Source organism: Globicephala melas, chromosome 15 (genome assembly GCF_963455315.2).
Source record: "Globicephala melas chromosome 15, mGloMel1.2, whole genome shotgun sequence".
Classification (NCBI taxonomy): Eukaryota; Metazoa; Chordata; class Mammalia; order Artiodactyla; family Delphinidae; genus Globicephala; species Globicephala melas.
The window spans coordinates 63,045,630-63,110,785 of NC_083328.1; the positions used below are offsets into that span (position 1 = coordinate 63,045,630).

At 48.6% G+C, this 65,156-nt stretch overlaps 1 protein-coding gene across 13 annotated transcripts; it reads left to right on the forward strand.

Moving 5' to 3' along the window:
- Window positions 1-4,831: 4,831 nt before the first annotated feature.
- Window positions 4,832-52,626, forward strand: CEP250 (centrosomal protein 250). 13 transcript variants are annotated; one of them, XM_030830759.3, is made up of 34 exons: window positions 4,838-4,960; window positions 11,047-11,104; window positions 12,222-12,517; window positions 12,982-13,038; window positions 14,146-14,228; window positions 14,454-14,619; window positions 15,366-15,472; window positions 15,734-15,988; window positions 17,854-17,950; window positions 20,246-20,347; window positions 20,870-21,031; window positions 21,571-21,749; window positions 22,055-22,237; window positions 24,172-24,316; window positions 25,151-25,297; window positions 25,997-26,227; window positions 27,087-27,280; window positions 27,505-27,632; window positions 27,818-27,987; window positions 33,810-33,977; window positions 34,384-34,518; window positions 35,799-35,942; window positions 36,574-36,707; window positions 37,633-37,771; window positions 38,719-39,061; window positions 39,913-40,034; window positions 41,030-41,150; window positions 42,197-42,318; window positions 42,791-45,409; window positions 47,054-47,167; window positions 47,350-47,505; window positions 47,950-48,051; window positions 48,998-49,060; window positions 50,614-52,626. In XM_030830759.3, the coding sequence occupies exons 3-34, from the start codon at window positions 12,332-12,334 to the stop codon at window positions 50,875-50,877; spliced, it is 7,338 nt and encodes a 2,445-aa protein (XP_030686619.2). In that variant the 5' UTR covers window positions 4,838-4,960; window positions 11,047-11,104; window positions 12,222-12,331; the 3' UTR covers window positions 50,878-52,626. The 13 variants fall into 13 exon arrangements, with proteins under 13 accessions (XP_060140259.1, XP_030686619.2, XP_060140257.1 ...); XM_060284274.2 differs by having other exon boundaries at window positions 4,849-5,180; XM_060284277.2 differs by having other exon boundaries at window positions 4,936-4,955.
- The last annotated feature ends 12,530 nt before the right edge of the window (window positions 52,627-65,156 follow it).

Here is a 65,156-nt window from a genome sequence, read left to right on the forward strand (position 1 = left end):
TATACTGAATATATTTAAATTACAAACTTAAATAATTTTCATTGTAAAAAAAAATAGAAGTGAAACAATACCAAAGGGTGTTAAATTAAAAGAAGCCACTCCCCAATCTCTCCGCCTAGAGGTAACGACTGTTAATAGTTAGGGACCTGGAAACCTTATTGTCATTCTTGAGCTCAGAAACCTCAGATTCTTGCTGGACTCCTTCCACTCCTCCCTCCATTCATCTACTTTATCTCCCACTTTGCACGTAAAAACTCTAAGAGGTAAGTATTATTATCCCCATTTGCAGCGGAGGAATTTGAGGCTCAGAGAGGGGAGGCGAGGCGGGTTGCTCAAAACACAAGGCAGAGCCAGGAGTTCAAACTCAGGTAAGTGTGTCTGCCTCCAAGCCCGACGTTCTTCCTGCCATGTTTCTCCACCTGGTTCCTGTCCAGATTCTTAGAGTTTAGTTTCTGTGTCACCTGAGGCAGCAGATAGAGTCTCAGGTTAGAATATAATTAAGGGCTCATCTTTTTTTTTTTTTTTTTGGCCACACCTCATGGTATGCAGGATCTCAGTTCCCCCACCAGGGACCAAACCTGTGCCCCCTGTAGTGGAAGCCTGGAGTCTTAACCACTGGACCACCAGGGAAGTCTAAGGGCTCATTTTTTGAGGAAAGAGAGGACCCAGTCCTATGGGAGCTGTCCCTATACATCTTTTTACTGCCCAAGCCCTGAATGGTGGTGAGCAAATGGCACCCACTTCAAAGAAATGTCAAGCTTGGGTGAGTGGGTATTTAGAGCTTGACTTGGTCAGTGGGAAGGGGCAAGGACTGGAAAGAGACCTGCCCACTGAGACAGGGTCAGCGCCACGGGGGGGAATACCCAGCTGATGGAGGGGATTGTGTTATTATCTAATTATAAATCCAAGGAGACTCATACGATACAACCAAGTGGCAGAATCAGCCAGAGGAACGCCCAGAGGAAATCCCCGGCAATCCCCAAACATCCATGCTTTTGCACATCACTGTTCCATGAACACTGCTTGGAATGCCCTTCCTGCCTTTGTCTGCTCAGCAGATTAATCCTTCATCATTAGGTTATATTGTCACCACCTCTATGAAGCCAGCCACTCCCTCTTTACAGAATTTACCACCCTGTAAATGTGTGAAATATACATTACTCACCTGCCTCTACTTAAGTCTGTGGACTGAGGCTCTAGGCAGGGTCCATGTGTTATTGTTCTTTGGGTCTCTCCCAGTGTCTAGCACAGGATTTGACACATAGTAGGTTCTTAATCAATATTTGTTTAATGATAAATAAATGGACTCTGATGGAAAGCAGCGAGTGGTTCACAATCTATTACAAGATGCTATATTCTTTTGGTGCCTCGAGCTCTGCTTCTGGCAGTTAGCTTGCAGTGAGAAAGAGGGGAATGATTGAGGGTTATTTTTTTTTCCTCAATTTTTCCCGTCATCCTCAGCTCACCTTGGTCACTCGGAGTGCTGACATGGAGAGGAAGATGGAGAAAGGGGTGGGAAAAGTCTTCTCTGAATTCGTGTCGTAGCTGGCTTTGTGTTTTCTGGATTTGGCAGATGCTTTTAGCTGTTTCTGTCCATCAACAAAACATCATGGAGGGCTTTTATGGGCTCTTCAGGGATTCCCTGCTGGAGCCCTCTCCTGCACTCCTCTTAGCAAAGGCATCTCTATTGCCAATGGTCATTTGTCTTCTCACTTCTGGAGGCCCTTTACCCCTCTAGGAGGCCCTACCAAACAGGACACAGGATAGGCCTATGCAGCTCTCCTTCTTTTACTTAGTCCCCATCCAGCCTACAGAAAACATTCCCTGACAAATTCTGGGAGAGCAGGACAACCCCAACACAGCAGCACTCTCCTGGGTCTGCCACCAAATAAGTTAGCAGGCTTGTCTCTTGTTGATAGATTTCCTGGGCAGGAGGTAGATCCGGTCATTATGCTCCCCAACTGCAATGGGGTTGGATGTGGTACCTCCAACCCTCCTGGAACGCCCCTCTTCCGATCACTTGGCTCAAGCAGTTACATCTTCCCTGAGAAGGGTGGGGACTCACAGCCAGAAATATCTCCACACAAATTTTCTATCCTCCATTCTCTTGACACCATAAAGGATTTAAGAATGTTAAAACAGATTTTAAGCTATTAGAAAAAAATATATATAGAGAGATATATATATGGGTTTTTAGCCCATCACTTTGAAATTTCACATATGTAAGTTTAAAAAGAAAGAAAGTCAGTCAGTCCAGGCAGCCTCTTGGTATGGGGCAAGGGGAATATCCATAAATAATGAGCAAGCCTGGGGTGCGGGATCCACTTTACAGTCCTGAAAAAGGGTTGAGATAAAAAGCATGTTCCCAGAGATGGAATTTAGGGCATAAAGAAAGAGCTCCAGTTCACTTGGAGGGGACTAGGGTTGGTTTTCTTTCAACTGATTCGTTGTCTCTCCCTCCAATCCAGCCTCCTTTGAGGCCTTCTCCCCACTCTAGTTCATCAGACAGGTTTGAACATGGCCAGACTCTAACTGTGGCTGGATTAAGTCTTTCCCTACAGGGCTCTTGGGTCCCAAGCAATTCAAGTGCTGTACATGAACACCTTTTTTTTTTTTTTGTCCCAAACATTCCTGGCACTTCATAGCATGTCTGAAGGCTGATGTACTCTCAAAGCCTACAGAATCTCTAGGGGGGAATGCTACCCACTCTCACACATCAGCTAACTCCACTTTCTTCTCTGGCCCAGACAAAATACCCAGTTGTACTACTTTATTATGTTTTAATACAATTTCCAACTTGCTGTTAATACATTGTATTATTATCCAATACTAGCACATAACAAATATTCCATAAATGTTTGTTGGATGAATGAGTAAATCAATAAGGGAATGAATGAATGAATTCCCTTTTACAAAAATCAAAGATTACTGTTTGTTTTAATCCTCTTTGCTTATTCTTCATGGTCTTAAAGTGTATTATGTAGTTTGTTGATAGATTTTATGTCATTAACCTTTGTAACACTGAGGCTGGCTCCATTCATTCATTTCATGGATGCTTATTTAGCACCTACCCAGTGTCAGGCTCTGTGTTAAATGCTAAGAATAAGTCAGAGATAGCCTCCTATTCTCATGAAGCTTAAATTTTCAAGGGGGAGAAAGATAATAGGTAAACCAAAATAAGTAAAAAGTACTATGAGGGCTTCCCTGGTGGCGCAGTGGTTGAGAGTCCGCCTGCCGATGCAGGAGACACAGGTTCGTGCCCCGGTCCGGGAAGATCCCACATGCCGCGGAGCAGATGGGCCCGTGAGCCATGGCCTCTGAGCCTGCGCGTCCGGAGCCTGTGCTCTGCAACGGGAGAGGCCACAACAGTGAGAGGCCTGCGTACCGCAAAAAAAAAAAAAAAAGTACTATGAAAAGCGTACTGCAATAGAAAATGATAGGGTATTACTTTACATAACATGATCAGGGAAGACCTAGCTGAGGAAGTACCATTTAAGTTGAGACGTGAAGGAGGGGAAGTTGTCAGGTAATCCAAGAGTTTGGGGTAAACTGGTTTAGGAGATGGCAAAGTATGCCATCTCCCTGAGGTTGCAAATGCCCTGAGGTTGGTGTAACATTCCAAATACTGTAGTGAACATTCTTGCACACAACCTGTTGGGAGAATATTTCCCTGGTGTAGACTCCCACACAACTGAGTCTTTGCATCCTTTTGTCTGTCCAATGTCTGGGATGTTTCTTCTTCCCTCTCAGCATAGTTTGCCTTTAAGAATCACTGTCCTCCCCCCACCCCTCACTTACTTTCTCTTTTTCTCAGTAACTATTAAGAACTTGTTTTGTTCTTATAGGAGAAAAATACAAAGATACTCTTATCAAAGTGTTCTTTTCTCAGGTTTCCTTTGGCTGTGAATTGCCTGTTTCACTCCTGCTATCCATTCATACATCCATCTATTCACTCAGCACTTACTTAGCTCCTATTTTGTACTAAGCCTTGTGCTGGGTGCTAGAGATACACAATCTTATACAGTGTTTCTCAAAATATGTTCCCAACGCATCGGGAATCACCCAAGGTATTTGCTTGAATGCAGAGTCCCGGGCTCCACGCCAGGTTTACAGACTCTCTAGTGGGGGAATCCGAGAGTCTGCACTTTAAGAAGTTCTCCAGTTTTGCTTTTTTTAAAATCCCAACTAAAACTTTAGACCCACTGAGTGGAGAAGAGAGGCAGGTGAATGAAAGTGCATTGATAATTTATGCACAAAACGCTATGGAAAAAACGCCTCTAAAGTCCTCTAGAGAAAATCAGGTTCACGCATAAAATTGGACAAACTGCGGTTCTCCGGACGGATGCAGGACATTCAGGCAAAGAAAACACCCTGTTCAAAGCCATGTCTGTTCAAATGACACTGAATAACTATGCTGTGAGTGTTGTGTTGCCTGAAGCCGTTTGGGGCTTCGGGGGTCTGAAGATGAAGCTGTATCCCAACCAAGCGCCCTTGTTAATTGTACTCGGGTTTGTAGGTGGAACAGTGCGCAGGCGCACCTAGAACCAGGTGACCACACACATGCGCAATGTGTAATCCCGAAGCCAAAAGAGGTATGATTGAGAGCAAGTTTTTTTCTGTTACTAAAACTTCCCTTACTCGAATCCAGCAAGCCTGTCTGTCCCCATTTCTGGCGAGGGAATCTTAATATCTCTTAATATTATACCGTTTTTTCTTCTGGGCCACACTTTAAGTCGGCTGCCATTACTCAACATGGCGGAGGCCCCTAGGTGGCGCAGTCCGTCCTTAGGCGTGCTGCACGGAGGGGCGGGGGCCCTCCGAAAGGGCGGGAGTTTGAGGGGCGGGGCCTGAGCCCCAGCCCCTTGGTGGGCACCCGCCCCCGGCCGGGCCTTAGCTGCTACTTCAGGCGCTGCGGCGCTGAGGAGCACCCGAGGAATCTGCGGGAGCCGAGCGTGGTGAGGTGGGGCCTCAAGGGCAGGCGGGAGGTGCCCGGGTTAACGGTCTGAGGCCCAGAGGCTGGCCCTCTTAGAGCGCCTTAGGGAATTCCGTTCGGGCAGCGGCCGAGGCCCAGAGAGGGGCTGGGACCTGTCCTAGGCGGGTGTGTCCGCGTGCTGCTGCCGCCAACACTCTGCGCTCCAAGTCCGCGTAAAAAGGGATCTTCCCGAGCCCGGGGTTGTCCGGTAAGGCGCTGCGCTCTCCTAAGCGTCTCGCTCCTGGCTCCCAGAATTTTGCGGCTCCCTCTGCCTTTGGGGCTTTGCACATGATCTGTCCGAAAGTCCAGTCCTACTCGCCACCCTACTCTGGAACGCTCATTCTTCGGGACCCACCTTAAATAGCACTTCCTCGGAAACCTTTTCCAGCCGCTTTCTGAAGGCGCAGTTAGCTCGCTGCTGGGTTTTTGCACTCATTGCACCGAGTTACTTTTCCTGCATCTCTTTTACAGCCGTGCACTTGTTGGGGCGTTATGCCTTGCCTTTTTCATCTGTATCCCAGGGTCTAGCACGTGATGATCATAATAATAGCTAATATTTATTGAACAGCCACAAAGGTGCTACGAAATGCATTACCTGTAAAGGCCCATTTAATCCTCAGAGCGATTCCATAAGGTGGGTTCTATATCTTCACATTTTATGCGTGAAGAAGCTAAGGCACTCTTAGATCAATTTGCGTAGAGTCCCACAACTAATAAGTGAGTGGAGCCGGGATACGAATTCTAGGCTGTCCATCCCCAGAGCATGTAATAATTCCTGGATTGCCTTTGGGTTTGGTAAATGTCTGTTGAATTGGTGTTTACATTAGCTCCATGAGTTATGGAGGCCAAGATTGTGATGCACATGAGAAGGCTTAGAAAGGAGAATTGATGTTCCCAAATGTACGGAGTGAGTTCATGAGGAACTAGAACCTGGTGCTAGCCCTTGTTCCTTCAGTCACACTCTACCTTTCTTTGGTCCTTGTCCATCAGAGAGCCGAAGACTTAGACCTCATCATTTCACACCCTTTAGAAAGTGTCCCTCCCAGAGCTGTGATTTCATATTTCATGATTTAGGGGGCAGCATTTTGTAATGGAAGGGTGTAGAGTTTCGAAGCAGATTGGGGTTCAGTATTTGCTCTGCCGCTGACCAGTTATACCCCTTCCGTGTTTTGAGCCTTAGTTTTCTTGTCCATAAAATGAAGGCAATAATTTCTTCTCTAAGTTTTTTATGAAGATTGCAAATAATTGTGAGAGAGTAAAGTGCTGTACAAACTACATGATCTGTTTCTTTTGGGGTTTTCTGTTTGTTTTTACCTTTTAGAAGATTATAGAACTGTCAGCATTTTGTAAGACCTTTGATATGGATCATGTTGCCTAATGTTCTTATATCCATTCATTTAGTCAAATATCTAATGAGTACCTGCTATATACCAGGCACTGTTTTAGGAGCTGAGAATACAGCAGTCAACAAAACAATATTCTTGCACTTGGGAAATGTACATTGGGTTAGCTATAGTACACATAATACTCAGATAGGGACAGATGAAGCATGGTAAAGTAAGTAGAAAAATACCAGGGACTTCTCTGGCAGCCCTGTAGTTAAGACTCCCCGCTTCCACTGCAGGGGGCATGGGTTCAATGCCTGGTTGGGGAACTAAGAGATCCTGCGTGCCGCATGGTGCGGCCAAAAAAAAAAAGAAAGAAAGAAAAGAAAAGAAAAATACCAGTTTGTGTGGAGGGGTGGTGGTATTTTATATTGGGTGGTTAAGGAACAACTTACTGAGAAGGGGACATTTGAACAGAGAAGGTGGCAAGGGAGCCAATCATGAGGATAACTGGAAGAAGAGGCCCTGGATGAGTGTGTGGCTTGGTGTGTTCCAAGCATGTACAGCAAGGAGGGCTGTGTGGCTGGAGAGATGTGAGCAAAGGGGAGAGGAGTAAGAAATGGAATTAAAACAATTGGAGGCTGGGATCAAATAATTAGGACCAGGTAAGCCAATACAGTGATTGTGGTTTCTACTCTTGATTAGCCACTGGAGGGTTCTGAGTGACCGAATCTGTCACTGTTTTAATATTTATTTATTTATTTATTGCTTTATTTACTTATTTATGCCATACCATGTGGGATGTGGGATCTTAGTTCCCCAACCAGGGATGGAACCCATGCCCCCTACAGTGGAAGATCGGAGTCTTAACCAATGGACGACCCAGGAAGTCCCTGTCACTGTTTTAAAAGGATCACTCTGACTATTCTGCTGAGAAAAAGCAAATTTTGAAAGCAAGGGTAGAAGCATTGCTACCACCTAGGAAGCTTTTGCAGTTATCCAGGTGTATTAGTTATCTACTGCTATGCAAGAAATTACCCCAAAACTTAGCAGCTTGAAACAGCAGTCATTTATTATCTCATACAGTTGTGGGTCTGAAATCTGGGAGCAGCTCAGCTGGCTGTTTCTGGCTTAGGATCTCTCAGGAGATTGCAGTCAAACTGATGTCTGGTCTGCTCCCAAGATGTGGTTCCTTACCACTGGGCCTCTTCACAGGGCTGCCTGGGTGTCCTCAGGACACAGCCGAGAGAGTGGGGAGAGAGCAAGAGCTAGAGAGAGGGGAGGCCTTTTATGACCTTGTCTTGGAAGTCATTTCTACTTTACTCAGCTTCATTAACTTTATTCCAGATCATGCTCAAGGGGAGAGAGTTTAGGCTCCACCTCTTGAAGGGAGGAGTATCAAAGAATTTGTGGGCATACCTTAAAGCCAAGAGTGGCTTTGCTCAGGATGATGGTGGGGGTGGGTCAGAAGCGATAGGAACTGGTAGAGCCAACAGGATTTGCTGATGGATTGGTTATAGGCTGTGGGAGAATGGAGTCAGTATAACTGTAAGGCCTTTGGGCTTGAGCAACCAGAAGGATGGAATTAGCACGTACTGAAATGGGGAAGATTGGAGGAACAGGAGTTCACTTTTGGATGAGTTAACTTTGAGATGCCTGTTAGACATCTATATGGAGAAGTTAAATAAATGTTTGGATTTAGTATAGGAGTGTGATGTGCCAGATGGGCTGGAGATGTAACACTGGGAGTCACGGGTGTATAGGTACAGTTTTAAGCCATGAAACTGGATGAGATTATCTAGAAAATGAATGTAGGTGGAGAAGAGGTCTGAAGCCTGAGCCCTGGGGCCTCCAACCTTGAGATGGTGGGGAGGAGCCAGCAGAGGAGACTAAAGGGAGAGAGGCCTTAGAGGTAGGAGGAGGATGGAGAGAGAGGCCCACATATGAGATTTATATAAGGAGCTGTGTGCTAATTTCTTTTTTTCTGGAATAAGAAACAAATTGTCTCTCCAGACAAATATATATAGTTTCTTTTCTCAGGAACTAAAATGTCTGTGCCCTCACGTGTTTTTTCTTTTTTGCTTTAAGTGACAAATTCTGTTTAATAATACCAGTTCTCCTCTTAGTCCTTGCAACATTTACACCTCTACTTCAAGTTTAGGTGGTGTTGCTGCTATTTTAAATTTATTTAAATACTCCTTTTGGAAGAATTTGGATGAGATGAGACAAAATATATAATTTATGTCACTCTTGTCTCACTCTTCACCCTAGGTTCAGAGGTCACTGCCCTTCCCAGTCTGGGTCCTAGCAAAAGTAGGAAGTCAGTCTTCCTCATTTCTGTATCACTGTGGCCAGTTACCAGATGCTAAGCTGGAATTCATGAGTGTTTACAGGATAAATTAACGTATAAAAGAAGTGAATCTTTTTCCTTTTCCTGTGGTAATGATAACATCTATTCAGTGGTTTACAGTTTACAGAGCACACTGACATCCATTATTCTCATTGAATGCAATTCAGTCTGTTACCATTTGCCAGCTACTGACCTTTTCCTTTCCTGAGGGCCATTGAAACCTACCTTTCTTTTGGAGCTTTGCTAGTTTATTTATTCTCTGGCTGATCTGACAGTGTGTTAATGAAAGGTGCTGAACTGTGTCTTGAGGAAGCTCAGAACTGAATCTCAATTTCAGAAAAATTCCTGGTGTAATTTTTCTCTGTTCCCTCCATCTTTTTATTCCTGTTTGTGTTTTTTTGGCGGGGGGGGGGGTGTTAATCATAAAACAATTCAAGTCATTTTTTAAATAAACTTTATTTTTTAGAACAATTTTAGATTTACAGAACTTGCATAGTACAGCAAGCTCCTATATACACTGCACCCAGTTTCCCCTGTTAGTAACATCTTATATTAGTATGGTACATTTGCTACAATTTCGCATCATTTTTGAAGTAAATGGGGCATACCAATAAAATACGAACAAAATGAAGTTACTTCATCTCTGTAAGCCTCAGTTTCCTTATCTGTAAAATGAGAGGGTTGGACTAAATTTTTAAATAGCTCTAAAATTTTTAAATTATCTGCTAAAGTAAAATAATCATATAATTCTAATATAATTCCATTTTTTTACTGAGGTGTTACTATCATTTTCTAAAATAATGTATACACATTAACAACAGCCTTATTCTAAAAGAGGATTTAGAGAATTCCCTGCCAGTCCAGTGGTTAGGACTCTTGAGCTTCCACTGCAGGGGGCGCAGATCAAACTAAGATGTTGCAAGCCGCGAGGCGTGGCCACAAATAAATAAATAAATAAATAAAAAGAATAAAAGAGGATTTAATAGAATTCCAGGAACTATGAGAGGGCTGCTTATATATTAGGTTTGTATAATATATATAAATATATGATTATAAATATATATAATATTATTATATTAGGTTGAATTACATGAAATTATCATTTTGTTAGGTTAAAAAAAGGGCAGATATCGGCAATTTCATGGGGTTTAACCGAATGCTTTTGGGGGTAGGGATTCAAAGGAGTGTTAGGGAGCCTTTGGGGCCTCTGAGACTCTGCAAAAGCCTGGCGCATCCCTCACAGTGTTCGGGGAGAAAAGGCTCTTCAAGTCCCTTGAAGCATCTCAGAGCTACTCTTGTTGTTAGTCGTGTTGTCGGTAAGAGCTACTTCCCAGCAGGTTTGTGCCTCCATCCAGAAGAGAGAGATTGAGCCAGCATTTCACAGCTGTGGTGGAAAGGAAGGGCAGAAAGGGAGGACAATGGAAGTACTAACCCAGTTGATCAGCTAGGAAGAGGCATCCTGGAGTGTTGGTGCCACTATGCCTTTACTGGTGCCACTGTACTCTTCCTACTTATGCCCTTTCCTTACTGTCTAGTACAAGCTCAGCAAACCCGGGTATCTGCAGTTGCCCAGGAGGTGATTAGTAAGCTGAATTTTCCTCTGTAACTCTGTTATAAGAAAAACAATAGCACAAGTGCAATGACATGACAACTAAAATCTGCTCTCGGTGTGAGGGAGAGGCTAGGCGAGGGCAGGGGCCTGAGACTAAGGTGAACTGGAGAGCATATGCCTTATCTAAAGGGGGCAGACACTGTTTCACTGCAGCCTGTTGTCGCCTTGTGGGAATGTGGGTCAGGGGTCACTAGATACGCTGATTACCCAAACGAGCCAGAAATATGAATTTTTATATGTATTTTGCCAATGGTAAATGTTGGCACCTAACTTAAGTTCTTAAAAACCATCGTATAGGCCACACAATGATTGAAAAGAACCCGCAGGCTACATTTGTAACCTCTGGCCAAGGGTTTAGATCTGCCAGGAGTGAGGCCCACATGCATTTCTTCATTATGCATTGTTGACAAGCTACTAATGACCAAAATGAATTAGCTCCTGCCTTTGAGGAGCTCACAAATTAGTGGAGAAGATAGACAAATAGTAATGATAAGATGTAACATAGACATTCTCTCTATACATTAAATATAAATTTATATATATTGTATATATGGCTATAAAACTGATAAATTATTCCTGGATACATCTGGGAGGACCTGATAGGAAGTGGCATTTGAGCCAGGATGTAGAAGATCAACAGTTTGGTGCATTAAAGGGACATGGGGCCCCTGAAACTCCCACTGTATGTGCAAATGTTACATTGGCATTTGCTGTATATGCCATTTTCTTCAGATTATGAGACTGATGCTGCCAAGAAGGCAGCTCTAATAGACCATTTTCTTGATAGGTAGCTGGAAATACAGATACTCCTCAAACCTGCTGATGGGTGTCTCAGGGCTGATAAGGTGAGAGAACTCTACCCCGCTCCTCTGCCCCCAGGTTATCGTGTGTTTTAAAGGCCTAAGAAACTCAGAGGTCATGGAGCTGGGCACCCTCATTTTTGGATGAGGAGCCTGAGGAAGTGACGTGCTCAAGGTCCTAGAGCCCATTAGAGACAGAACTTGGACTAGCACCCCAAACTCTTGATCATCTTGCCTCCCCGTCTCCTGGGTGTCTCTGAAGGCACTGGTTAGGCTGGCCTCCCTCACCTGCCCCCATTGCCCTGTGCTGGCCCATCTCCTGGTGGATGAGGAGGGTTTGCCATCCTGCTGAAGCTGGCTCCTTCTTCCCTCTGTTTTCTGGTTCCCCTGCCTGAAATGCCTGTTACTCTCTGTCAGATTGCTTGTATTCAAATCCCTAGTCAACCAAATGCCAACTGTATGAACTAGGACAAATTGTTTAACCTTTCTGATTTCTCAGCTAAGGCTTAGCCTTTGTAAGCCTCAGTTTCCTCATCCATGTGTAAAGTTAAAATAGTACCAATGCTGAAGTATGATAGGAAAGCATTGGAAGGTTTCAAGATTCTTGTGATGCCAAAATGACATGGTATGTGTAAAGCACTTCAAGTGACTGACCCATAGAAACACTTAACAAGTATTAATTATGATGATGATTCACACTGTTCACAGCCCCACAGCTTGGGTTAAATGTCCTTCTTTTGTCTTCCCATACTATCCTGTGATGTCTCTGTTATTACTGCACAGACCACATTGTATTGTAATTGTGTCCATCTCCCCTGCTAGCCTAAAATCACCTTCAGTGATTCATTCAGCAGATGTTTATTAGGCACTGTGCCAGGCACTAGGGATGCAATGGTAAACTAGGAGCTCTTGGTCGAGTGCAGAGTTACGAAAGTCATGCCAGGAAACACTAGCCCTGTGAGCTTGTGTCATGGTCCAATAAATTTGGGAAATGATGCTCATCACGTCCCCCCCCTCTTTAGAGATTAGGTCCATCTTAGTATTTGAAAAGCTTTGAGGAGTACTGTACTTTGTCCAACCCAATTTTACAGAACTTAATGAGTATTTGCTGAATAAATTTGAGTCATCTAGGGAGTTCTTTCAACTCCACTGTGTGCTTTAGTCCCCAGCTCAAGAGGAGGTCCGAGGGACACAGCAATGATTAGAGAGCCTGCTGGGAGCGAACAGCCTCTGGCTGCATAGGGACCTGTGGACTTACTGTCTGGTGCCCCCATGGAGACAGGGGGCCCTGGGTTGAACAATATGAAGCCCCGGTCACTGCAGCTGGTGCTGGAGGAGCAAGTGCTGGCGCTACAGCAGCAGATGGCAGAGAACCAAGCAGCTTCCTGGCGGAAGCTGAAGAGCTCCCAGGAGGCTCAGCAAAGGCAAGCAACCCTCGTGAGGAAGCTGCAGGCCAAGGTGAGGCAGCTGCCCTTTCAGGAAGGGGAAGGAGGAGAACACTTGGGGCTGGGGACTGAAGCGGGATGAGGTTTGCAGAAGATGGAGCCACGTGGTGGGAATGTCCTAAACAGCTCTCCTTTGATGTCTACAACTTCTCCACCAGCCATCTACGATGTCCCTTTCAAAGGTGACCTTCATGAGGGGTCAGTTAGTTGTCTAGGTTTGCTTTCCTAGTCTAGAGCTAGGACCTGATCCTAGGTTTTCCGGTTCCAAAGCCCATGAACTTCCTTCTCCAATACAAGAGCTGTAGAGAACATATGATTAAATGACCAAATGGAAACTGTAAGATGTTATGGCCTCACTTCACTGTCATCACCCAGTCCCTCATTCACAGCGCATTTGCCCACGACCCTTGGGGACCTTTGCTTTGGGCTGTTGGTACCAGCCGTGCCCATTGCCGTGTCCTGCTCTGTTTGCCCCAGGTGTTGCAGTACCGGAGTTGGTGCCAAGAGCTGGAGAAGCGGCTGGAAGCCACTGGGGTGAGTAAGGCTCTTCTGTGCTCCTCCTGAGCCCTCAGGGAGTATAGTTAGGCCTCATTTGCCGACTGAGGGAGGCTGGGGTGTGATAAGGCGGTGTTTGGAAGAAGCCCCTCTTTCGTCAGCCCCTGAGAGCTTCATCAGATACCTTCACAGGACCTAGCTATTCCTGCCCCATCAGACTCCAACCCCAGGCTCTCTAAGGACAAAATGAGCTTTAGGAGACTTAATATTACCAGATTGGAAGGGGTGTGGAATCCGAGAGAAGAGATGCATTTTTCCTCCAGGAGGTGTCAGTGTTTATCTGTCTTGGAGAGATGTGTGCCTTTGCAGGCCTGAAAAAACCGTATTTGTGACAGAGCGATTTCTTTGTGCTGTGGGCTGGGTAGAACTGGCTTTCAAAAACCTATCTGCCTTTCTTCCAGCTCCCTCTCAGCATCTTCTCACATTACCCTCGGAAGAGTTCTCTCAGAGGAAGGAAAGGACGAGACTTAACTATGTACCGTTCTATGTAGGCCAGGCACCCTTAGGCATTGTCATAGAATTACGTCACTTAACCTGCAAAGCAACTTTTCAGGGGAATGATATCACCTTCATTTTGGAGCTGAAGACTTTGTGGCTTAGAGAAGTTATAACTTCCCAAGGTCCAAAAATTAGTGTAGTAGAAGCCAAGACCATTAGTGAAAGCTGTATTTTATGCTTCTTAGGTCAAAAGTTCTTTTCACTACCAAATGCCATCTTTCACGAGAAGTCACTGGTTTACGTTTGGAGAGAGGGATGCAGTGGGTTTACTTGAGGAATGCAGTGATTGAGAAAAGAGACATATTGCTAACAAAGGGGAGAAAGAATAAAAAAAAAAAGCTGGGGAATTCCCTGGCAGTCCAGTGGTTAGGACTCTGTGCTTTCACTGCTTGGGGGTGGTGGTGGGGATATCCCTGGTTGGGGGCGCTAAGATCCCACAAGCTGCTCGGTGTGGCCAAAAATAAAAATAAAATAAACGGATGAACTTTAAAAACAATAAGCAGGCTGCAGTAGAAGGGGGCATCAGGGAATTGGTCTGCGGGATGTTCTTGTTGGAGGTAAATGAAAGCTTGCTTTTGTCTGGCTAAGGGACCGGTCCCTCAGAGGTGGGAAAGTGTGGAGGAGCCAAACCTGGAACAGCTGCTAACCCGATTGGAGGAGGAGCAACAGAGGTGATGGGCCCCAACTTTCTGGCCTGGGTGGTTGGCAGGCGGGTAGAGAAGGTTGATGGAAAACCTCTGTCTCGAGGGCTAACATGGATTAGAATCAAGGACTTCAGCCTTAGCCCTCCAGTTCCTGGCAGTGGAAAGTTCCAGTGGTTGTCATCTTACTCCAAGAGGTCCAAGGGTTGGCTCAGACCTTTGTTTAGTACTTGCTCCTACCCCTCCCCAGTGCAGGTGTGAGAGTCTAGCGGAGGTGAACACCCAGCTTCGGCTGCACATGGAAAAAGCTGACGTGGTGAATAAAGCGCTTCGGGAAGATGTGGAAAAATTGACAGTAGACTGGAGCCGGGCCCGGGATGAGCTAATGAGGAAGGAGAGCCAGTGGCAGATGGAGCAGGAGGTAAGAGAAACAGTGGGCGGGAATGGTGAGAGGAGGACTTGCAGTCTGGGCGCTGCCTGGTCAGTGCTGGAAGGGGTTAACTTCAGGGCCTGGATGGAAACTGAGCTGTTTGTTAAAGTCTCTGGCCGTCCTTACTGCTCATGCTGGCAGCTCTGCCCTGCTTGGGCTGTCACCTTAGTTCTGTTCTTACCTGCCCAGTCGAGGTTTTGCTGGCAGGTAGCATGACACTCAAAGCAACTCTGTTCCTGCATAGGTTTTAGATGGATCTTAAAGTTTACTGACCCCCCTCATCTGGAAGTCTGCAATCTAGATGCTAAGGAGGTAGCTGTTGAAATTGAATGGGGAAGAAATTTTCAGATCCCAGTTAAAGGAAACTAATGTTTCCTGGGCCGTTGCTCTGTGTTAGGCATTATGTTAGATGATTTACATATGTTATATCATTTAATCATCATTATAAGTCTGTGGTGATGATGGTAATAGCTCCCATTTGTTGAGCAGCTACTGTTTATCCTTTTCTAATCTAGCTCAAAGAAGGCCATATACCATCCTAGCCCCTTTGACCTCTTGAATCCCACTGCTAACTTTATTAAACACTTCAGCATCGCCTGAACATAGACACCCATTCATAAGCTATCTCCTTTAAGGCCCTCCACTTCCCCCCCAATAGTCAGGAGGAATCCAAGACTCCTGTGTTGGCAAAAGATGTCCTCTGCCCTTTGGTATGACATGGGTTTCTGAACACACAGTTCTTCAAGGGCTACCTGAAAGGGGAGCATGGTCGCCTTCTCGGTCTGTGGCGGGAGGTGGTGACCTTCCGTCGCCACTTCCTGGAAATGAAGTCAGCCACTGACAGGTCAGTGTGGAGGTATGACGGGAGGAGGTTTGCCCCTACCAACTCTATTCGCATGACAGTGGGCTGCTATAGAAGGGAATCAGGTTGTGGGGGAAAGGCAGAGGTGGAAGAGTTGGTGGGGAGGGATGGAATTGTTGGATTGTTGGATTGAGATGACTTTTCCCAGACCTGCTCCTCAGGCTTCCCTGGGCGTGACCTCCATGCTCCCTTTCCTGTTCCTGGTCCCTGTTGGAGTCTGCTCTTTTCTTTGCTTGTACTCAGAGACCTGACGGAGCTCAAGGCTGAGCATGTGAGGCTTTCAGGTTCCCTGTTGACCTGTTGTCTGCGCCTGACTGTGGGAGTACCACAGTCCCGGGAATCTGATGGATCTGGGAGACTGAATGGGAGTGAGCCATCCCAGTTGATGCTGCTACTAGCCAGGACCCAGGAGCTGGAGAAGGAAGCCCATGAAAGGAGTCAGGAGTTAACACAGCTGAAGAGTCAAGGGCATCTGGAGAAGGCTGAGCTTCAGGATCGGTGAGATGGCCTGGGTCCTAGGAGGGGTTCGCTAAGAGAAACTTGACTCCTTTAGGGAGTCAAGATAGGTGGGGGAGATGTGAAGAGCATTCCTCCCACAAGAGGGGAAGGAGATGTGCCAGAGGGAGTCTAGTTTGAAACCCAGTTGGGGCTGTCTCACTGCCCTCTGCCCTCAGACTGTCTTGCAGCTCAGTTTCTGTCCTTTTGACTTACAGAGCTGGCTGTGACTCTCCTCTATCAACACCAAACTATTTGCCATTCCCAGAACAGCCAAGTTCTTCCATGTTCCCTGCCTTTGTAGATGCTGGCCTTAGCCTGGAATGCCTCTCTCCCTTCTCTCTCTGCCTTATCCTTTAAGGCATAGTTAAATGTCACCTCTTCTATGACCTTGATAGCCTGTTACATTACTGTGCCCCCATATGGTCTTTTTTTTGTTGTTATATACATTTTTTAAAAAAATAAATTTATTTATTTATTTTTGGCTGCATTGGGTCTTCATTGCTGCACGCGGGCTTTCTCTAGTTGCGGCGAGCAGGGGCTACTCTTTGTTGCGGTGCACGGGCTTCTCATTGCGGTGGCTTCTCTTGCTGAAGAGCATGGGCTCTAGGCGTGCGGGCTTCAGTAGTTGTGGCATGTGGGCTCAGTTGTTGTGGCTCGTGGGCTCAGTAGCTGTGGCTCGCGGGTTCAGTGGTTGTGGCTCACGGGCTCCAGAATGCAGGCTCAGTAGTTGCACACAGGCTTAGTTGCTCCGCGGCATGTGTGATCTTCCTGGACCTGGGCTCGAACCTGTGTCCCCTGCATTGGCAGGCAGATTCTTAACCACTGCGCCACCAGGGAAGTCCCCCCTATGGTCTTTTGACGTGCTTGTTACATTGATCTCGTTGATTATTTAGTTTTGTTTTGGGTTTTTTTGGTTAGGCTCTTTTATTTTTTGGATTATAATAAAATAGATTTTTAAAAAATGATAAGAAGGGCAGGGACGTAAACAAAGAGCTCCGTTTGAATCTTGGGGCAAAGTTCAGTTTATACCCCATGGCTAGGGTTGTGTCACCACCTATTGGTGGTGTGTGTAAATTGCAGTTTGTTTTGTTTGGGTTGTGAAGGCACTGGGAAGCACAAGGACAGAGACCATGTCTTAGTAAGTTTTGTGTTCTAGTGCTTTGCACTTCACCTGCGATAATAGTAGACACTTAGTAAATGTTTGTTGAATCATACAATAACTAAATGAATGACCATACAGTGAGTTAAAGCTCTTAAAGATGATACAGAATAAAATTATGAAGACTTTGAAATAAAAAATTAAGCTCCTTGATAACTTCATTCAAGAAATATTTATTTAGCTACTTATATAACACCAGGTACTGAGCTCCAGGATATGGTGTTAGGTGATAAAGATGCCTGGTGATTTCCCTGAACTTTGAGGTTAGTATCAGGGAGGTTAACCATAATCTTTCCCAATTCGCCCCTCCTTTTTCTCTATCAGAGTTAGAACCTTGGGCTTGAGGGACCTTGGGACTATCCCATGTGGCAATTCTGATGTTCTTGTTGGCTTCAGGGCGCTTGACTTCAAGATCAAGCGGGGTCTGGAAGGGCCTGGTCCAGGGCTTTCCTTCAGCTCTTGGGCCCCCAAACACGTGTTCCAGTCTTGAGATGTGGTAAATCCCTGCATGCGTCTGAGTGGCTTTTGGCTCCCCCTCCCCGAGTTCAAGGCTATAGCATCATGTATTCAGGGAGTGCAGGGGCTGGGGGCACCCAAGGGACTCGGGGGGTGGCAGTGGGGGTGTCTGGCTTGGGTTAGTGTGTGCTGCATAGCTCTGTCCACATCAGTGGGTTCCCAGGTAACTGTGCTATGCTCTTCTCTTCAGGGTGACCGAGCTCTCTGCTCTACTGACGCAGTCTCAGAAGCAAAATGAAGATTATGAAAAGATGGTAAAGGCTCTGAGAGAGACGATGGAGATCCTGGTACGTGATCCTTTGTTCTGGGAGAGTTGGGAGTGGGCGTGTAGATTCCTGTCCTTTATGGACAGAGAGTGTAGGATACCAGTTAAATGTTCCTTGAGGAAGTCCCCTAAAGCTAAAAAATTAATTTTGGTTGAATCTGAAAATTATTTAACTCATCCATTTATCCATTTAATAAACATTAGCTGTCTACTGTCCCTACTATATTCCTAGGGAAACTACAGCAGTGCGTGCATGCAGTGTGTCCTCCTCCGAGAGAGTGAGACACACATGAAGAGGCACACTAGCCAAGTGGGGGGCGGTGTTTGGAGAGATTCAAAACCTAGTCATACGGGAAACACCTGAGGAGCATGAATGTGGTTAGCCTGGAGAAGGAGGGCTTGAGGAAGACATGATGGCTGCCTTCACATAACTGAAGGACTGACACCAGGGAAGAGAGTTAGCTTGTTTAGTGTTTGCCAGGGGGGCACAATCACTGCCAGTGACTGGAAGTTACAGGGTGGTAGAGCAGCTGGAGCTGCTCGGTAATTGAACAGTCTGTCTAATGAAGGAGTGAGGTTTGTGTCACTGGCTTAACATCTGCCAGGGTTGTTATCAAAGGGATTCTCTAAGGTTGGAAGTTAGAACCTCTGGCTTGATTGCACGTTTCCTTTCATCTCTGGGAATTTTCAGATCTCTGATTTTAGGCAAATCCTGCACCCCTATCCAAATACATATCCCTAGTCTTCTCATCCAAGCTAGGATCAGCTGGGAGCTAGACATGCTTATGCCTTTTTGGTTTCTTTTTTTTTTTGTGGTACGCGGGCCTCTCACTGTTGTGGCCTCTCCTGTTGTGGAGCACAGGCTCTGGACGCGCAGGCTCAGTGGCCATGGCTCGTGGGCGCAGCCGCTCCGCGGCATGTGGGATCTTCCCGGACCAGGGCAGGAACCCGTGTCCCTTGCATCGGCAGGCGGACTCTCAACCACTGCGCCACCAGGGAAGCCCTTGGTTTCTTTTTGTTCAGGAATTTGCAAATTCAGATGTCTGCAGGGCCCAGGTAATATAAATGAATGAAGTGGGTTCAGCTATAAGAATTCTGATTTTCCAGTGCTGTCATATTTAGTTTTCAGTATAACAGGGAACACTTGATCTCAATAGTAAGGAAACAGTGAGGAGTAGTGAGGACTGCAGGACCCTGAAGAATATATGTCCCATCTGGAGGAGGCATCCTCTATTCAACTTCAGTAAATTATTGCCATGTAGGGATGGGGGCTGGTGTGGCCCATATGTTAACTTTTTGAGAGAAGCCAGAAATTCAGATTTTTATGAATTTTTATGAATTTCTCAGCTCAGAAAAATCTCTCAATTTACAAATGTTGGTTCAAATTTTATATAGGCCAAAAAAAAAAGCATAGCTGCAAATCTGCGTCTTTAAGCCTTCACTAGCACAATAAGGTAAGGAGGAGGGGACATTTTGAGAGTTCAAATTTATTGCTGACCTTGGGGCTAGAGGTTCCTCTGGCTTTTATGTCTCAAGTGCCAATTTGCTGTTCAGAGACAGCAACCATCCTTCATCCAATGATAGCTCACATTTAATGAACATTTGCTTTCTGACAGACACTGTGTCGAGTAATTTACATACAGTTTTTTCATTCAAGCCTCAAAACAAATCTATGAAGTAGTTGCTGTTAATTATTCCTATTTTATTTTATTTTTTAAGTTTTTCCATTTTTAGAAAAATTTTGGCTGCGTTGGGTCTTCGTTGCTGTGCACGGGCTTGCTCTAGTTGCAGCAAGTGGGGGCTACTCTTCATTGTGGTGCACGGGCTTCTCATTGCGGTGGCTTCTCTTGTTGCAGAGCACAGGGTCTAGGTGCGTGGGCTTCAGTAGTTGTGGCGCATGGGCTTAGTTGCTCCGCGGCATGTGGGATCTTTCCAGACCGGGGCTCAAACCCTTGTCCCCCTGCATTGGCAGGCGGATTCTTAACCACTGCACCACCGGGGAAGTCCCTTAGTCCTATTTTAAAGAGAAGGAAGCTCAAAGAAGGAGTTGCCTAAGGTTACCAAGCTAGTAAGTGATAGAGCAAGAAATCTTATCTAGGCAGTCTAATTTGGAGCTCTTAATCCCTTAATCTGAATTCTTAATCACCACATCACATTGTCTTCAGAATCCTGGGACAGTGTTAGCATTCACGTGTGGTCAGGGGAAAAGTGGGATTAACAGAATAGACAGAATGAGACTCTGGTTAATTTGGGGCCTGGAATGATAAATTCTCTTCTGAGAGTTTGGCTCATAGGCTCTATTTGGTTCCCTGTCCAGGAGGCAAATCACGCAGAATTAATGGAACACGAGGCATCTCTAAGTAGGAATGCCCAAGAGGAGAAGCTGTCTTTACAGCAAATGATCAAGGACATAACCCAGGTACTGGTAAGCCTCCGGTTCACAGTAACCGGTCCAGCCTCACCCTCCCCAGACCTCCCTGTCCTCTCAGGTGCGCCTAGAGGAGTCTGGACTTAGGGTCTTGTGGGGAGGAATTGTCTGAGTACATTTGAAGACTGGAACCCTGAGGAGTAGCTAAGCTTTCATGTGCTGGCACTGCCTGCTGAAACGCCCTCTCTCTTACTGCTAGCTGCAGTTCTCCGGCAGCGGCTGGATCCTGGCCTTTGCTACCTCAGCAACCTCTTTTTCCTTCATTTATTCCTTGGGTGTTCAAGGGGTGCTAGTCTTGTTGCTCATTCTAGGTTTGGGTGACCGAAGGGGAAGAGTTGGTTTGAGGAGTTGAAGGAACCAACCTTTTTGGCTCTTAAGATACCCTCCTCCCACCCCCCAGGGAGAGGACCTGAGAGAGAAAACATCAGGTTTGTCCAGGCTGGCATGTTAGTCCTCTACATGGATTCTAGGCCTTGGTCAGTAGGATGGTGACCCTGCTGTGTTGGATTTCAGGCCATGGTAGAAGAGGAGGACAATATGGCCCAAGCCTCTGGTCATGAGAGCTCCTTGGAGTTGGACCCTAGTGGCTTCTCCTCCCAGTTTGATTCCCAGCAGCCAGACAAGGCTCTTTCTCTGGTGCGTTCAGTGCTGACTCAGAGACGCCAGGCTGTGCAGGTGAGAACCCCAGCACTCCTCCTCAGCCACAGGGATGGGTGTCTAAACTGACTTGGGCCCCAGGTACCCTCCTAGCCCAGACTGCCCCTTTTGCTACGTTGACCAGTCACAAGGTGTTTTGTCAACACCCCGAAGTGCCCATTAGAATCTCTGTGTCTGCCCAGTTGTGCTCGTGGGGAGCAGGCACACTCTCCGTGCCACTGGCACGCTCCACTTTGATGCAGTCTTTACACAGCACTGTGCAAAGTGGAGCCCCAGGGGAGTGTGGGTAAGCGTTCCCCAATTCTAAGGGTCCCAGCCACACTTACCACCCCCACCATTTTACATTTGAAGATGATGGACTCTGACACTCTGGAAGCCACAGAACCCAGTCATCTCTGATGCTCTGTCTCCTCGATTGGTCTCATCTCTTTTCGTAGCTTCCCTTTGTTGCACCAGCCCCCAACCCCCTTGCCCAGCCCTACTTTCAGGCTTATGACATCCCTCCTCTGCCCTGCGCTCTTGTTCACCACCTCACTTCTGATGCTCTCCCTCCGCAGGACCTAAGGCAGCAGCTGTCAGGCTGCCAGGAAGCTGTGAGCTCCTTGCAGCAGCAGCATCATCAGTGGGAGGAAGAGGGTGAGGCCCTGAGACAGCGGCTGCAGCAGCTCACCGGGGAGCGGGACACCCTGGCAGGGCAGACTGTGGACCTGCAGGGGGAGGTGGACTCTCTCAGCAGGTGAGCGGGAGCTGTTCATCCCCCCCTTCCTCCCAGGCTCAGTCCCCGCCCAGCCCATGTGTTTGGTTGGCTGACCCTGTTCTTCCCTAGACCCACAGCTGCTCAGGGCCTCCTTGCTTTGTGTTCTGCTGGTTCCTGCTCACTCAGTTTTGGGTCTTTGTGATAAAAACAAACAGTTTCCTGCTCAAAAGGGAAGATGAGATATTTAAAGGAAACGTAAACCTCTCTCCTTTGACCCTGTGCTGTCTGCTTCCAGGAGGGCTTTTAGGTTCCAGGGTTTCTGTTCATGTCCGGTCTCCTTCCAGGGAGCGAGAGCTCCTGCAGAAGACCAGGGAGGAGCTGCAGCAGCAGCTGGAGGTGCTGGAGCAGGAGGCGTGGCGACTGCGGAGGACAAACATGGAGCTTCAGCTGCAGGGCGACTGTGCTCAGGGCGAGAAGGAGGAGCAGCGGGAGGAGCTGCACCTGGCCATCCGTGAACGGGAGCGCCTGTGTGTGCATGTGACAGCCCCTCCCCGCTCTTAGAAAGTGGAGTAAATTGAAGCCTGTTGTTCGGTGGGTTCAGATTAGCTTACTGCTCCGTCCTTTGCAGGAGGATGAAAACAGAAAGTTCATCCAAGCATTGCTGAACACCCAGGAGGGCCGAGGCCCCGTGGCGGGTACAGAAATAAATAAGACACAGGCTCTGATCTCAAGCAGTTTGCAGTGTAATGGGGAAGTCAGACAAGTAAACCGTGGCCAGATGAAGTATGAGCTAAAAAAGAGCTTCAAGCTAGGTCCTCTGGGAGATTAGGAGTAACAGTTAATTATTGAAAGCTTCATGGAGGAGAGGGTAGCCGCTGAGCTGGGCCTTGACATATTTTGATTGGTAGAGAGTGGGACAAGGGCTAAAGGAACAGATTAGCAAAGAAAAGGAGTCAGGAACGTTCATGGCATGTTCAGAGGAGGCCGGGCTGGCCAAACGGTAGGACTGATCCTGGGAAGTAATGGGAAATGAGCTGGTCAAGGAAGGGAATTCCAGAGTACAGGGACCCAGCTCATTTGTAAATTCCCCGATTCCATGTCATAGAAAAAGCAAGGACTTTAGAGCTGGGCAGAAGCTTGGTTTAAATTATGGCTCTGCCACTTGGACAGATTATTTGTAAAATGGGGCTGATAATGTTTCCCTTGAAGAGTCTTTGGGGAGATTAAAGCAGTGTTCTGCAAAATGCCAGCACAGAGCCTGACATATGGTAAGTCTTCAGTACCTGGTAGCAGGGGCTATATCTTTTTTTTTTTTTTTTTTTTCAATTTTGGCTGCATCATGTCTTAGTTGTGGCATGCAGGATCTTCACTGCAGCATGCAGGATCTTTTGTTGTGGCTCCCGGGCTTCTCTCTAGTTGTGGTGTGCGGGTTTTCTCCCTCCAGTTGTGGCGCACAGGCTCCAGAGCACGTGGGCTCTATAGTTTGTGGCACGTGGGCTCTCTAGTTGAGGCACGCAGGCTCAGTAGTTGTGGCGCACGGGTTTAGTTGCCCCACGGCATGTGGGATCTTAGTTCCCTGACCAGGGATCGAACCCGCGTCCCCTGCATTGGAAGGTGGATTCTTTACCACTGGACCACCAGGAAAGTCCCTGTATCTTCTTCATCTTTTTTTTTTTTTTTTTTGCGGTACGCGGGCCTGTCACTGTTGTGGCCTCTCCCGTTGCGGAGCACAGGCTCCAGATGCGCAGGCTCAGCGGCCATGGCTCATGGGCCTAGCCTTTCCGCGGCATGTGGGGTCTTCCCGGACCGGGGCACGAACCCGTGTCCCCTGCATCAGCAGGCGGACTCTCAACCACTGCGCCACCAGGGAAGCCCTCTTCTTCATCTTTGCATCCCCTCCTCACCTGTTCCCTAGCTCCTTCTGCCTAATAGCATGAATAATGGAATCTTGAATGACTGCTCTAAGGATCATGACTTGCACAAGGAGTGGTCTCCCCCCTACTAAGGAAAAGGAAAGACAATCCACAAAGATAGTTTTATGTTTTTAAATTTAATTTGTGTGACTCGATAATACACTTATTTATATGATTCAAAAGTCAAAACTATTTTAAAAGGTATGCAAATAGAAAGTACTACTTCCCTCGGCTTCATTCATCCCATATTCCTTCCTTCTGTTTGTAACCATTTAAATTAATTTCTTATTAATATGTCTAGTGCTGCTTTATGTAATATATGCATATATCCTTATTTCCCCCAATTTCTTGCATAAAAGATAGTGCACCATGTATACTGTTCTGCGCCTTGCTTTTTTCATGTTATGTGTCTTGGAGACCTCTCGTTATCAGTTTTTGGAGACCACCTTCATTCTTTTGCATCGCAAAAGCAATTACATTCCTGTTATCTTTTGGGGTGTGGCCACTCCCTGAGATTTCCTCTAGCCCCCTTCTGTTTTCCATCTTAGTCAGGAGACGCTGGCGGTCCTAGAAGCCAAACAGTCAGAGTCGCTCAGTGAAGTGATCACCCTTCGGGAAGCCCTGGAGTCCAGTCGCCTGGAAGGGGAGTTGCTGAGACAAGAGCAAACAGAAGTGACCGCCGCACTGGCCAGGGTGCGTGGTCCTCCTCTTCGCTAGCTGGGTGGGGCGGGCGGCTTGGAAAGTTGTGTCTCCAGGAAAAAGGCACGCAGCCTGCCTCATTCTTCATCCTGCAAGTCATGGCCCTTCCTGTTTCTTGCCTCAATGCCTAGTTACTGCTTTTGGGTTGTGTCCCTCCAAACAGACTCTCTGTATTGCAATTAGAATGGTTTTCTAAAGTGTCAGTCTGGTCATGTCAGTCTCTTTCCTAAAACCATTCACTGGCTTCCCAGCTCCTTGGTACCACATGCAAAGCCCTCTGCCACCTGCCCCAAACTGTTTCTAGCCTCCTCTTCACTCCAGATCGCTGTCCTAACGCCTCATATACCTTCGTTCCTGCCACATAGCATTCATTGCATTCTCAGTTTTACCCGTTCTTTCGTGATTTTAATACTTTGTATGTACCTTTCCCTTTACGTGGACTGCTTCTTTCCTCCCCTTTCAACCGCAAACTGTTCCTCATCTGTCAGTACCCAACTTAACTGTCGACTCTTCTACCAAGCATTTTGAATTAATGCTTTCTTTGAGTTCCCAGAGCACTTTGTGCTTACATTGGCTATGGTGTCATCACAGTTGTAGTTGTTTATACATCCTGATGTCTGTGCCTCTGTAATGTGAGTTCCTCTCTTACTCTTCAATGAATGAATGGGTAAGTGAATGAAGAAATGAAGGGAAAAGTTGTTCAGAATGTAAGGGAAGGAATGAAGTGTTAACTGATCTCTGTACAAGGAAAGCAGCAGATGTTGGGGATGTGAGCTGTTCACTGTTGCAGGAAAACTGGAAAATGAAACTCTAACTCTCTGCTTTTAGGCAGAACAGTCTATTGTGGAGCTGTCAAGTTCTGAGAACAGCCTGAAGGCCGAGGTAGCTGATCTTCGGGCTGCAGCTGTCAAACTCAGTGCCTTAAATGAGGCTTTGGCCTTAGATAAAGTTGGGCTGAACCAGCAGCTTCTCCAGGTGAGCAAAGATTTCTCTGATCCACAGCGTAGGGCTGGGCCCCGACCGAGGGCAAGGGAGAGACAGACAAAGCTGATGCCTGTAACAAGGAACAGTTCTTAAATGGATCAGCCCAAGACAGATCAGCTCCCAAATGTAGTCCTGGAATGAGCAAAAGGAACATTTATAGTGCAAAGGAGAGCAAAGATTACAAGGCCTGGGCTCAGCCATTAAAAATAGGCCCCTCCCACATCTGCAGCAGAACTAACTACCTTTGGGCTTTAGGGTAAAATCATCAGGGCTAGGCCCATGTCCTCTGGAAGGAAGACTGGGTTTTAATCCTGTTGTATGAGATAACAGCAATCACAGAAAAGGATCTGTTGAAGAGCCCAAGTCCCAGAATTTTCTCTAGAGGTTACAAATTTAACACATCTCTTCACTACCCCATTCCCTTGAGCCCCAGAAATGTTGTATGTTCCCTTATTCTGAATTCTTTAAGAGCAGGATTTTGCCTTTTTTCTCTCTGTCCCCAGCATCAACCCATCTAGTACCTGGAGTAAAGACCCCAGACCAAATGTGTGCATAGTCCTCCTCTCTCGTAAGCACTCCTGTGTTCATCTCTGGAGAACAGATTCATATCTCTCTTGGATTTCTGTCTCAGCACTTCATCTCTAAACCGTAACCCTTTGTCTTTGATGTCCTTCCCTTTTTGGCCAGTAGTTAGAACAGGAGAACCAGTCTGTGTGCAGGAGGATGGAAGCAGCAGAGCAGGCGAGAAACACTTTGCAGGTGGGCCTGACAGAGGCCGAGAGGAACAAGGAAGCCCTGTGGGAAAAGAACACCCACCTGGAGGCTCAGCTGCAGAAAGCGGAGGAGACCAGGGCTGAGCTGCAGGCAGATCTCAGGGGCATACAAGATGAGAAGGAAGAAATTCAAGAGAAACTAAGCGAGGTGAGAAGACAAAACTGCTACCATCCCATTAAGGATGCTCGCTGTACATGCTCGCTGTACATGCTCGTTGTACATACATGCTCACTGTAAAAAATGAAAACACTACAGAAATGATTCAGGAAGGGAAAATCTCACTTCCTAGAAATGACCAGTGTTACTAGTTTGGGGTATGTCTTCCAGTTTTTTTAAAAGAATTCCTAGAGGAATCCTTCACTGATTCTTCATTGCTTCACATCCATCAGTTTGAATTAGATGCCTCTCCTGTGTTTTCTGATAATACATTGTATTTATTCAACCACCACTCCCTTCGTACTATATTATAATTATCTGTGTTTATGTGTCTCCACCATTAGACCAAAAGCTCCTTGAAGGCAAGACTATGTCTTACTTGTTTTTATAACTCCAGCTTTTAGTCCAGTGTGTAACACATAGCAAGGGGCTCTGAGTTTTTTCTGAACCAGTGCCCCAACTCAAAGGTCATCTTTCTTCTCTACCAAGCATCTCATTGCCCTAGTAATTATACATAATCTCCCTTCTCAGAGCCTTTTTCTCAGGGCACTGATCACTTTCTTCCTGGTATTATGTGTGTGTCTTACCTCTCCTTAAGACTAAAAGCTCCTTAGAGGTAGATCTCTTGCAGCCGTAGCACAGGGTATTGCTCAAAGGAGAGCCTGTTTCCTGGGCTGGGGACTCTGTAGGTTGATCAGGGGAATAGATAAATGGTACTTGGTGTGAATGGGCAGTGCTCAAGGCTCACAGAGCTGGGTCCAGAATCTGAGGAGCCCATGGCCCTAATCTGGTGATAGCAGCCCTGGGGGGATCCTGCCTCCCTCTGTATCCCATCAGTTCTTCCTCTCAGGCACATCACCAGCAGGAGGCAGCCTTAGCTCGGGTGGAGCAGCTGCATCAGGAGGCAAAGCGACAGGAAGAGGCGCTTGCCCGGGAAGTCCAGGAGAAGGAGGCTCTAGCGCGGGAAAAGGCGGCTCTCGAGGTGCGGCTGCAGGCTGTGGAGCGGGACCAGCAGGACCTCTCTGAACAACTGCGGGGGCTCAGGTAGGGTCTGGACCTGGTTCTGCCAAGGGCAGAGAGAGCTTTACAAGGCAAGGGGGAGCCAACCTAAGTTCCTTGCCCAAAGTATATGGGGCCTAAATGAGTTATGAATTTGTAATTGCCTCCCCACCCCCAAATTCTCTCTTGGTGACCTGTAGTTAGAACCCAGTTCCTCTTAAGGAAGGGGCTTGATGGGTAAGAACTCTCCCGATTCCTGAACCTGACAGCTCAGCCAAGGAGCTACTGGAGAGCAGTCTGTTTGAGGCCCAGCAACAAAATTCTCTGATAGAGGTCACCAAGGGGCAGCTGGAGGTCCAGATTCAAACCGTCACTCAAGCCAAGGAAGTAATCCAAGGTAAGAACCCAACTTGGATGGGCGCACTTCATTCCACAGGGATGTTGAAAGCTAGGAAGACAGTGGGAAGCTATTAGAGCCAGGCCCAGGGCCTCTGAGATGGGAGTTCCTCATGAGGTCTGGGGAGAGGGGTGAAAGATGGAGGACAGAGGCTCAGAGACAAGATCCTGTCCCTGGCATCTTAGGGGAAGTGAAGTGCCTGCAGCTGGAACTGGACACTGAACGGAGCCGGGCAGAGCAGGCACGGGATGCGGCAGCCAGACAGCTGGCCCAGGCTGAGCAAGAGGAGCAGGCTGCCCTGCAGCAGCTGAAGTCAGCCCATGAGGAGGAGGTGAACCGGCTCCAGGAGAAATGGGTAGGTGGTGGTTGTGGCTAGGGGATGGGAGAGACAGACAGCAGCAGATATTCCTGCTTATAAAAGTGAAATCTGAACAGGACTAGTCTGGTTGGTCACCATGGTGCAAAATCCAGCTTCTAGCTAGTAAATGAGTTAATGTATGGAAAACACTAATAATAGTTCCTGGTATACAGTAAGCTCTATATTTGTGTTAGGTATTATTGTTGTTGTTGTTTCTGTACGTATAGAGACTTAAGAATGGATCCTGGGATTTAGGATCGATAAACTGGCCCCAGGGTGTAAAGGGAGCAGAGGAATGCCTTGGACCTATTATTGCCCAATTCAGAACTGTGTTTCTTTTGTCTTTTAATTATTTGATTTAGTCCATTTGCTTTTATTGTGATTATAGGCATATTTGGATTTATTTCCACCATCTTATGCTATTTCTCTTGACTTTTTTTTTTTTTGTGGCACGCGGGCCTCTCACTGTTGTGGCCTCTCCCGTTGCGGAGCACAGGCTCCGGACACGCAGGCTCAGCGGCCATGGCTCACAGGCCCAGCCGCTCCGCGGCATGTGGGATCTTCCCGGACCGGGGCACGAACCCGCGTCCCCTGCATCGGCAGGCGGACTCTCAACCACTGCGCCACCAGGGAAGCCCTCTCTTGCCTTTTTACACCTTTTGTGGAGGGGAATTCACCTTTCTTAACTTCTTTTAGAGGGTTATATCGGATTATTAAATTGTATTCTTTTCTCACTTCTTTTTTTCTCTCTACTGCTTTGGATGATATGTACTCTATTTTTTATTCTTTTAGTTCTTTAATATTTTAAAATACATACTTAATAAAATCTCAAGTTAATCAGTATATTTACCCTTTTCCTGAATGACACAAGGACCAGAGAACATTTTACCTGCATTCACTCCTCCCAACCTATCAACTGTATTAGTCATTGTGTTTAGTTATTACTAGTTGTTAACACCATACATTATGTGTTTTGATTATTTTATACAGTCAATAATTGTTTAGATACACTGAAAATTTTACCAGGTTTTTTTTTGCTCACCATTCCTCCTTGCGTGTCAGGCTTTCTATTTGGATTTGTTTTCCTTGAAGTAGAATTTCCTTTGGTGAGGGTATGTTGGTAGTTAATTGTCTGAAAATGTCTATTTTACTTTTATTCTTTTTTATAGATTTTTCCTTTTTTATTTTTTATTGAAGTATAGTTGATTTACAATGTTGTGTTAGTTTCAGGTGTACAGCAAAGTGATTCAGTTATATATATATATTATGTCTTTTATTTTGCAGATTCTTTTCCCTTATAGGTTATTACAAAGTATTGAGTATAGTTCCCTGTGCTATATAATAGGTCTTTGTTATCTATTTTATATATAGTAGGTATATATGTTAATCCGAAACTCCTAATTTATCCCTCCCACTTGTATTCTTGAAAGATAGTTTCACTGGGTATAAAATTCAGGTACAAATTCTAAGGTAACCGTTATTTTCTGTCAGCATACTGATTGTTCCGTTGTTGGTATTGAGAAGCCTCTAATTAGTTGTATGTTAGAACTTGGTGTAACCTTCAGGTATCTTAACTTTCTGTCTTAGATTTTTCATGTGTACTTTTTCTACACTGTATTCTGGGTGATATTTTTTCAGATCCCTCTTCTATTCACTAATTTCCCTTTTCAACTGTGTCTAATCTGCTTTATAGTCTATTCACCAAGTTTTAAATTTTATTTATTAAATATTTTATTTCTCAACATTTTGTTTGGTTATTTTTTCAGATCTTCTTGGTCATTTTTTAGTGTCTTCTCCCTAATTTATATTTGCAGTCCCCTCTTTTATTCTTTAAACACATGAAACATACTTTTATGCTGTCTAATAATTCCAGCACCTAAAATCTTTTTGAATCTCTGTTACATGTTGTTTCCCTTGGCTCTCACTGATGACCTTGGCCCCTATGTGTTTTGTGATTCCTGACTCTGAACTCATGTTCTCTGGAAATTTTTCTGTGGGAATCCTTTTAGGCCTGAGGCAAAGGAGATTTTCCTCAGAGATTTGCTTTTGCTTCTCTGAGGAAGGTGAAGGACTAGCATCCCAGGACCACCTTAAAGTACAATTTCTGTTTAAAGTTTTTGGGCCACATTCAGGCCCTGAACCCACATGAACACCAGCCTATGGTTATGAATTCTCAAGTGATATATATATATAGCCCTTTGTGAAAGTTAAGACAAATTTTCTTGCTATTCCCTTCTGTACAGTGTTTTGTTTTCTCTCTCCCCCACTTTTTCTCTCTCCCTTTTTCTTCCCCTTTTCTCCGTCTCTCAAGTTTATCCATTTACTGAGGACTGTAGCCCAGGGATGGGTGGGTGTTTTTCTGAAGAGCCACATTGGGCCTTGCAGACCATACAGTCTCTGTCACACTCACTTTTCTCTGCTGCTCTAGTGCAAAAGCAGCTGTAAACGACATGTATGTAAATGAGCATGGCTGTGTTCCAATAAAACTCTATGTATGGACATTGAAACTGAATTTCATATAATTTTCACATGTCACAAAGTCTTATTCTTCTTTTGACTTCTTATCAACCATTAAAAACATAAAAACCACTCTTAGCTCACAGGGCCAGGTTTGGCCCATATGCCATAGTTTCCTGACCCCAGATAGCCCTTTGGAGGTCCAGCCTTATGTCTCCTGTCAGGCTCCCCACCCTTTGTTTTCTGTTTTCTTTGCCCACATTGCCAGAAAATGAATTTCAAGGTTGTTAGGTAAAGTAAATACCTCCAGTGGAAAGCCTGTTCTGTGCTCATTTACCTCTTTAGATCACAAGTATTGCTTTGATTTTGGCTCCAGTGAAATTTTCATTATTTTCCTGCTGGCTCAGTGATACATTAAAATATATACTTAATAGTTAAATTGGCATTTTTTTTGTTTGTTAGTTTGTTTTGCCCTTTTACAGGTGGAGGGTTCAGAGAGCTTGTTTGTCAGATTTCTGGAAATGGAAGTTGACTTGTGCTTTGTGTGTATTTGTGATTTGATAGTTATTACAAGGCAGACTTGCTGGCAAGATGGTAGCCAGAAGTTTGCCTCTTTTTAGAATTATGTGCCTAGATTGTAGTAGGTACTTCAAAATATTTATTGAATGACCAGTGTCCAGAGGCAGTTCAGTTTCCCAGCAAGAATCAGTCATACCACCCACTGAAAACCCTACAAGTAAAAGAAGCTATAAAACTTCTGAATGATGTGTTACCGCCTGATGTAGACTTGGTATCCGTGGAAGGACTGACCATCTCATGGCCACACCTGAATCATGGGAAAGTCTCTTCCGTCTTTTCCTTTCTTCTCAGTCAGATAATCCCCCTGACTTCTGATTGTCTGACTTTATGATCTCCCTACTGATTGAAAGGGTTGAAAGCCCGCGTAACTCTCGAGAGTCTGTTAGTTTTTTGTTTTTTGGCCACGCCACACAGCATGCAGGATCCTAGTTCCCTGACCAGGGATTGAACCCAGGCCCTTGGCAGAGTCCTAACCACTGGACCGCCAGGGAATTCCCAGAGAGTCTGTTAGTTTTAACAGTGCCTGCCTTGTCCTGGAATCCTACCAATTAGAAAAACTCTTAGGGGTTATATTCTCCATTCTTCCATCTAGTGTCTGAATCCCCTTTAATAGCAGTGATAGTGGATACTTACTTACTGAGCACTTTCCCATGCCAGGTACCATGCTGAATGCTAGTCACGTTATTTCAGATAGCCTACACAACCACCTAGTGAGAAACTGAGACTTAGAGAAGTCACTCAGGGTTACCTGGCTAAGAAGTGGTAGAGCAGGGATTAACCATTTCGTAGCATTTATGCTATGTCCACTTCTACAATATCCCTTCCAAGGGTTGCTTAGCTTCTGTTGTATTCCATCCATTGGAATGCCCATTTATTTTTAGATAGATCTAGTTATTAGAAAATTGTTCCTTAAGCTGAGCCAAAATCTATTACCTGAAACAAATCAGCCTTAGATTTGCTTGGAATACCTCACCAACATGGTTGCTTTCCTCTAGACATGATACACATCACTCGTGAACCAGTGTGCAGAGTATTCTGATCCACAAACTAGGCAGCAACGCTTGACTGTTACTTCTGGACATCACAGAATTAGCCCTTCTGGTAGCCATAACACACTTCTAACTCATATTGAGCAAATAGGTCAGTTTTGTTTTGGTTTTTTTGACACGTAACTACTATTACATTCATCTTTCCCATATTCTTACAGTTGGCTTTTTGAACCAGAGTGTATGATTTGATATTCATAGCTGGTCTATTAACTGTGGTATTATAGATCACTGTTCTTAAGCATCTTAATAGGCCAGTAGCTGAAATGTGATTCATTCAAGCAATGCTGAGTTCTTACTGTCTGCCAGGCATGATGCTGAGCATTGAGGATACAGCAGAGAGCAAAGTAGACATGGTTCTCCTGATGGAGCTTCAAGTCTTGGGGGAAGATAGGTATTAAATAAATTAATACATAAATGAGTAACTGATGACGGAAGTTCTATGAAGAAAAAGAACTGGGTGATAGAAGAAGAAGAACAAAGGGGGACCGTTTTGAGCGTATGGTCTGGGAAGGCATCTATGAGGAAGTGTCATTTAAGCCATGAGTGACGGTGGGGTGGGAAGAGCAGTCCAAGTAGAAGGAAAGCATGAGTCAAGGCCTTAAGGAATGGAGGTGCGTGGTGTCCTCCAGGACCTGAAAGGAGGCCAGTGCAGCCAGAGTGTAGCAAGTGAAGGGAGAGTGCACAAGACGATGTTGGAAAGGGGTGAAACACTAGAGGCCTTCCCACTAAATGTGGATAACTACGACTTAACGAACATTTTAAAGGAAAGGTGATGAAGATGATGATAGCTATTGGCTACTGAATGCTTTCTGGGTGCTCAGCACCATTTAAAGTGCTTTACACGACTTACTTCACTCGTGAGAACAACCCTAGGAGGACCCTGTTGTTATCCTCATTTAAAAAAAATTTTTTTATTTTATTATTATTTTTTTACACAGGATTTATTTATTTATTTAGGCCATGGTGTGCAGCTTGCAGGATCTTAGTTCCCGGACCAGGGACCAAACCTGCGCCCTCAGCAGTGAAAACGCAGAGTTCTAACCACTGGACCGCCAGGGAATTTCCCTGTCCCCGTTTTTATAGATGAGGAAACTGAGGCACAGAGATGCGATAGAAATGAACTGAGGTCACACTAGTAGTACTGGGGTAAAGACTGTAACCTAGGCAGCCTGGCTCCAGTGCCCTTCACCACCATCCTGAGATCCTAATAGAGGGGCTGGATTCGTCTAGGAGATCAGGGAGGGTGTCGGTCACTGATGGACCTCTGGGAGGACCGGGATGCCCCATCCTAACGCTCTTGTATCGTATAGGAGACAGGCTCGGCCTGGCTTTTTGGGAGGCTAATCCTGTCACCCTGAGCAGGGGAGTGGGGACAGCAGAGAGCGAGTCCGCCCCCTCAGTTTGCTGTTACAACCACCAACCATGATGTGCTTGCTTTAAAATAACAGATATTTGTAGCTTATATGAGGGACAGTTGCGCTTTAGAAAACACTTTTCCATGTATTATATCATTTGATTTGTTTTTAATGAATCTCATTTGATCCTCATAAAATTTGGCGAGATGGGCAAGGCAGGGTGATTAGCCTCACCTCACAGATGAGGAAGCAGGCTTGTCACGTGAGGCGCCAAGGTCACACAGCTGGTGAGCAGTAGGCTTCTTGCCCTAACCCGGTTCTCCTTCTGCCTCCTCTCCTCACCCCCTCGGCTCTAACGGTGCTTCCTTCGTACGACCAGGAGAGAGAGCGCTCCTGCCACCAGCAGGAACTGGATAAGGCTCTGGAGAGCCTGGAGAGGGAGAAAATGGAGCTGGAAACGAGGCTGAGGGAACAGCAGGCAGAAACGGAGGCCATGCGGACACAGAGGGCAGAAGAACAGGCCGAGGCCGAGAGCGCCCTGTGCCAGGTGGGCAGCTGGGAGGACTGGGCTGCACGTCCACCCTGTGATCCCCCTACCTTGGGCCATTTCCTTTCCCACTCCCGAGGGTGGTGCTGCAGGGGCTTCCAGAAGAGAATGTAGCTTCCCACTCTGTTCCCCATGAGCAGGTGATCAGTACCGTTAGCTGCACGGCTGGCGGCATGTCCTACTTCCTGAGGGAGGGCTGTCGTTTACCACATCCTGTCAGCTTGCAAACCAGCAGCAATCTTCGTACTTCCTGGCTCTCAGTCAGTGGGTCCAGACCTTCCTTCGCCCTCAGCCCCCACCCCATTTGCTAGAAGAGCCCTAGAGCAGCTGGCGTGTGCTTGTGGCCTAGTGGGTGAGCATGGTGACCCCTAACCCAACAAGCCCTCGCCCTCCTGCCCCTCCACAGATGCAGCTTGAAACAGAGAAGGAGAGGGTGTCCCTCCTGGAGACACTGCTGCAGACCCAGAAGGAGCTGGCAGATGCCAGCCAACAACTGGAGCGGCTGAGGCAGGACATGAAGGTTCAGAAGTTAAAGGAGCAGGTAGGGAGGGTGGTTCTGAGCAAGGAAGAAGAGGCAGCGTTGATTTGTTCATTCACATTGACCTGCTCTTTGGCACTTCTTTGCACCGGGCCCTGCCTAGGTGCTGACATTTGACCAGCAGAAGGGTGTGGCACAACGGTGAATATGACAGTCATGGAGTTCTAGTGGCAGAGCAGACACAAAATAAGTGAGGTAATTACCGGTTGTGATAAGGGCTGTAAAGGAAATAAACAGGACGATGTAACTGAGAGTGATTCAAAGGAGGCCTCTTTGGACAAGGTGGTCATGGAGGGCCTCACTGAGAAAATGACATTTGAGCTGAACCATTAAGGTTGAAGAGCCAGACCCGTAGAACAATAAGGATGAACCTTGAAAGCATTATGCTAAGTGAAAGAGGCCAGTTACAAGAAGGCACACAGTGTATGATTCCACCTGTGGGAAATATCCAAAACAGGCAAATCTACACAGACAGAAAGTAGACGAGTAGTTGGCAGTGAGGATGGGGGATGGGGAGGGTACAGGATTTCTTTCTGGAGATGATGAAAATGGTAAACAAATGATCATGGTGACAGTTGCACAACCCCGTGAATATGCTAAAACCATTGAATTGTATGCTTTAAATGAGTAAATTGTAGGGTATGTGAACTGAATCTCAATAAAATCATTAAAAGGAAAAGAAAAGAAGCCAGCCATTTGAAGAACAGTTTAGGCAGAGGAAATAGCTATCATAAGGGCCTGGGACAGGCAGAAAGGGCCTGGGACAGTTCAGGACAGACAGGAGGCAGCATGATAAGCTTGGGGGCAGGAGCCCTTTGTCAGCCATGGTAGGACCTTGGACTTTGTTCTAAGGGCAGTGGGAACATGTTGGATGGTATTTAAAAAGCAGAGTGGGACATGAGTTATTACATACATATTTTAAAATACTTTAGCTGCTGAGGGGAGAATTTTGTGTGTGTTTGTGTTTGCCTGCTTGCACGTGGGCATGGTGGCATGAAGTGGAAGCAGGGACACCCGGCAGGAGGCTGCTGCAGTGGTCTGGGTGAGGGACCCTGGCCGAGAAAGCCTGGGTGAGCAGTGCACTTGGTGAGGGAGGAGAGGGAATAGGAGGTGAGGACTTGAGGTGACAGGGTATCATGGAAACAACGTGGATAGCTGGGCCCTGCCTCAGCTTTTGGCAACCCAACCAAAACACCAGTATTTATACAACACAGATTTCTGTAACATGGATTTCAAGACCAAGGAAGCTTTCTTCTGCTCCCTGCTGTCTTCTCCCTTTGCAGGAGACCACTGGGATGCTGCAGACCCAGCTCCAGGAGGCTCAGCGGGCACTGGAGCAGGCAGCCCAGCAGCACAAAGACAGCCTCGCTGCCCTCCAGGAAGAGGGCGGCACCCTGCTGCGGGATAAGATAGACCTGCAGAAGCAGGTCCCTGCTCCTCTCTCCCAGCCCAGCACCCTTCCCCAGCACAGCCAGGTTCTCCCACTCCCTCTGGCAGGACGGGGGAACCTTGGCTGCCTGAGCCTGGGAGAGGGAGGGGAAGCCCCAGTACTGAGTGGAAAAGTGAAGGGTGCTCAGAGCTGTGCATGTGCCTCCCAGATCCCTGGGGTAGTTAGTAACCTCTCTCAGTGGGGACCACAGACCTCAAAATTTCTTGGCAGCCCCATAGATCCAGCCTCCCCATAGATCCAGTATTTTTATACCAGATTGCTTTTCCTTCTCAAAATCCTATATCAGATGATGGTCGGGTTGTTTATTTTTAAAAAAATACAATCACTTGCTCATCACTTGGCCTTTGGACAGAGTTACATTCAATCAAGGTTTTTATTTGTGCCTGCCTCTATACAGCATATGTGAGGCTGGGGAGACAGGGGACTAGGCTGGATGGTACTGGCAGAGGGAGGTGGATAAGAACAGCATGTAAGGGTTGGCAGGACCTCCAGAGATTTGAAAATGGGCTGGTGACTCTGGTAAACCTTGAAGGACCCTAAAGCCCTAGGTGGGAAGCATCCTCCCACCACCCTTCCTGCCCTTGGTCCTCATGCCCTTGACTTTCCAGGTGGAGGACTTGAAGTCTCAGCTGGTTTCCAAGGAAGACTCCCAGAGGTTGGTGGACCAGGAGGTTCAGGAGAAGCTGAGAGAGGCCCAGGAGTGTTGCCGAATTCAGAAGGAGCTGGAGAGAGAGAAAGCCAGGTAGGCTAGACAGGCCATGGAGTTGGCTTTTGCCTGTCTGGGTCCAGGGGTCACTGTGAGGTTGACAGTTTGCTCAGGGCACCTAACCTCTCACGTCTCCAGCTCTGGGCTGTACAGGTAGCTGTGTGGAGAGGGCATGGTCCTTGTCTCCAAAGCTCATGCTTCATTCATTTAGCAGATATTTAGAGAACACATAGCACGCACCAGACACTATGCCAGGGGTTGGGGATATATCAAGACAATAGAGTCTCTGCCTCAGTAGAATTTATCGTTTTGTGGGGAAGACGTTAATCAAATAACCCCCAAAGGAAAGTATAGCAGGTTATGTTACCTGGAGTCTGAGGAGGGAGAAATCCTTTTGTTGATGAAACTAGAGGCAGGAAGACAAGGTAGGAGACTGGTACAATTGTCCAGATAAGAGAACCAAAGCTGAACCGAGGTAGGGTCGTAGGCAAGGGGAGGAGGGAAGGGGTTTAAGGGGTGTTAGGGGAGTTGGAATCAGTTATTTGTAGTCTTAAAGTGGACCCAGGTGGGATGAGGGGAGGATGCTGTGATGTGGTCAAGACTTCTAAGGGTGAATGGAGGTGCCATTCAGTGAGCTGGGGAACATAGTAGGGGTGACTGGTGGGAGGGGAGGTGCAGAGGGGTTGGGAAGAATTGGACATGTTGAATTTGAGGTATTGTATAGATATTTCTGGAATTTTTCTAGAGAAGAATAAACTGTGAAGTTGAAATGAAATATATGCATGAAGGACCTAGGAGCACTCAGTAGGTGCTCAGTGTATGGAGGCTTTTATTGTTATACTGGAATCATTATCATCACTGTTTCTATTAATTATTAATGCTGTGTTAGAGCAGTCAGATGAGAAGGTAGTTCTTCACTCCCTGAGAGAATGACCCAGCCCTCTGAACCTTCTCTTTTTAGCCTGACTCTGTCGCTGGCGGAAAAGGAACAGAGACTCCTTGTTTTACAAGAGGCTGACTCTGTTCGACAGCAAGAGCTGAGCTCCTTGCGCCGGGACATGCAGGAGGCCCAGGCAGGGCAGAAAGAGCTCAGCGCCCAGGTATTTCCCACCCCACTAAGAGCCCTCTTCCTTGGTGGAAACCTCCTTCTGGAGTCGGCAGGTGATTGCTCAGTCACGCTGAGACCTCAGCAGCCCTGGCAGGAGGGGGCAGCCAGGACCGGGCTGGGTGGGGCTTGGCAACCTGACCCAGAGTTGAGAACGGACCCTGTGGGGAACCTGATGGCCCAGAACACAGTGCCCAGAGGGGCAGAGCTCACACAGGCCTGGTTCAAGCCCAGCCGCTGCCAAGTGTGCCTGGTCTGCCTGGCAAGACACAGCAGGGGGAATAAGTATTACTCCAGACGGGGTCAGCGGCAGCCTCTTGCTTCCAGGGACTCAGTCTGCTCACAGCAGGACCCCAGACCTTGTGCACAGAGGAAGGATGGAACTGGGAGGAGAATAATGAGGAAGTGAGAGCTAGACGTAGACTGTGGCAGATGAGGACCCAGGTCTGCCTGTTAGACGATCCTGGGTGTGACTCCCAGCTCCACTGCTTCCTGGTTGTGCGAACATCACTTTATTCAACCATAAAACAAGGATGATAATTCTTAATCATTATAGGAATATATAAAGTGTCAGGAACACAGTAAGCATTCAATAAATGGTAGCCATTATTATCGTGACTGGTCTTTTTAGGCTCAGTGTCAGTGTTTCAGGCAGATTTCTAATCATAGCAGGGAGCTGGCATAGTTGCCAGGGGGACCAGGGCCAAAGCCCATTTGCATAGCCCAGGCCCATGTGTCAGGAGTCCGTAGGTGGGCATGTAGGTTAAACCTAGGGTTACACTCATTCCGGAGCCCTCCCTTCCTGCTGGAGAGCTGAGCCTACTGAAATCCTCCCAGCCCCAGTCAAGGTTTGCACAGGGATTGAGTGGGGTCAGGCCCAGGAGGGTCTGGGGAGAGGGTATCCATTCCCTGCTCAGAGTGACCATACTTCCTCTTTGGCAGGTGGAATTACTGAAGCAGGAGGTGAAGGAAAAGGAGGCTGACTTTCTGGCCCAGGAAGCACAGCTGCTGGAGGAGCTAGAGGCAGCTCGAGTAACAGAACAGCAGCTACAAGCTTCCTTGTGGGCCCAGGAAACCAAGGCAGCCCAACTACAGCTGCGACTGCGCAGCACGGAGAGCCACCTGGATGCCCTGGCAGCGGGACAGCAGCCTGGGCACCAGGCCCAGGTCCAGCTGGCCAGCCTCTGTTCTGTCTTGCAGCAGGCCCTGGGGTCTCCTTATGAGAGGGGGCTTGAGCTGAGTGGTGGGGGAGACTCGGCTTCCTCCCTCTGGGGCCCTGAGCCAGGTGAGGCAGCCACCCAGGAACTCAGTTCTTTGGTCAAAGCCAGGCCTAGCTCCCAGGGGAGAAGGGAAGGGAATGCAGTTCCTTAGGCAATACTCATCAAGGCCAAGGCCACAGACTCTGGGATTAATTCAATCAGAGTTTGAACCCCAGCTCGGCCATTTGCTAGATGTGTGTCCTTGGGCAAGTCACCTCTTCTCTTTGAATTTGATTTTCTCAACTATAAAATGAGGGTGTTAAAAGTACTTACCAGGACTTCCCTGGTGGCGCAGTGGTTGAGAATCCGCCTGCCAATGCAGGGGACACGGGTTCGATCCCTGGTCCAGGAAGATCCCACATGCCATGGAGCAACTAAGCCCGTGCACCACACTTACTGAGCCCATGTGCCACAACTACTGAAGCCCATGAGCCTAGAGCCCGTGCTCCGCAACAAGAGAAGCCACCGCAATGAGAAGCCCGCACACTGCAACGAAGAGCAGCCCCCTCCATCCGCAACTAGAGAGAAAGCCCGAGCACAGCAACGAAGACCCAACGCAGCCAAAAATAAATAATTTTTTTTTTTAGAAGAAGTACTTACCTCTTGGGAGTTTTTTAAGGAGTTAATAAGATGACAAATAAAATCGTTCACACAGTTCCTGGCACTTATTAAATGCCTAACAAATGATAGCATTTTCTAATGCACATCACAGTGCCTGGCACGTAGGTATGCAGACAGGGCATGATGAACAAACTGCTGAGAAGGGGTTCTTTGAGGAGAAGAGGGATGGGTGGGAAGGCCAAGGCCAGGCCTGGGAGGTATGGCTGTTTCTTTTCATAGTGCAGCCAGGTCAGGAGGTGTTTCCTCACTTTTTCAGACCAGAATGGAGCTAGGATCCTCTTTAAGAGATGGCCCCTGCAGACGGCTCTCTCAGCTGAGGCGGTAGCGTCTGCCCTCCAGAAGCTTCACCAAGACCTGTGGAAGACGCAGCGGGCCCGGGTATGTGTCTCTGTTCTCCTTCCTCAGGCTCTTCACCTACGCCGAAAAAGACTTGTGAAGCACTTTGACCTGTTTTATTTCTGACGTAAAGTTGGGATGAGTACCACCTCTGTCACTTACTACCCGGCAACTGTGAATAAAGCATTTGGCGTCCTGGGCCTTGGTTTCACTAGTAAAGTAGGGCAAATCGTGCCTGCCTCACAGGGCTGTGAGGAATAAATGAGTGAGGGACTCGAGTGAGCCCTGTAAAACGTGATACTCTGTATAGACCTGTGATACCGTTTTGCATCATTTTCCTCTCAGCCATGAATTGTTCTTGGTGTCAAGACCTCCAAGAAACACCTGACAAATTGGGGATCGCTGAGGTTTGAGGTTGCCATTTATAGGAACATTCTAGGCCTAAGACTGAACTAAATGTCCCCCAAATTCCACCTCACAGTGAACCCATCAGTCAGTAAAAATTGAGTGTCACCTATATATATGCCAGCCGCTCTGAGCTAGGGATACAAAAAGGAGAAAGACCTGCTCTCTGCCCTCAAGAAGACTTGTGACAGGGCTGAGCAACCAGGCTGCATCCTAAGATAAAGCAGAACTGATAGAAATAATTGGATCAATAACAGATGTACATGATAATAATAGGAGGAAGGGACAATTGGGAGGGTCAGAAGGAGGGAAGCAGTGACCTTTGAGCTAAGCTTTGAAGTAGGAGTTTGAGGAGAGGAGAGATGATCCCAGGCTAAGACTTCAGCAGGAGTTCTGTTTCAAAGACAGACGAGTCAGAAGGGGAACCCTAGGCTCCAGCCATTTGGAGCAGAGCCTGTCATCCCTTCCAGGAGCCAAATGCACATGAGTTCAGAGGTAAATAACCCAGCAATCTGAGAGTAGGTCCGTGATGGCAGACCCTGACAGGCTGAGGGAAGAGAGGGATCGGGCCCTGAACTGGGGCGGCTTTTTGGAAGATGAGGAACTTGAGTTCCACACCCTTTCTTTCCCAGGATGATCTGAGGGATCAGGCCCGGAAGCTGGAACAGCGTCTCACTGATACAGAGGCTGAGAAGAACCAGATCCACACAGAGTTGCAGGCTCTGCAGAGACAGCTCTCCCAGAACCAGGAAGGTGAGAAGCTTAAGGCAGGGGTGGGTTTGGGGCAGAAGAAAGGAAAGGCAGGAAGCCCAGTGGGGCGGGATCAGGCCCGGGAGCCACTGCTTACCCACAACTGTGAGATTTACCTAGAGGCGTCTCCAAAGGGGCGATGACCCCCCCCCCCCCCCCGCCGTGAACTATTTTGTGTACTTTGCTTGGCCTTTGAGAGCCGTCCTGGAAGAAGGGATTAGGAGGAACAGATTTGGTGAACTGAGGGAAGTTGCTAGCTAGGCTTCTGTTTTTTCTGTGAAGATTTAAAAACTGGCACCCTAAGGTCAGGTCTATAAGAACACTGTAAAATTCTATGTCTTTCATCATTTATCAGTGTTACTTATTTTGTTATCTCCAACTATGTTCTCAAATGATTAACCTTTGACAGCAGAAGGATTATGGGCTTGTTTGGGAGATAGGAAGAGGGGGAAATCTGGGGAGAAGCTATCTGTGCCACAGCCAAGGGCTAGGAAGGGTGGTGACTACTAGGAAAGGAAAGGAGAGGGGAGGGTCTTGCGACTCAAGGCTCAACTGTAGAAGGGAAGAAGACAACGTGGGGAGTCGATCTGGGTCTTAAAAGTATCCCAAACGGCTCCCTGAGAGCCACACACATACAGTTGGGTTCTGGTGCATTTTGCAGAAATGGAGGGTACCCAGCAGAGCAACCCTGGTCTCTAGGAACCTCTGCAAAATCATAGACTTAGGGACTGGAAAGGACCTCCAACATCATCTAGCTCAACCCTGTCTGGAATCCAAGGTTGAGAATCTGTGATCGGGATGGGAAGTGTTGGGATGATTGTCAGGCACTGCTGGAGCTGGGCAGCAGATGCAGACACGAGTCTGGAAGCAGCAGGGAGCCTAGACAGACAGGAGCAGCTGGCAGACGGGTGATGCCTCTATGAAACTGGGTGTAATTCTCTCCTTCTTGGCCTTTTCCTCCTTTGATTCTATTCCCCATCTTCCATCTGCCTCTACGTCCCTCCTTTCCTCCAATCATGGTTCTTCCTCCACTACCTGTCTTCCCAAAGAGAAATCCAACTGGGAAGGAAAACAGAACTCCCTAGAATCTGAGCTGAGGGAGCTGCGTGAAACTGTGACATCCTTCCAGAGTCGCCTACGGCAAGCAGAGCTCCAGGGAATAGAAGCCCAGGTAAGGTGTTTCTGGTTTGGGGGAGGGGTTGCTTCAGGAGTAGTCCCTCAGGGCCCAGGATCGAGCCCATCCTGGCCCATGGTCATACCCCATCCATATGTAGTGCCCAGCTTCCTTCAGCAGTGTCTCTGTTTCTCTGGCTCTCCCCACATCCCTGAGGGCCATTATTAAGGCCCTAGTGAATCCTCCTTTAATTACTTTTTCTGAATTGAGGTTGAGATTTTTGTCCCTTTCCCTGAAGGACTAGAGTCTGGGATGACTCATTTGCAACAGTTTTTCCCCTCTGAGCACAGCAGAGCCCGGGGTAGGGTAGGGATATTCTTTTACAGTATCAGCCTAAGTGGAACACCCAGTTCCTTTTGCCCAAATCCTTGACAATGCTGGTGCTGCAGAGGAAGGAAAGGAAGGGCCTGTGTTGGAGTGACAGTTTCAGGGAAGTATAGTTTAAGGTGGTTTTGCATCTTGTTTTCAGAATGAGCGAGAGTTACTGCAGGCAGCCAAGGAGAACCTGACTGCCCAGGTGGAACATCTCCAAGCATCTGTGGCAGAAGCCAGGGCTCAGGCAAGCGCTGCTGGGGTCCTGGAGGAAGACCTGAGAACTGTGCGCTCAGCACTGAAACTGAAAAACGAGGAGGTGGAGAGTGAGCGCGAGCGAGCCCAGGCCCTGCAGGAGCAGGGCAAGCTGAAGGTGGCCCAGGGGAAGGCTTTGCAGGAGAATCTGGCTCGCCTGGCCCAGACCCTGTCTGAAAGAGAAGAGGAGGTGGAGACTCTGCAGGGAAAAATCCAGGTGCTGGAGAAGCAATGGGAAATGCAAAAGGCTGCTTTGGAAGTGCTGTCCCTGGACCTGAAGAAGAGGACCCAAGAGGTGGATCTGCAGCGAGAACAGATCCGGGAGCTGGAGGAGTGTAGGTCTGTTCTAGAGCATCTCCCCATGGCTGTCCAGGAGCAAGAGCAGAAGCTGACTCTGCAGCGGGAGCAGATCAAGGAGCTTGAGAAGGACCAGGAGGCGCAGAGGAACATCTTGGAGCATCAGCTTCTGCAACTTGAGAAGAAGGCCCAAGTGATTGAGTCCCAGAAAGGACAGATTGAGGACCTGAAGAAGCAGCTGGTTACCATGGAACGCCTGGCCCTGGACCTAGAGGAAAACCACCACAAAGTGGAATGCCAGCAAAAGGCGATCGAGGAGCTGGAGGGCCAGAGGGAAATGCAGAGGGTGGCTCTGACCCACCTTACACTGGACCTGGAGGAGAGGAGCCAGGAGCTGCAGGTGCAGGGCAGCCAGATCCAGGAGCTGGAGAGCCAGAGCACCCTCCTGGCAAGAGAACTCCAGGAGAAGGACCAGGAGGTGACGTCCCAGCAAGACCAGATCAAGGAGCTGCAGAGGCAGAAAGAGCATCTGACTCAGGACCTGGAGAGGAGGGAGCAGGACATGGTGCTGCTGAAGGAAAGGATTCAGGTCCTGGAAGATCAGAGGACCCTGCAGACCAAGATCCTGGAGGAGGACCTGGAGCAGATCAAGCTGTCCTTGAGAGAACGGGGCCGGGAGCTGGCCTCTCAGAGGCAGCTGATGCAGGAGCGGGCAGAGGAAGGGAAGGGCCAGAGTAAAGCTCAGCGAGGGAGCCTGGAGCACATGAAGCTGATCCTGCGCGATAAGGAGAAGGAGTTGGAATGCCAGCAGGAGCGTATCCAGGAGCTTCAGGAGCACAAGGACCAGCTGGAGCAGCAGCTCCAGGGCCTACACAGGAAGGTGGGGGAGACCAGCCTACTCCTGACCCAGCAGGAGCAGGAGATAGTGGTCCTGCAGCGGCACCTGCAGGAAGCCAGGGAGCAGGGGGAGCTGAAAGAGCAGGCACTTCAGGGTCGGCTGGACGAGGCCCAGAGGGCCCTGGCCCAGGGTGCCCGGGAGCTCGAGGCCCTGCAGCACCAGCAGCAGCAGCAGGCCCAGGGCCAGGAGGAGAGCGTGAAGGAACAGGCGGGCTCGCTGCGGCAAGCTCTGGAGCAGGCCCACGCCACACTGCAGGAGTGCCAGGCTGAGCTGGAGGGCCACAAGGAACACGCGCAGAGGCTCCAGGAAGAGCTGGCAGTGGAGAGACAGCGGGTCCAGGCCCTGGAGGAGGTGCTGGGTGACCTAAGGGCTGAGTCTCGGGAGCAGGAGAAGGCTCTGCTGGCCCTCCAGCAACAGTGCGCCGCACAGGCCCAGGAGCATGAGGCGGAGGCCAGGACCCTGCGGGACAGCTGGCTGCAGGCAGAGGTGATGCTCCAGGAACGGGACCGGGAGCGGGAGGCCCTCCGGGCAGATGGCCAGTCCTCCCAGTGTCGGGAGGAGGCTGCCAGGGTCCAGGCTGAGGCTCTGCAGAAGGCCCTCAGCAAGGCTCAGGCCACCCTGCAGGAGAAAGAGCAGCATCTCCTTGGGCAGGCGGAGCTGAGCCGCAGCCTGGAGGCCAGCACGGCCACCTTGCAGGCTGCCCTGGACTCCTGCCAGGCACAATCCCGGCAGCTGGAGGAGGCCCTGAGGAAGCGGGAAGGTGAGATCGAGGACCAGGACCTCCGACACCAGGAGGCCGTGCGGCAGCTCCAGGAGGCACTTGCCCAGAGGGATGAAGAGCTGAGACACCAGAGGAGGCAGGGACAGCTGCTGGAGAAGGCTCTGGCCCAGCGGGGCCTAGAGGATGCGACCCAAGAGAAGCAGGAGCCAAGGCACGAGAGAGAAGAGGAAGAGACGAGGGGCCTTCGTGAGAGCCTAAGGCAGCTACGGTGGACTCTAGCCCAAAAGGAAGAGGAGATCCTGGAGCTGAGGGAGGCCCGGCCAAGGAAGGGTCTGGAGGACTCACCCCCCAGCCACAGAGCCTCCCCAGGAGAGGAGCCGTCTCCCACACTTGATTCCTCAGGTCCCAGGCTGCAGCGGGAGCTGGAGCGACTACAGGTGGCCCTGAGGCAGACAGAGGCCAGAGAGATCGAGTGGAGGGAGAAGGCCCAGGACCTGGCACTGTCCCTGGCCCAGAGCAAGGCCAGCGTCAGCAGTCTGCAGGAGATAGCCCTGTTCCTGCAAGCCTCTGTCCGGGAGCGGGACTCGGAACAGCAGAGGCTGCAGGTGAGTCACCCCGTGGGTGGGAAGGGCTGGGGCAGAGCCCGGTCTGCCTGGGCTCCGGGGCTGCCTGCACCTCAGGGTGTAAGAAAGCTGAGGTCACGAGCACCTCAACAGAGTGGAATCCAGGTTACTGTGCTAGTGCGGTGGGGGAAGATGTGGCATCCACAGTCCCTGCCCTCCTAGAGCTGATGGTCTAGTGGAAAAGCAGTTATAATGCAGTGCCTAATTAGGGTTGGTGCCTGACACGTGAAGTTTCGTATGCTCTGAGCATACCGGAGGGACCACCCCACCTTTCCTGGTAGAAGTGGTGTTTAAGATTAGATCTGAAGGGACCAGTAAGGAAAGAGCCAAGCACAGGTTGAGGGAGGGAGAGGAAGAAGGAGGAAAGAGAGCGTGGAGTATCTGTGAGGGAGTTCAGACTGCCAGGGACAGAGAAGAGGCTCTGGCAAGAGAAGAGAGGACAGCAGGGGGCCATCATTTAGGGCTTGTCAGCATGTTAAGGACCTGGGTGACCAGTGCGAAGTGGATGAAGGGTTTGGGGCAGGGGAGTGACACGATCAGGTCACTGATCGGGTCACTGATAGTTCAGAAAGATGGCTCAGGCTGCCGGGGGAGCAACTGTAGACCTGGGGAGACTGACCAGGAGAGAAGTAGGAATGGTTATTATCTTCATTTTATAGTTGAGGAACGGCAGTTAAGAGAGGTTAAGTAACCTGTCCAAGGTCATCCAGCTAGTAAAGGGCAGAACTAGGGTTAGACCTAAGCAGGCTGGCCTCGTACTACTAAGCTCCTCTCTCCCAGACAGCCTCCACCCACACGTGTACCTTCCGTTCCTCTTCTCTGTCTGTCCTCTTGACCTTTACCATTTATGAACCCTAGGGTGCCTAGAAAATATCTAGCACTAGTCTTCCCATTTATCTAAAGGGGTTTAATCCCAGAGGCTTAATCTAAGCTTCACGTGGTCTTTTTGTGTGTGTGTGTGTGTGTGTGTGTGTGTGTGTGTGTGTGTGTGTGGCCGCGCCTCCCAGCATGTGGGATCTTAGTTCCCTGACCAGGGATCAAACCCACGCCCCCTGCATTGGGAGTGCGGAGTCTTAACCACTGGACCACCAGGGAAGTCCTCACTGTGGTCATTTTACAAACGAGGTAATTGGGGTTTGGAAAGAGCTCATACCTTTACCCAGGTCATATAGCAAATAGGCGATGACACAATACCCGGCTCTATGTGATTCCTGGGTCCATGCTCTTTCCACAACACCTAGTGCTCCCAATTGTCACTTAGCTTAGGGGAGATCTAAAACGGGAGTTCCCTGGTGGCCTAGTGGTTAGGGTCTCACTGCCGTGGCCCTGGTTCAATCCCTGGTCGGGGAACTAAGATCCCACAAGCCATGCGGTGCGGCCAAAAAAATAAAAATAAAAATAAAATAAATAAATAAAATGAGACAGGTTTTAGTCCTAGTCCACCATGTATCCTTGGGAAGATCCCTCTCTGCTCCTTAGTTTTATCCACCTGTAAAATGAAAGTTATCCACTAGAATAGCTCAGAGAAGCCAGGAAAAGTAAGACTATAACCTGATGAGAAAATTGTTGAGGACGGAGTGTGGAGTGGGTCTTGATATGAGGCCATAATGGTGTGACTCACCCCAGGATGAGTTGGAGCTCAGCAGACAAGCTCTGGAGAAGGAGCGACTGCACAACCCAGGCCTGACCAGCCGAGCAGAACGGGGGCCCAGAGGAGACCCCGGCGCCCAGCTGGGAGAGGTGAGCTGGGGGCCTGGTGGGAACAGATGGCCCAGGAGGGAGCGCCTGTCCAGGGGCTTGTCCCCTTCCCCTGGGAATTGGGTCCCTGTAGCCCAGACCTGCCAAGTTAGTCCTTTGCCCTCTATCTGTTCCCCACCTGTCTGAGGGGCTGCCCGGCTGAGACAGACAGGTCTCTCCTTCAGGTCTCGGGAGCGAAGACTGAGCCGAGTCCTGAGGTGGAGGAGAAGCAGCTCTGGGAGCAGAGGCTTGAACACCTGCAGCGAGCGGTGGCGCGGCTGGAGGTTGACCGAAGCCGACTGCAGCACCACAATGCCCAGCTGCGGACCACCCTGGAGCAGGTGGGGGACTCCTGTCCTCAGCTCCCTCCCCGGTCCGCTGGGCATGCATCTCCACTTCTCATGCAGCCCCCAGAGAAGGGGTTAGTAAACTATAGCCCAGGGGCCAAATTCAGCCCACTGCCCGTTTCTGAAAATAAAGCTGTTTGGAGACACTGCAGTAGTCGTGACACAGATCGAATGGCCCACAGCGCCTATAATACTACAGAAAAGGTTTGCTGGCCCTGCTTCAAAGGCTGAGGAGGCCGGCCCCACCTCCTCTGCCGCAGCAGCACTTTGCACTCAGGGCTGCCTCAGCAAGTGCTCTCCTCAGCCCAGTTCAGCTTCCCACGGCTGCTGGCCCGTTATACTTGCCCCACCCTCACACCGGCCTCCTCTCAGAAAAGGCGGCTCTGCTCCAGACCCAGAGCCAAGCCCAGCCCTGACTTCTCACTCGCATCTCGGCAGGTGGAGCGAGAGCGGAGGAAACTGAAGAGGGATTCCCTGCGAGCATCGCGGGCGGGCGTCCTGGAGAGCGGTGAAGCCACGGCACCGTCACCCACCCAGCAGGTTTGTCTGTTTCATCGACTGCAGCCTCAGGAGAGCCCAAACCCAGCCACTAGAAACAGCCCTCTGCAGTGCGTATCCCAGGCTCCCCTTGCAAGGGGAGGAGCCACTCCAGCCAGTCCGTAGGGCCCCTCCTGACCGGGCTCTGCCCCACCCAGCACTGTCCCTGACCCGGAAAGGAGGCCCAACATCAGTGGGCGGGGCTGGAGTCAGCCCTGCTTTCTGAGGAACCCAGCCTTCACTGATACACAGTCCACCTGCCCCCCGACCAGTGCTTCAGGCTCCCAGGAGCAGGCCTCCTGGGGCTTCTGGTCTCTCCCTGCATGTAGGTGTTGGGTGGTGCTTGCCAGACCTGGATGTTCCTAGGAGCTTGATAGCAGCTTCATGGACCTCTTAGACTTCCTTGCCCTTTGCAATACTGAATTTACAAGATATAGGTCCAGGGTAGTTCCTGGGGCCAGAAGGATCTGGGGGAAGACACCACAAACCAGCACTCTTTTAGTTGAGTTATGCCTGTCAGTAGACAGCCTTGGGGCCTGGCAGGTAGGGACTGTTTCTGGTGTCTGAGCACCTCCTAACCCTCCATCCCCCTTCCTTCAAGGAAAGCTTCCCAAGGGACAGGCCCCTTGTCTTACTTCCCCTCTGCATCCTTAGCTCACGGACCAGGGCTAGCACGAAGCAGGTGTGTGCTGAACTTTAAATGAAGAGGTACCTCAAAGAAGCAGTCCCATACAAGCCTTTGGGACATTTGGCCTCAGGTCTCCATTGCGTTGGTTTGGGCCCTCTGGGGCTTCTCCTTGCCCCAGGGCCATGGTGCCCCAGAGAGTTCAATCTGAGTTCAGGCACTTCTGGCCCATAGCCCTTGCCCTGGTCCCCAGGATTGTGAGGAGGCCTGCACGAACTCCGGTGGAAGGCCTGTTCCAACAGGAATGGCATTTGTCTTCCACAGGATGGAAGAGGAGGACAGAAGGGCTCCTCAGATGCCAGGCACATGGCTGAACTGCAGAAAGAGGTACGTTCTGGAAGGATCCGTTTTCTAAGCCCCTTTTCCCTCCCTTGCACTCAGGCAGCAAGGCTTTGGTGTCTGCTATGTGCTTGGCCCTTTGTGCACCTCCAGCAGGGAGAGGGGAAATAGTTCCTGCCTAGAGAACTTCAGTCCTTGTGGGAGGCAGGCAGAGCCCCGTCTCAACTCCATCTCCCACACTGAGTGGACTTAACCTCCCACGTGCTTAGGGTGGGACTGGGGAAGAAAGCACACTCCAGGCCCCAGACCTCCTACTTAGGAAAGAAAAGGGAAAGGCAGAGGAGCAGATGAAGATTTTAAGAGGACAGACTAAAGCAAGCAGAAGCATCCTGGCCTCCTCTGCCCTCACGTGCACCCAGCACACCAGGCAGAGTTGCCTGGCACCAGCGCCAGGATCCATACCCTAGAGCTCAGGTCAAGCTCAGGGGAACTGTATAAAGTGCCTTCTTGCCTCTTAGGCCTCCCCTAAAGGTTCACCCTGTCTTTCAAGGCCCAGGAGTAATTAGAACTGTGGAGTTTTGATTTCTGAGCCTGTTTCAGAAATCAGTAGTCACTACTGGCAGGCCCTGACTATACAGCTAGACCTAAGCTATTACTTTTTTTTTTTTTTTTTTTTTTTTTTGCGGTACGCGGGCCTCTCACTGTTGTGGCCTCTCCCATTGGGGAGCACAGGCTCCGGACGCACAGGCTCAGCGACCATGGCTCACAGGCCCAGCCGCTCCGTGGCACGTGGGATCTTCCCGGACCGGGGCACGAACCCGTGTCCCCTGCATCGGCAGGCGGACTTTCAACCACTGCGCCACCAGGGAAACCCTAAGCTATTACTTTGAATTCTCTTAAACTCACACAAAGCAATTGCTGAGACAGGGCCCAGACTAGGGGGAGGCAAGACAGGCCTCACTGTTGACCTGGAGCTCCTCCTTAAATTTTGCACCCTAGGAGCATCTGTTGCCCCACCCTAGTCCTGGATGTGCCCTGACCTCCCAAAAACTTCACCTCCTGGGGCCCTCAGTATACTCATCTTGAGAAATGGATCAATCAGTGATTCTCAACCCTGGCTGCACGTTAGAACCACCTGGGGAGCTTTGAAAAAAATACTGATGCTCAGGCCTCACACCTGTCTAATTAAGTCAGAAAATTTCTTAAAACCTTCCAAAGGGGGCATGGTGGAGCTTCCTGCAGGGATGAAAGCATCCTGTATCTTGATTGAGATAGTGGTTATATATGGTATGTATGTTATGAAATTGGTCAAAACGTACTTACAATCTGGGCATTTTATTACATGTAAACATGTGAATAGTCTGGTTGGTTTCTTTAAGCTCTCTCTCTGAGTCTCCTGTGCAGCCACGGTTGACGATCACTGGATTCTCCGATTGCCAGCAGCCCTTCCCCAAATGCTGTAAAGCCTCATCCGGAGATTCATGGGTGAGGTGTTCATTCAAACGCTGGTCTGACAGGAGCCACAGGAGCCGAGCAGGAAGGGTTGGGGCAGCTTCGAGGCCCTCCACTGCTCTCACCCTCTTGGTTTTCCTGCCCCCCAGGTGGCCCTGCTGCGAGCCCAGCTGGCCCTGGAGCGGAAGCAGAAGCAGGACTACATCGCCCGCTCAGTGCAGACGAGCCGTGAGCTGGCGGGCCTGCACCACAGCCTCTCTCACTCCCTCCTCGCCGTGGCCCAGGCCCCAGAGGCCACTGTCCTGGAGGCCGAGACCCGAAAGCTGGATGAGTCCCTGACTCAAAGCCTGACATCCCCTGGGCCGGTCCTGCTGTGCCCCAGCCCCAGCACTGCTCAAGGCACCTCCAGGTAGCAGCTGCAGCAAGAGCAGGACACGGGCCAGCCTGGGAGCACACAGACAGACAGAAGGCCGTAGAGCGGGTCGTGGCCCCTCCACACAGCTGCTGTTTGCCAAAGAAAATTCTGACTCTGTTACCCAGCCTGGGAGCCCCAGGTCAGCTGGCATTCCCCAGAAGAGGGAGGGAAAGCTGCAAGGCTGGGGGAAGGCCCTGACTCACATGGGAATGAGGCACATCACACTTGCTGCCAGCCTGCGGTCACCCAGAGAGCGCCTTTCCCTGGCCAAGGGGCGTCTGCTGCCTCTCGCCTAGAACTCATCATCCAGCACTCACCCGCTCGGACACCTCCCCCTCCAGCAATAAACCCTGGGTCTTTGCATTTGTTCTCTGCTGCTGTCTCTACTGTGTAGCTGGGCAACAGCCATACATCAAGGGCATCTATTAAGGAAGAATTCACTGAAGATTCCTGTCAGGTGGCATGCATTTGTCATCTACCTGCATTCTGATAGAGAAGGGCTACAGAAGATACACAAGACAAAGCCCCTGCCCACAGGAAGCTTGAGCCCAATTGACAATAACAGGCAGATGAGTCAGAGACAGTTGTGTGTGCTGCCTGGAAGTGCTGTAGAAATTCCAGGGGCTGAGGCAGGAAGGTATGAACTGGCCCTTGGTGGCTGGAGAGGAGTTGGGAGGGTTGCTAAGCATACTGGTGAGAAGACTGGTCGGCCTTAGCAGGGTGTGTTTGCGCTGAGGAATGAGTCACGAGGGAGAGGAGGGAGGGCCTTGGGATCTAGATTTGAACTCATGGATAATGATGAACCATCATATGTTCTTGACTTAAAACATGTTCTGGGGACTTCAAAAACACTGAGCTGGCTTTTGGCTAAAGTCAGCCTCTTGAGTTCAGAAGTTCTATCTGGCTTCATTCCCCTTCTGCGCTGGGTGAAAGGCCTCAGGGTGTCCCTTCCTGGGCATATCAGCTGCAACCGACTGTGGCCCCCTGTAGTCCAGCCATAGGTCAAGCCAGGAAGGAGGATGGAGTGTGGCAGGACTTGTCACTTATGGCCTGGCCCTGGTTTAGGCAGTGTACAGGCTTAAGACCTATTGTTGGAAACTTCCTCAAAGCCTAAGAGAGAACAATTTTCTTTAAAGAAGCAGGCATGGGATTTCCCTGGAGGTCCAGTGGGTAAGACTCTGCAGTCCCAATGCTGGGGGCCCAGGTTCAATCCCTGGTCGGGGAACTAGATCCCACATGCATGCCACAACTAAGAAGTCTGCTGCAACTATGAGCCCACATGCTGCAACTAAAAAAAAAAAAAAAAAAATCCCGCATGCCACAACTAAGACCCGGGGCAGCCTAAATTAATTAATTAATTTAAAAAAATATATATAGGGCTTCCCTGGTGGCACAGTGCATAAGAATCTGCCTGCCAATGCAGGGGACACGGGTTCCATCCCTGGTCAGGGAAGATCCCACATGCCGTGGAGCAGCTAAGCCCGTGTGCCACAACTACTGAGCCTGTGCCCTAGAGCCCGTGAGCCACAACTACCGAAGCACGCGAGCCACAACTACTGAAGCCTGCGTGCCTAGAGCCCGTGCTCTGCAACAAGAGAAGCCACCACAATGAGAAGCCCGCGTGCAACAACGAAGACCCAACACAGCCAAAAAATAAATAAAAAATAATGATAATAAAAATTTTTTAAATAAAATAAAGAAGCAGGCATGACCTTCTTCCAGCCCTCCAAACGTAATCTGTGATTCCTCTTACCTAGGCATGGGGATGGAGCTAAGGCCGGCTAAGAATGTGGGAGTTTAGGAGCAGCACCACGGTCCCCCAGACCTACTTACCCGGAGCTCAGGCCCCATTATACCCCGTCACACCACACAGAGTGTGTAGGGGGCTGCTGGAGCTTGGTTCCAAAGCCCACGCACGGGACTCTGCACAGATGCTTAGTATAAAACAGTTTAAGACCCCCCAGAGCTAAATCTGGGGCCCCCAAGATGCCAGCTGGTCTCTGCCTCTAGTCACATCCCTGTGGCTCAATCCTTACCTGGCCTTTTCGATGCTAGGAGTTCTCAGGGACAAACGAGATTTCTCTGGGCTCCTTACCTTTTTTGGTCCCCCAACTCTGGTTCTGTAGCTTAGAGCCTGAGAGCGGGACCCTGTTGTTTACCTTGGAGTTTCTTCTCAGTTCTGTTATCTATAGGTTGCAAGCCACGGCCTTAAGCCCCACACACCTTCTGGGAGCAGGCAGAGAGCTTTCAGCAGATGAAAGGCGTTGTAGAGGCAGCCAAGCAAGGTCTTCATTAAGTAATAAACTATATCTGCTCCTCACTCCCCATCCAACCCTCAGTAGCCCCTCGCCCTCACTCTAGACCTCAGGCTAAGGCCTCCCCTCCCCACCAGATATTGGTCAGGGTTAGTCTTCAAGTGTAGACTACATTCTTGCTCTCACATTCTTAGCTTGTGGATGATTTTCTGCTCCAACTTCCTAAAATACACTTTCTTTGACCAACAGTAGGATCAGCTGTTTGGAGGGTCCCACCAGTAACAGAGCCAACTGCTCTTCTTATCAGCTCCAAACCCAAAGAGAGAGACCTGAATTGGAGAAGCACGAAGGAAAGAATATGGGTCTTCCAGGCAGAACCCAACCTTGCCCCAAGGCATCAGGCCAGAGCTCCATTTCCTTCTCTTTGTCACGTGCAACAGGCCATAACCAGAGCAGTGAATCCAGCGGATGGGCACTGTCTGTGACCATCCAGCCAGTTCTCACGGATACAGCAGAGGGTGGTGTGATTGATCTCCAGAACCTGCGGGAAAGGAGGTCAGAGCTGAGCACGCAGGTCTTCTCCATCCACAAATCCTCCCCCTCCCTCCAGCCTTCTTTCCTGCTTTGATAGAGGCTGCTACAGGCCCCAAAGTCCTGAGAACAGAAGGGGGCGAGAGCTGAGTCAGAGTCTGGGCAACGTTCTTGTTCCCAGGGAGCGCTGGGTCTGGTGGGTATGACACCCTGCTCGCTCAAAGAGCCTCCATGCTTTGCATGTTAGAGCGACAATCACCACGTTGCAACGTAATACCTTTTCTCATCTGCTTCCCGCCCGGGGACTACGGGAGTGCTAGGCAAACCAGGTAGACACCCTGCTGATGCAGGCAGGCTATGTAGATGCTCTGGAGCCAGCAGCAGAACTTCCAGAAGTACCTGTGGAGGTGGGGAGACTCCACCCACAAAAGCAGCAAGGCATCCTCCAGCCCGAGAATTCACATGCAGGCCTCATCTCAGCCCATGGGACAGGTCCCTTGGGCAGTGAGTTGGTTCAGTTGTTCGATCTTAGGACAGATGATGCCTTTAGCAGTTCCCCCTGCAGTACTGCACCTCCTACCTCCTGTCCCATGAACCACCTACTCGCACTTGCTCCCGGGGCTGAGGAAGGGACCAACTGAGCAATATGAAAACGCTGAGTCCTGAAGAGCCGGGGGAGTGGTGAGCAGAGGCAGGGAGGGGCAAGGAGCGGGGACCACGAGTGTGCCCCGAGCCATGAGATCCCTCTGCGCAGTCCTGGCGTTCAGGCTTCGCTCCGCTCACCACACTGAGAAAGGAGGCAAGGGAGAAGGAAGAAAGAGAACAAGGGGTCTCAAGTCTGGGGCCCTGCAGTTTACTCCCCTGCTCTCCTGAGACCACGGTTTGCCTAGACCCTGATGGAGGCGAAGGCAAGGAGCGAGGCTTCTCCGGAGAAGAAAGGACTGTGCTCCCGGCCCTGCTGTTGCTCACCTGACTCACATCAGTAGCCTGTCACGGAGTGGACATTATGACCTCTTTCTTCTTAGTCCTTTGTCATTAATGCCCCCAGCTCTTTAAATGCCTTCATAGGGCCTGAAGCTTGGCACAGGTGGAAGGGCTTGGAGGCAAGAAGTTGAACGGGTCAGGGGTCAGAGGAGAGACGTGAGCAAAGGCTGTGACGTGGCCATCTGAGAGCGGGTGCTCGCTGTTCCCAGCTCATGGTCATTTGTGTGGAGGCAGAAAGCGGTAAGAATTAGTATTCAAGTTTAGTCCTTCCTTAATTACTACTACTTGTGGGGTGAGGGAATCAGGGAAGGAGTTTTTTCAGTGCCTGGTAACCCATACATCGCTCCTGCACCTCCTGTCTTGGTTTCCTGTCATTACCTCTCCTGTGTCTGCATATTCCAACCCTACCAAGAGTCTAAGGCTTGTTGCTGGCCAAGAGTAGGCTCACATCCGAGCTGGCTAATTCCCTTACCTTCTGCTGTTGCGTGATGCTCGGCAAGTCGTGCTGGAGCCTTAAGCTATAACTCTCTTCCCTGCATAAGGGGTCATCTCTTCAGCTTGTCCACCCGACCGCAAATAGAGAAACCCTGTGGATGAGGTCAGATGCACTGGTTGCTGCCCCCTGCTCCTAATCCAGCTTTTTATTCATCTGACAAATACTCATCAAATCTATGTGTCACAAAGCTCCATGACACGCACTGAAAGGAGGAGCTCGTCTCCAGGGGAGACAGACCCTGGACGTAAAGAAACACTCACAGCATGACCTGGGTGCTAGGAAGAGACTGGCCACTTGTAATGAGGCCAGGGAAAGTGTCACAGAACATCTTGGAGGAAGAGAGGGCTTGAGGGCCCTTTCAAAGTGTTTGTCGAGCCGATTGGTTACACTGGGTGCATGGCGTCAAGGGCTGCACCTGCGGGTCCCAGGAGCAATGGCAGCTCTTGGAGTTGTGCCAGCTAGCCTGGTCAGGTAAGACCGCTCTGAGAACAGCAGCATCAGCCACAGGTGAGTGTCAAGGCAGCCCACCAGCCTCAAACCCACCATTAAGCTTTCATTCCTGTCCCGTGGGACAACTCACAGGGCAAGTGGCAGGCTGACTCGGACAGCAGGCTCCGGAAAAAACAAGAAGCTGTGGTCACAGCCTCCACCAACATCCCACTGCCCTGGTGGCCTCCATCACTTCCTCAGCCCTCCTCACCACATCTCCTTATAGCACTTCACCCTTCACCTCCCCAGCCACCTGCTAAGCCCTACAGGGTGCTGTGCTGGAGGATGAGGGGAGGGAGGCGAGAAGTGCCTTTTGGTGTGTCCTGTGGCCTCCCTGGAGGAGAAGGGGTTGATGCCCAATGGGGTCCTTCCTGCCAGCCCATTTGTATCAGGGACCCCACCACACAAGTCACATTGTGAGTTCCTGAATGTAGGCTTTGTAGGTAAGATCGCCTTCACCTTGGCGTTCAGCCCAGGTGGTGAGAGAGGGCTTAGAAACCAAGTATGATGGGGACAGGAATGAAAAGGGCAAGACTACATGCCAAGGCTAGTGTGGTGCATCTCTGAGAGGGATGCCAGCTATTCCCGATGCAGGCTTGTTAAGCATGAGGCAGACAGGGGAAAGGAAGAGCCTTTTGTCCCCTCTTGAGAAAAGAGCCTACGAGAAAACTTTGTGATGTGCTTAAAAGCAAATTTCTATCCAACCAAACTTGGGGGGCGGGTAGGTATTTTTGTTTTGCTTTGTTTTTAGGCCACATTTAGGCTTGCAGGGATCTTAGTTCCCTGACCAGGGATCGAACCCAGGGCTCTCAGTGAAAGCGCTGAGTCCCAAACCACTAGACGGCCAGGGAATTCCCCAGATTTTCATTTATTTAAAATGAAACAATTGCATGCACATGGTTAAAAATTAAACAGAATAGAAGGCAGGGGCTTCCCTGGTGGTGCAGTGGCTGAGAGTCCGCCTGCCGATGCAGGCACACGGGTTCGTGCCCCGGTCCAAGAAGATCCCACATGCCACGGAGCGGCTGGGCCCGTGAGCCATGGCCGCTGAGCCTGCGTGTCCGGAGCCTGTACTCCGCAACGGGAGAGGCCACAACAGTGAGAGGCCCGCCTACCACCAAAAAAAAAAAAAAAAAAATAGAATAGAAGGCAGCAGTTTCCTACCCCATTCCTTTTTTTTTTTTTTTTGGCCACGCCACGCAGCATGAGGGATCTTAGTTCCCCAACCAGGGATCGAGCCCACGCCCCCTGCAGTGGAAGCACGGAGTCTTAACCACTAGAAAGCCAAAAAAGTCCCACCACCCCATTCTTTTTTAACCCCTTTCCAATTTTTTAAACTCTATTTTCGTAGAGGGTAACTTTGGTCCTCTAAATAGTGTTTATATAATGCCATATGGGCCCAGCATCTGGAACAAGATGGTGATAGGTAGCTGCATTGCCCACACCTTTGGGGATTCTTGGACTCTGGTTCTGAGCCAGACACCCGGCATCTCAGTGCCCTTAGGGAGTCGGGTAAATGTGCTCTCAGCTGTACCAGGGATATTTACATTTTGTTAGGTTATGTGTGTTTGTCGGGCAGCCAAAGTAAAAATGTAGTGGATTTGTTTTGGATACCCATCAACTGAAAACCCTCATTAACTAAGGCTCTTTGCTTACCTTGAACTACTGTTTCTACCAAGAAGGCAAGATAAATGCTTGCCCTCTGCCCTCGTTTGATGTAATAGTCTTCTCCAACGATTGTTTTTATTTCTCTTTGAGTATCATTATGGACCCAAGGATTTTTATATATTCACTGTGTTTCATTCATGACAGTTGCTTTTTTTTTTTTTTTTTTTTGCGGTACACGGGCCTCTCACTGCTGTGGCCTCTCCCGTTGCAGAGCACAGGCTCCGGACGCGCAGACCCAGCGGCCATGGCTCACGGGCCCAGCCGCTCCGCGGCATGTGGGATCTTCCCGGACCGGGGCACGAACCGGTGTCCCCTGCATCGGCAGGCGGACTCTCAACCACTGCGCCACCAGGGAAGCCCATCAGTTGCTATTTTTGATGCTCAAATTGTCCCAAATTTGATGTCCAGGTTTTCCTTGTACTTTTCTTGTTCAGACCTGGCATCTTTTGGTGGAAAAAAATATTTAGAAAATGAAATCTGCATGCCAGAGTTGATCATTGCCTCTGGGATGTTACGGTTTTTAGACTAGCAGAAAATGTGTTTTGAAAATTGTGAGTTCAAGATGGTGATGGTTGCACAACAATGTGAGTATACTTAATGCCACTGAACTGTACACCTTCAAATGGCAAATTTTATGTATAATTTACCACAATAAAAATAACATAAAAATTGAGTTCATAATGATATTTGCAGTTTGAATTTAATGTCACAGGGTTTTTATTATACCTGTCTGATTTTGTATTTGGTTCCTAATAATATTAATATAATTACTTATTTATTTCATTCTGTGATATTTATTATATAGTTTATAATATTATAAATATTATAATAGGTTACAATATTATAATAAATCTACTGAGTGAAGTTGAAAATTTCTTTGTGGTTCTTTTTGTCCACAGAATCTATCCTACAGAGAATACACAGTATATTGAATTCTAAAGGAACTTGAACTACTTCTTTCCCTGGTGGTTATGTTATCAATCTGATATACAGTTAGGTCCATTTGATGTGTTTTCAACTTTAGGGTTTGCTTTTTCCTCTTTTTCGTTTAATTTTATTTTTTGGTCAGGTAAATATATATATGAGTAACAATGAAATGTTCTCTGTTGAGAATCTAGAAGAGGATGTAGGCATTTAATGCCACAATGTAGGGTTTTATTCAGTAGCAGAGTGACCTTCATCCAGGGTGTGTTTGAAACCCCAGTCCCTCTCTGACACTCCAAGGTCCCCTTGATTACCTGTCAGCCTCCTGGGGCCTCCAGTGGGCTGAATAGGCTGAGGACCATCTCAGTTGTAAATAACAACCTTCCCCTCACACTGCAGCTTAAGAATGACCTGTTGCTCTTCTTTAAAACTGTGCATGTTGCTCTTGAACCAATGTTCTTCATCCCAGTAATGGGACCACCTGCTGAGCTGGTCTGTCCGCAAACCAAATAAGGATACCTGGAAGATGGGGTAAGACAGGAGAGGGCTGTGGGGCAGCAGGCTGGATCCTGCCCTGCTTCCATGCCCCCCAACCATTCCTTCAGCAAACACTCACTTAACATCAAGGGTGACAGGCCGCCTCCTGGAGCTGGGAGGAGAACGGAGCTCACCTTCCCCAGGGGAGACAAACTCTGAACACACAGAGGGACCCCAGAGCCCAGAAAAGACAGCACCAGCTAGCTGATTCTCATCATATTGGAGGAAGAGAGCATTCCTCGGGGAGACAAGGGGAAGGCATTCCAGGTAGAGGGAGCATCGTGTGAAAAGGCATGAGGCAGATGGTGTGTTTGGGGAATGCTGAGAAGCCCATGGTGTGAGCCTGGGAGAGAGGAGGGGTGGGGGAGGGGTCAGACCATGCAGGGTCTTGAAAACCAGACAGAAAGATTTAGACTTAATGTGAAGTCCCTGGGAAAATGGACATTTTTAGTGGCAGGGGGATGAAATTCTGTGAGTTGCAGACCGTGTCTTACCTGGTCACAGGCGTGCAAGGCGTACAACAGAGCTATGAACCCCAAGGATGGAAAGGGATCGTTTTTTCCCAGCCATCTCTGCTGGACATACTGGAGGAAGCTGAGGCTGATCACTGAGACCTGGGGAAACAGAGGAGGGTGGTGACCTGAGGTCTGTCCAGTGGCTGCCCAAGCCACATCATTTTACTCCTTCCCCTTTTCCCTCCTGGTCCCTCACCTTGTCTTTGCTCTCTTTACTTCCACCAGGGACCTGGACTAAAAAATGATTGGGGGTGGGGGAGTTTCAGAGTCATTTGACACAGCAGCCCCCAAGCTTAGAGTGGTGCCCTGATATCTAGCAAGGGTCTCTCTGGAGTTCCCACTGTCACCCCTTACAATGCCGCACCCCACCATGCCCAGGATTTTTTGGCTTCCTCGTGATGCCCTCTTTCTGCAGTACCTCCATAACCCACTTCAGACCGGATGAATTCAGAGGAAGCAGCAGCAGCTGGGCGCCAGGATCCTGAGGGCTGTCTATCTCGGGATATGTAATGTGCACAGTGGTCGTGTCTCAAAGCCTTGGACAGGGGCCTGGAAAGGAGGGCAGGATGGACATCTGAGGGAAGAGGAGGATTTGGCCTGACTTTCCTAGTCTCCACCTTCTACCCTGCACCCACCTGAGGACCATATCATGTTGGTCAATCTTGAAGCCGAGGCCAGAGTCCCGTAGGAACTTTTGAGTTTCCAACCACTGCACAGGTCTGGCACCCCACACAGTCCAGTGGGTGTGTGAAAGGTTCTTTAATTGACTGCTGGTTTTGATTCCCAAACTCCTTCTCTGACTTGATATCCTAAAGTTCATAGGACCACAGGAAGAAATTTAGGGGGTTACCCTAGGCTCCCAACCATCTGTAGAAGAAGGTTAGAGCCTGAGGCCTTGAAAGGAGAGATGGCCGGGGCCTGGGGTTGGGCATGGGGACTGGACAGAGACCGAGATTGTGCACTGACCAACCACAATAGCAAAGCTTCAGAGGACATGGGCGCTTCTGACCTCATCAGGGGCTCAATGTGCATTTCAAAGCGTTCATCAAACCAAACAGACTCTCCGGGAATGTGGAGGCAGGTAGAGCACTCCGTGGGCCCCAGATGAACAGATACACTTTCTTAGAGTTCCTGGGGCAGTGGCAGGTCCTTGAGCGGATCCTGGGCTTCTCCTGAGAGTCATTCTGGCTGGACTCCTGGTCCAGAAGGGAGGCCACCAGCCACATGTAAGCAGACAGACAGCTACCAGACCCAGCTTCAGGTATTGAACCCTCATCTCTGGCCCAGACGATGGTGCCCCAGCAGGCAGTAGATTGGTTCTGACACCAAGAGCTAGGAAGGAGGAAGGGCTGGGGTCATCAGACATCCCCAGCACCCCGTGTCCTGGTAGCTTCCGTTCCTCCCCCAACCCTTCACACCGCACCCCCTCCCTACACCTTACCTCTTGCCTCCCCAGCCACCTGCTAACCACTAGAAGGAACTCTGCCCAGGCCTGGGCTGGAGGCTGAAAGGATGGAAGAGGTGACAATTGTTGTGTCCTGTGGTCCCCCAGAGGAGACTGTTGGCCAGCGAGGTCTTTCATACCAGCCCAGTTACACCAGGGGTCTCATCACAAGAGAACACACTGTGACCGCCTCTGCGCAGGCGTCTTGGCAAGCCTCACCCCCACTTTGGCATCCAGCCCAGAGCCCGGCTGACAAGGGAGGTGTGGATTTAAGCCTCAAGGGGACAGGAGGGTGAGGAGGGAGTGGCTGTGTGCCAGGTCTGATGTGGATGAGCAGGAGACCCAGAGGGGAAAGAAGGGGCCACTTGGAACCTCCTGGGTCAGAGAGAATTTACCATTCCGACAAAAGTGAATATTTGGTGTAGTCAACCCTTGAAACCTCTCGGGGTTGGATTTCTTTTCTTTTCTTTTCTTTTCTATTTTTTTGAGATTGTTACCAAGGAAAATACATGAAAATTTCTTCCATAAAATATCAGAGTTCAGGGCTTCCCTGGTGGCGCCGTGGTTGAGGGTCCGCCTGCCAATGCAGGGGACACGGGTTCATGCCCCGGTCCGGGAAGATCCCACACGCCGCAGAGCGGCTGGGCCCATGAGCCATGGCCGTTGAGCCTGCGTGTCCGGAGCCTGTGCTCCGCAACGGGAGAGGCCACAACAGTGAGAGGCCCACGTACCGCAAAATAATAATAATAATAATAAATAAAATAAAAAGTAGATTTACATGTCCCAGTTATAACAAGTATACTTAGAAGTTTTCTGGGACTTTCCTGGTGGTCCAGTTGTTAAGACTCCGTGATCCCAATGCAGGGGGCCCCAGGTTCAATCCCTTGTCAGGAAACTAGATCCCGCATGCCGCAACTAACGATCCCACACATGGCAACAAAGATCCCACATGCCACAACTAAGACCCGGTGCAGCCAAATAAATCAATAAATATATTTTTTAAAGTTTTCCAAAAACTGAATTGTTTCCATCTTAAATTTTAGATTAAATTAAATTAAATTAAAATTTCAATTCCTCACTTGCACTAGATACGTTTCACTTGCTCATCCACCATATTGAATGGCAGGGGACTATAGGCTGATTCTGAAAGTCGAATATCTGTTATCAATGTTTACAATATTGCAACTACGTAAGTATTGTTTCCTATAAAATCTAGTAGTAAACTAGGACTACTTTCCTTTTATTGTTCATTAAAATTTCCTAGGAAATACTATATAGGAAATGAAATTTCTGAATCTTTTTATGTCTGGAAAAGTCATTATTCTGCCTATAGTGGGTAGAATTGTGTCCTCCTCCAAAAAACAGATTCAACTCCTGACCCCTGGTACCTGTGAATGTGACCTTATTTGGAAATAGGGTCTTTGCAGGTTAAAGTGAGCTCATACTGGATTAGGATGGGCCCTAATCTAGTGACTGTTATCCTTATAAAATAAGGGAAATTTAGGAATAGAAGACACAGGGGAGAGTGCCATGTGAAGATGGAGGCAGAGGTTAGACTGATGTGTCTACAAGCCAAAAATGGCAAGAGTTGTTAGCAACCACCAGAACTAGGAGAGAGGCATGGAACATATTCTGCCTCAGAACCTACAGAGGAAATCAACCTGAATTTTGGACTACTAACCTCCAGAACTGTGAGAGAATAAATTTCCGTTTTAAGCTACCTAGTTTGTGGTAATTTGTTACGGCAGCCCTAGGAAACTAGTACAATGCCCTTGGGCTTGATCGATAGTTTGGCTGGGTATAAAAGATTCTAGATTTAAAAAAAAAAGATCCAAAGCTTGAAGGCATGTTCCATCATCTTCTAGCTGTCGTTCCTGTTGGCAAGAGTATGATTTTTTGATCCTTGTTAACTGTAGTAGTTGGAATTCTTAGTCTCAGAAACAGAAACCAGACTGTGGTAAACTTAAGGAGAAAAACAATTCACTGGTTAAATATCATGCAGTTTACAGAATAGATGTGAAAGCTAGAGAACCAAGCTGAGGCTATAACCAATGGAGACAAGATGTAGCCAAAGACTATCCCAGGAATGGCTGTCCTAGAATGTCACCACTCTTGCTACCAAAACAGAAACCTTGACACTGTGGAACACTGTGGTAGTTTAAATATGGCCACAAATTCTTTTCAGCTCCTTCCATTAGGAAAAGGAATCCATTTCCCCACTTATTGAATCTGGGGTCATTTTATGACTTGATCTGACCAATGGAATGCTGCAGAAGTGACACTATGTGACTTCATAACCTCAGCCTTAAGAGGCTTTGCAGCTTCCCCTCTTACTTGTAATGCTTCCACCAACATATGAAGAAGTCTGGGATGAAAGATTACATGGAGAGAGAGGCCTAGTCTCCTAGCAACTCCAGCCATCCCAGATGAGGCCCAGACATGTAAGTGAGATAATCTTAGACCATTGTCTCAACTAAGCAACCAGCTATCAACAGCCACATATGTGAACTCAGGTTAGATCATTAGAAAAACTGCCCTGTTGATCCACAGAATTGCAATAAATACTAATTGTTGTTTTAAGTCACTATGTTTCAAGGGAAGTTTATTATGAAGCAATACCTAATAGATACAGACGTCCTGCCCAGTTCACACTAGCCATAGAGAAAACTTTGTGATCATGATGTGAAGTTTCAGAGTTCATGAAATAACCACCTGATTGAACCCTCATAGGTCATATGCTATGTTCTAGCCTCCATGGGGTAGGAAGGAGAACTACTGGACCCATTTTGGATTCCATAGTGGGAGGCAGAATCCTCACTCTGCCTATCTTGAGTCTGTTCCCAACAGAAAGAAGTGTTTTTCTCTCTCTCTCATCACAGTGCATATTGGCTTGGCTATCTCTCTCTCTCTAGGTTTTTTTTTTTCCTCTCATCTTTTTATTGATAGTAAGCATTATGGCAGGAGTCTTTTTCTGCCATATATAGCTAGTTACAAATGGCTAGTATTTTTTCAACTAAATAGAAATGTATTTCTCATTCATATAGGTTAAAAATAGATAGGAATAGGGTAGTGTCTCTATTCTATGAAGTATTCAGGCCTCCAATAAGATAATAATTGAGTCTCTGTCATCTTCAACATAAGGATTCCAAGATTTTCATGGGTACCAACACACAACAGGGTGTAGGGGAAGAGAAAGAGAATTGTATGTGGGAGAATATTTACACCAGGAATGGAAATAGTACACAAGATATCTGTACACATACAACGAACAGAAATAAATTACATTGCCATACCCAACTACAAGACAACCTGGAGAATGCGGTTTTATGTTTCCTCAGGAATAAGAGATGGGTTTGCTTAGCATCCAGCCAGTCTATGCGGTATCACTACCTCTACTTCCACAATTGCCTTATCCTTAGTCTACTCTCAATATCAGTTATTGTGCAAAATACAAGATCAAACTGGCTAACTGGTGATTTCTGACTATTTCTCTAAGATATATTGGATTTTAAATTCCAATTAAGTTTGTTTCATCAAATAATAAAGCTTTTGACAAAAGAGGATGTTGTTACATTTTTCTGCAAAATCAACCATTCTAACGGGCTGTTTTTTTAGTCTCTTAATACAGTTTCCTGATTTTCCCTCAAAAACATTAGGCTAGGGGCTTCCCTGGTGGCACAGTGCTTAAGAATCTGCCTGCCAATGCAGGTGACACGGGTTCGAGCCCTAGTCCGGGAAGATCCCACATGCCACAGAGCAACTAAGCCCATGTGCCACAACTACTGAGCCTGCACTCTAGAGCCCACAAGCCACAACTACTGAGCACATGTGCCACAACAATTGAAGCCTATGCGCCTAGAGCTCGTGCTCCACAAGAGAAGCCACAGCAATGAGAAGCCCGCACACCGCTACGAAGAGTAGGCCCCACTCACCACAGTTAGAGAAAGCCTGCATGCAGCAACAAAGACCCAATGTAGCCAAAAATAAAATAAATAAAATAAATAAATTTATTTTAAAAAATAGGCTACTTTAAAAAATCTCAATGCTTGTCTATAAAAAAAACTCTGTTGTATATGAATATATGCTGCTTTTCTTTTTCTTTTCTTAATGCCTTTTTAAATTATTTATTTATGTTGCACCATGTCTTAGTTGTGGCAGGCGGGCTCCTTAGTTGTGGCATGTGAATTCTTAGTTGTGGCATGCATGTGGGATCTAATTGCCTGACCAGGGATTGAACTTAGGCCCCCTGCGTTGGGAGCGCAGTCTTACTCACTGAACTACCAGGGAAATTCCTGCTTTTCTTTTTCTCAATGACATTTTTTCCAGTTTTACTGAGTTATATAGTCATATGACATTGTAGTCACTTAATAAGTAGGTACAGGGAATTTCCTGGTAGTCCAGTAGTTAGGACACTGCACCTTCACTGTGGTGGCA

Coding starts and splice junctions, on each gene's coding strand:
- CEP250 (XM_060284276.2), top strand. CDS start 12,332: ATGGAGACAGGGGGCCCTGGGTTGAACAATATGAAGCCCCGGTCACTG. Junction 33,978..34,383: donor CCGAGAGCGCCCTGTGCCAG/GTGGGCAGCTGG, acceptor GCCCCTCCACAG/ATGCAGCTTGAAACAGAGAA. Junction 47,168..47,349: donor CCGGCGCCCAGCTGGGAGAG/GTGAGCTGGGGG, acceptor TCTCTCCTTCAG/GTCTCGGGAGCGAAGACTGA.